Raw genomic sequence first — 72,089 nt, forward strand, 5'->3', positions numbered from 1 at the left:
TATTAGGGCACGAGACAAAGGCAGCTTTGTCCCTTGTGTTTAAAACAGAAAACACAACCCTGTAGATAATTGTAAACTGAACGGATCAATGTGCATTTATGAAATACATATCATGGCTGAAACAGCTTGTCTTTTTTCCTTGATTTGCTAGACGAAAGAACTGCATTAGGCTCACACTGTACTTTGGGAAACATTTGATATAATGCCACTAATTTTTAAGTGCTTTTACTAGTCCCTGTCATTGCAGACCACTGGGAGAAAGAGGAACTGGTTAAAGTACAGCCTAAGACAGCTGTGCCAAAAGGGAGCTTTTCTGGTGAGCAGAAAGATTACAAGAACAGATCATGAAGGATCAGGACACATCTCATTAAATGGAGTTCCAGGCCTCAAGCTACCAACCTTTTCTGTTGACTGAGACGTCACAGTTTGGAAGTAACACAGGAGAACAAAGATACGGACACACGAGTTGATAACAGGATAAATCAGGGCCATTAATAGGCTGGAACACACCAGGCAAGATAGTGGTGCTGCGAAGGCAGGGAAGTGTTAAGGCCAGGTCACAAAAAGCACTGGCGTTCTCGAACTGTCTACAATTCCTCACGCGTGTGCCAGCGTGCTGAGTTCAAACGGGAATTCAGCTAAAGAACGAGAAGGGTGTTTAAGAGGAATGCAGATCCTGTCCTCAGAGCAGAAACCGAGTAATCTTGGTTTGTTACGTAACTCAAGAGCATTAACAAGGGGCATGGTTGCTTTTGTATTGATGCAATGGGAAAATAAACACTCACACATTTAATGACGCTCTTTACACAAATGCTGGCAGAGGATAGTTAATAATCTTATATGAGCTCCAAGAAGTTTGTAACTGTAGGAGCAGGTAGCTTTCGGGAGATCCTTCTCAAAGAGCAGGGGGAACAAGAAAACCAGCTGATCTGAAGACTAAAAAATTCAAGCAGAGGTAAAAACAGACGAGTTTCTATGTCCCAATTATGCTAAGAAACTTCACAGTAATATTGCTGGACTTCTACTAATATTCCTATGTAATTAAGCATGCCAGATGTTCACCATTATGTATATTTACTCAAAGTACTCATTAAGAACACCTACAGGTATTTGGAAGCTCAAGATCTAGGAAAGTATTAGCATATTCTGTGACAAATTTAGCCTCTCGTTGTTAAAAATAAATCTGATCTATTAAGTGAACAAATGTCCTTAAAATACAGCTGGCATAACTGGCTAATTGCTTCAGTTAATGCTTTAGCTCAAGAGTTGCGGTTCCAGACAAAGGGCAATTCCCAGCGAAGCCTTAACAGAAGAAAACACTCCTGGGACATTTAACAATGAACTAAAGGCTCTCTTAACACAATGTAGTGAATAACAATTAGAAAGATGTCATTTGTACATGATACTTAGCTGTGATTTTGTCTGGACTAATTAGAGCAGTCATTCTATTACCAGTATATTAAGATGAACACTACATCAAAGACACTAGCAGTGCATATATATTCTGCAATTTGTGATTTAGATTCTGAATGGTATGGCGAGGAAGGTAAGTTTTAGTTAAAATCTAGCATATATATTTCAAATACTGCAATAAAAACTGTTGTATTTGCACCAGATCCTACAGAAACTCACCCAGTGACATTAGCTGTTAAAAAAATAAGAATAAAAACAGGGCAGACACTAATATTAGCTTTTAAGAGGTAAAAGCATCATATCACATCCTGTTTCCCTGCTCTGATGTTGTCACCGGCAAGATGGACTCAGCCCACGAGATGTAGATCCACTCTTCCACAATTCGCTAGAATCACCTCCTGCTTTCCTCACCGTGCAGCCTCAGGCTTTACAGCAGCGTTAAGGGGTTAGCCTAGCTTTTGCCCAGGAAAATTAACCTTGGTATGGACTACACCGAAATGAAGGAATTCTGCTTCCAGATAATTCTGGATAATTCTCCTGGTAATTCTGCTTAGACAAGCAGAGACAAGGGAAAAATGGGATGGCAAGCACTTCATTCCTGCTGGTGAAGAGGAGGTTCTTGCCATCTCTATGCTTTCCGTAAGGTCTAATGTATAAAGATGCAACAGACCCCATAAATCATAGCTAAAGAAAAGTAAACAAATATCTAAAGTACTGAAAAAATATCAAATGAGAACTATGTAGCTTTCTTTATCAAGGGATATGTTCTTTAAATTATCCATTCCATACAACCCTGCTATTTTTGAGTTATCATACAAGCAATGTAGCTGCAGTGGTGTGGATACAGAACTAAAAAATCACAGGTACTTCATCAGGAAAAAAATAGATATTTGTTTTGCAAAAAAGCAAACAAACCCAGTGAGATGTGTCTCACAGGAGGGCAAAAGGTACGCAGTAGTATTCCTGCAATTTCAAAGATGTCAAAATGTTCCTCGAGTTCCACTAAATCTTGGCCTTAATAGGATATACTTCAAATACTATGGGCCAGTTACGGATGAACTTGTCCGAAAACAAATCCTGCTCTGAATTGATAAGGTCCCGTTACCATATAGATTACTCCCACATGCAGGCAATGTTCTAAACCAAGGCAAGAATGAATGAATTACATTTTTTTTTTTTGCCTTTTTTTTTCCCCCCCAAACTAACCCGGTTTTGTGTAAGATTGAAAGGGGAACACGGGTCTCTCAGAACACCAAGACCAATACCAAGAGGTGTTGATAAAGAGATAACACAGCGCTTTCTGTTTGTAATGCCGTTTATTTTATAAAAGCCCCTTTGATCATCTGAATGAAAAATGTGGGCAGAAAAGTCACAAATGTTATAAAACAAAGTTTATTCTGCAATATTTTGTCATAATGAATTGCATCTCTTTGGTAAAAATAAACTTTATAAACATTTTAATTAACAGAGATTAGCATACAAAAAACTAAACTTCTGTAAATATTCTTTAAAATGGGTAAAGGACTAAACTGGAGGAAAAAGGGTTAGAATTGGTCACCTACTGGCAAAATGATTCTAAACAAACCCAAGGACATTGCTTATGCTACATTAGAAACAAGCTAACGGGAACATTTTAAAAACAACTCTGGTTCATTTGATCAGAAAGCATTCTTACAATTCACTTTTAAATAAATAATAGTTACAATGAAATGGCAATTATAAAATGTTTTATATCACTATATGGCAGCAACATAATACTTTTAATTATGCACTTTTTAGTTTGAAGAAATGTACATTTATAAAACAGACTTGATAATGGCACTGGTAGCTGTGAAGAATGTGCTTTAAGATATAATGGCAGGTGCAACATTTAAAATATTCTACCTTTTCAATAAATATTTTGACTACACCATTATTAACATGTATGAGTGTAGTTGGCTTTAACCAAAGCTTTTACTTTTCCGTCTAATATGAAGTTGCAAACCACGCAACTTCCATTTTGAAGTCGGATTTGAAAACATTTGATGCAACTTTTACAAAAGCAATAATTTAGCATTTGAGTCTGAAAGACCAGTACAGGTTTGTACAGTATTCACATCAGAATTTACCCAAAGCAGAGCAGCCTCCCTTGTACACCAGTCTCACACACTTCTCCACTGTATTTAAAGGATTGAATGTGGTTCACCAATACTTTTGTTGCCTTTTCACTGCTGCTAAAGTATATCTGAGTTGACCATTGGCATGAACATTTTACATAGGTCACTAAAAAAAGAAACAAACCCCAACAGTCAAAATAACTCTTAATTATATTCCATTTATACTATATACACCAGGCTCCTTAACTCAGGTGGCAAACAAACCCAAACCCAGTTCTAGCTACGAAAGTGAAAGGAACAGCAGCTGGTCTCCGACTACAAAGAGGGGCTGCTCCACAGCCGAGCTGGCAGCTGCTGCCTGCAAAAATGTGCAGGGAATGGCAGGGGAAAACGTGGTGCAGCACATCAGGTGCACAGAGCCGCTGCCCTCCCCATCAAAGCACGGAGAGCGTGGGGTGCGTGACTTCCCCTTCTGGACTTTCAGTTCTCTCGGGCTGTAGGGATGGATGCAGCTTTCACTGTTAACTGTTTATTAGCACGGGGTTATTGCTCATTGCACGTGGTCATTAAATGCATTGGCAGCCTCTCAGTCCCATACCTTCAGAAACGCTGAAGCCATTATCACCAGCTTCAGCCACACTCCTAGAAATATTAACGTTCTCAGATGTTATCTAAAGCAAAAAAAAAAATCAAAACAAACCCAAGCCATGGAGCTGAGCATGACCACAGTTTCCAGAGTACCTGGATCTTGATCCAGCTTTTATTGGAAGTTAAGAGAAAAGCTGCACCCAAAGCCAGCATGACCTATATGGCACCCGCCTTCAATAGCACCCCACTGAAATCATGGCACTGAGCAGAACTGCAGCCTGCTACACTGTGATCTCTGTGTAGTTGAATCCTCATTTTCTGCATCGACACGCTCTGCCCTTTACAGTATTCCATCAAGATACAAAAGCAAACTGTGAGCAAAAAGCAGTTCCAACAAGCATTCACATCTCCACATCCAAAAATCCTACGAACCACTGCATTTAAACTTCTTTTAAATAGCGAGTTTTCCCGTACTATCCACCAGTAACACATCCAATATCAGATCTAATCGGCTAATGCACCACTTGTGATATCCAGAAGACATACACATCTGTACAAAGTGTCCTGTTACGGGTATTAGACTAATGGGTGTTCACACGAAGCAGGAATGCATCAGAGCACTTCTCTTCCCTTTCAAGAGATAAAACAATTCATTCTTAAAACTGAAGTAATTGATTGGGGAGGGGGAAAAAAGACCTTTTCTAGTGTTTGTGCTTAAAAAAAAAAAAAAAAAAAAAAAAAAAAAAAAAAAAAAAGTTGGCTTTTAATTCCAAAACATGCTACAAAAGAACCTCGGGTATTTCAGGCTTGATCCAACAGCCATGAAATCAGTGGGAGCACCACTATTGTCTTCAAGAGGCACTGAACCAGGCCCTCAGAGCAACAGCCCTTCAGCAGCATGGCTGTATTCATATTTAAAGGAGACAGTTTATGGCAGTACTCATGGAAAGATTGACAAATAAGAAAAAACACTGATCTATAGAAGGCCTCCAAAGAGCCAGAAAAACACTCCACTAGGGAAAAGTTAACTTTTGGCTGAATCCAGCACTGTCTTCAACAACCAAAACAGCGGACATTGGTTTCCTACTTCTAATTCTTAACCGGCTTTGTTTGCCCAACACCTGCTGGAAACAATAGCTTAATGTGTTAGCTAAAAACTACGCCACATCACTCTACCTTTCCGGAACAGGAAAGATGACCTTTTATAGTCTTCTACGATTCTGAAACATACTTAAGGCATCCTTATACTTACAGTACTGTTAAAACCCACTCCAACAGAACTGCATACCCATTTTTGAACAGAAAACCTTTAAAAAAAATCATCAATCATCACTTATTTTAAAATTAAAAATATAAATGAGGAAAAAAAAGTTCATAATACCACTAAAGCATTTTTGGCCAAAAGATGTCTGGGAACTCTAAAGAGATTCTTTTATTGCAAAAATGAATTGTGAAGGAATTCCTTCCCAAAACAGAGAGGTCCTCCTGAGTTACGACTTACATCCAGAGGCCAAAGGCTAGCCTTGCTTTGTAGATGCACTGCATGTGGCAGGAGGCTAAAAGGACTCACAGAGCACAAGGCACGGTGATCTGGGACACAGAGGGTAGAGACAGCCAAAGACTCCCAAAATGCAACTTCGGGTTCACTGATTCAAAAGAAAGCTATTCTACTCGGTTTCAGATTGGGGGGGGGGGGGGTAAAGAGCTCTTCCAGCAGTTGTTCACAGCCTAGCCACCTGAAACCTCCGCCTCTGGCGCATTTGAAATAGGACAAGCTGCTGTGTTCTTTACTCTCTGAACCCATCTCTGTCAGTGGGGAGCAGGAGAGTTGGTGTGGCAGTGGGACAGCAGCAAAACATAACAGCTGCATTAGCAGAAGTACTCAGCAGTGGCAGTAACACCAGGGCAACACCAAGCTTGGCAAATGGCAGCTTTCACTGCTGGCTGCACCCAAGGCAGGTGTGAAATGACCCCTCCTTCTGCCACCCCCCAAGACAATTTGTCTCAAGATGAGAAGAAAAAGCTGGTTTCCTTCAGGAATCTGACATGCATGCAGCAAGGTGGTGGTAGGGGTGCAGCAGGAAAGAAAAAGAAAGCAGAAGGTGGTACCCACCTCAGCTACCCCTTACCCGCTCTGCCAGGAAGGGTTATACTCCTTGCCTGGGGGCACTCAACGTCTTGTGAAAGCAGCTCCGGGAGTGCTGCAGTTTTTCAGCCACTTTACTGGGTGGGCTGAAACCTGCAGACCCTTGGAACTGCCTCACCAGCATTTCCATCAAAACCTGTGGCAGAAAAACAAAGAGAGGGCAAGTGGGAGGAAGCAACTGAGGCAAGAATATTTTATTTCCCTTTCTTTTTTTCTCCTCCTTTTTAATTCTTGATGTGGAAGTCGGAGCCCTCAGACAGGGCAAAATTCACCTCTGCACATGGGGCCAGCAGAGATGTCAATATGATCCACAATGTGCATCTGAGCAAACATAATCTGGAAAAAAAAGTAACTATTAAGAAAAAAAAAAGGAAAAAAGTGATCATTAAGAAGTATGCTTTCAGGTTTTCACAAGTCATGCATCTCTTCTAATCTGAGAAGATTATTTTTTTTTCTTTCTTTTTAGGCAGTGATTTAAAAATAAATGGCTAAATTACAGTTAGCGCCAAAAATAAAAAAGCAATGAGTCCTCTTATGGCTTTGATCTCCCTTGCGAAGGGTAAAAGTAGAAGAGTATTGCCACAATTAAAAAAAATATATGTATATATTCAACATTGACAAACAGACTATTTTTTCCTTTGCTTGTGACTGTGGGTCTTTGCAGTACTTATTAAGGAACCCAAGCACGTTCGGATGCCAGCAAGGTGGAGCAGAGACCCTGCTGCTTCTTTCAACTCCTCATCAATTTCTTGACATAACTCCTTGAGTGCTTTGTTGCTAGGCTGACTTTTCTCAGAGGTATCTACACAAGGTTGTGATGCATAGCCACTGTCTCCAAGAGGATCATCTTCATAGTCAACGTCTGTATCCACTTCGCTGTGAAATCCTTCACTGCCATCGCTTCCAGCATGGCTGTTCTTGGAGATAAATTCATATACCTCATCGACGGAGGACAAGGAAGACACACTGGACCTAGATGCGCAGCGCTGCGAACCCATGCTGCTAGCGCTGTAATTGTGATCCTCCTTTGGATCAATATTGGTGGCTGCAGAATCATTTTCTTGCAAATTTATCGAACTGGAAGGATTAAATGCGCTGCCGTAGCTTCTCTTCTTAGGTGTCTTCAGAGGCTGAGCTTTCTCACCTATTAAAAACAAAAGCAATCAGTAAGCATGTACTCCCATGAGATGGCCTAAAAAAGAACATACCACATTTTGGATGACTGACTGCAAAGGGTAAGCTGAAAGTGAGCATGTAAGAGTTGTAACATGCCTGTGTTACTGTCACCCACAGAGGACAATGGTCCTCAGCTAATCACAAATAAAAGCTGGAGAAACAGAGAAAATCTTCTTAGCATCTGGTACAAAAAGGATAGGGCAAGAATTTTGGAAAAAAAAATAAAAAGGAAAAAAGAGAAAGTGGTTCTATAAAACTGTAAGGGTAGCAGAAAGAATAATCAAAATTGCTTCTTGGCTGCGCTTACTATCTGCAAGCTAGACTACACTAATTTACTGAAACTTTAAAGCAAAATGTATAGCAACTGGGTAGAGGAAAGAAAACAGTAAAATGGCTTGTACTTACAGTCTAGCATCCCTTGTTCAATGGAAGTATTCAACAGCATCATCGCAGTAGCGGCATCAATATCAGATTCTGTGAAGGAGAAGCACAAAATGTTACAACTCGGGTAATATTGACAAAATGAGGTGTGTAGAATATGCAAAGAATATCTATCTGCATATGCTGGCCTACAATAATGAGCAGTGGGAAAATGTGTAAGAATTCAGATAGAGCGTGACTCCTACACAGTACAAAGTTAAGACACAGCGATCCAAGAGGAACACAATACGAGCAGTATGGTTGCAGAAGGGTCAGGTATCACAAGTATGATAACCTCACACTGCACTCAGCCACAGCTGAAGACAAGAATCAGCACCATTAATTAAATGTCCACATGAGATGTTATTAGCAAAAAGTGGCTTTTATCTATAACAGTTTAAAGAGAAAGATTATACATACGGCAAAGCAAAGCACCTAATCATTAGCTTCATACCCTCACTCCATGAATATGCAAGGCTGAAGCATGTAGTTAAATGCAGCATTAACTGAGCACACATCTTTTCTACAACCTCAGCACAAAGTGCTCTCTTTGCATTATTTTTCACACTAACGTGTGAAACGGAACACACAGAGAAGACAAAGGGGGAGATGGAACAGAACCGCTCCATCTAGAAGGCATGGAGATCTACGTAATAAACAGGCACTTGAGAAAGATCTAAATGAACAGCGGTGCTTTTAGCTATGACAACAAACACTGCCATAAAACACTATCCTTTGCTGCACTGAGTGGATTACTTCAACCTCCAAGAGGTGGAGAAGCTGGGCTGGAAGACACCATTCTAGGAAGCGTCAGCAGTAAGTGGAACCGTCTCTCCATCCTGCTCAGCTACCACTGAGGCAGGAGTTGCTGAAGTGAAACATCAGCCATCTCATTTTCAATGGCAGTCCCCCTGCCTTGTTACTGAATTTGAGGGGGACTGCAGAACTGTCCATTTGATTTTCTTATCTTACCTAATTTTTACTAACCTGACCCCATTTGAGGAGAAATTTGAAGAACACCCTGTCACCTTGCATCAACGTGGTAAACTGACGTAGCTGCTGCTTCCAGCACAGGCTACAAAACACACACATTCCCCACTGTCTTCACTTTCTATCGTTTTAAAATCAACGTACTTCAAGCTCTATTCCACCACACTTGCACTTCTTTTATTCTCTTTTTTTTTTTTTTGGCAGCAGAGATACACTGAGTTGACAAGTCGTAGGTCATGATTTACTATTTATAGTACAACTGATGAAATAAAAATTAAAACCAAATAAATAAAAAAATATATTTCCATATGAAATAAGATACGGACAGTTAATTTGCTCCACTATTGTAATCAGAAGGTGAAATAGTGTGATTTCTTACTTGCTATCACAGATTTTTCCTTTTAATAAATGATGCCAGTATATAAATAAAATTTTGATAAACTGATGAGTAATGGGACGCATTAATGAAGCACTGCAACCTACAAACAGTGGTTCTGCACACTAGCATCCCCAAAAAAATAGTCACTGCAGCAGCAAAGGATTCCTCCCTGCCACCACAGCCCAGACAAAGCCTCTGTTTGGAGATGTGGGAGTTACCAGCTGTGGGACAGGTGGCTGCTCTGTCTTTAAAACCCTTGGTTTTGCTGCCCAGCAGTGTTTCTGCTTTGTGGCTGAAGACTAAACCCAACCTTCTGGCCTCAACAGCCTGAAGCTCCAGCAGAGAGTGGGGTATCTGTGCTGCTGCTGAAGCCGTGCTTTGTTGGGGGCATTTTACCATCCTCGTGAAAGAGCCCTAAGGACAACGCTCTACGACAAATTACCACGTGCTCACTTTTTCTTGGAATTGGCCCTTTAAAATTTGAGCACAATTCAGTTTTCAGGACTTCTTTTGTAACTACCTTTGAAAAGGACAAGACTTAAGTGGATTAAGCTTTATTACTGAGTACAAGTGCTCAACAGGCTTCTTCTGCAGAAATGCTGTGACACCCCAGCGTGCTGCCTAGCTCCACTCTGGTGCTAAGGCCCACTACAATGTTAGAAAATGAGGAACACCTGTAAAAGCACATATGGAAAAATGAAGTAACCATCTCTGCTCAGCTGCTGTTTGTTGCTGGTTCTATTTGACTGTCAGTGTCAAACACGTTTCCAGCTTAAATTGAGTGGGCTGTTTTAACTCATGGGAAGTGAACGTAAGACAAAAGTACAGCCAAGTCCTCGCAACTCTAACAATCCTTAAAACCTGTAAGAGCAGGTAGGATCGCAGTGGGCTGAGGAAGAGGACACCAGGAAGGCAGCATTGCTGCACTCCAGCAAGGTTTCCCTGAAAATAAATGGCAAAATAACAACCAACCAACCAAGGGATGCAGAGGTAAGTATGCTGGCTAGTTACAGGTGAGAGTGACACATAGCCCTCGGTCCCAATTGTGAGATTCAAACTGGGTTTCAGCAGGAAACTGCTCCTGCTAGGGCCTCAGCAAGGCACCTCCACCTGTGAGTGTCCAGAATTAAAATTAAAAAATCCCCTTGTTTCTCAGGAGCAGCATCTCTTTGGGTTTGTCTGTGTTGAAAAGCTGCAAGAGTGGCTACATGGACATCCCCTGCTTAGCTTGCACGCTGCTGCTGGTGTAGCTGTGACGAGCTGTGCAGTTTTGCAGCTGCTGACGATGACTGTGCTGAACAACCACACGTCACCACGGGTCCACTACCAGCAGTGCTGGCTGCCACAAGGACAATCAGGAGGGATGGGCGTGTTCTGAAACACCCTTCAGACACCTGCAGTCTGCTATGTGTAACGTCATAAATGAGGAAATGACTTGGACTATGGAGTTCTAGCTCTAGCTAGAAGAGATCATAGAATCACCACAGAATCACCGAACAATTTAGGCTGGAGAAGACTTAATCATCAAGTCCAACCATCAGCCTGACCTACTGAGTCCCATCACTAAACCGTGTCCCTTAGTGTCACGTCCACACATCTCTTAAATACCTCCAGGGATGGAGACTCCACTACTTCCCTGGGCAGCCTGTGCCAATGCTTGACAGCCCTTTCTGAAGGAATTCTTCCTAATATCCAATCTAAACCTCCCTTGACACAACTTGAGACCATTTCCTTGAGTCCTATTCCTGGGAAAAGAGACTGACACCCTTTTGCTACAGCCTCCTTTCACGTAATAGTAGAGAGTAATGAGATCTCCCCTCACCCTCCTTTTTTCTCCAGGAAGGAGGACCCCAGTTCCACCAACCACTCCTCGTATGTCTCATTTTCTAGATCCTTCACCAACTTCGCTGCTCTTCCCTTAACACGTTCCAGCATCTCTCGTAGTGAGGGGCCCAAAGCTGAGCACAGTACTCGAGGTGCAGCCTCACCAGAGCAGAGTACAGGGGATGATCACCTCCCTGCTCCTGCTGGCTGCACTATTCCTGATACAAGCCAGGATGCCGCTGGCCTTCTTGGCCACCTGGGCCCACTGCCAGCTCATGTTCAGATGGATGTTGACCATCATCCCCCCAGGTCCCTTTTTCCTGAGCTACTTTCCTGCCAAGCTTTCCCAGCCCCGCATTGCTGCATGGGGGTGCACTCAATCCCCTCAGCCAGATCACTGATAGAAATGTTAAACAAAACTGGCTCCACGATGGAGCCCTGGGCAATACCACCAGTAATGAGCCACCACCTGGCTCAAACTCCCTTCAGTGTGACTCCTTGAGCCCAGCCACCCAGCCACACCACTCCTCATGGTCACATCCCCAGCACAACTCAGTCCTATCCAACCTTCCTCCTCCACCTTTCAGTGACTGCAGTTAAAATAATGGTTATACATCATCCCTAACTACAGGGAAACCCCAGTGTTTGTACCTTCCTAATCGTTTTTCTACAGAACAATTCAGTCTTAGAAAAGGTCATATTTGAGACCGATGTGTCTGCTAAATACCTTGCTGGCAAAAACAACAACACTTTTACAATGTGAGATTCGTCTTACGGATTTAAACTTAATACACAAGTCACTAACATCACAAGCACGCATTTATTAAATATGTTTTTTTCGTAATCTAACAGACCCTTCAGAAAATGGTCCATACACAAAATCAGCTGGGGTTCAGAATATGCTTGTGACTAGCAAAAACAGCAGAGCAAAATGAAAAAAAAATTAATGTTTACCTTTGAGGGATCGGCCATGATTCTGCTTAAGTACTGAAGTTAAGTAGTGAGGAGACGATGACCTACTGAAAAGAAATTCAACAAGTCAAAACCAACCCCTAATTTGCTGAATAATTTGTACAGAGTACATTATACACAACACCATAAACATAGAAAGATTTAAAAAAAAAAAAAAAACAAAAAACACTATATCTTGGTGGATAAACCAAACAGGCAGCCATTTCTCTTTCCCTCAGTAGATGGCCTGACACACTGATCATTACACATTGTTTATGTAGCACAGGAAGCAATCAGCAGCACTTGGAAAAACACCCCAACACACACACTGAGGAAGAGTTTTGTTGGCAAGAGATACTAACTTCTACAAATCTACAAATAAAGGCTGGATATTAAATATAAGTGTGTGTGTGTGTAAAACCCACACGTGAACACAATGTTAGCTTACACAGACACCTGGAGCCCAAGAGCAGCAGAAGAGATGAGAACCAGTTGTGTTTGTTGTTCTTTGAAGTGATGGTAAGAGATTATAAGAGATTAGCAAAAACGAAATATAGTGCTGTGCAAAAAGCTGGGGAAGAACAACAAAAACAACAACAAAGGCATCTGCTGATTCTGAAGTTAGCAGAAGCTGGGCTGTTTTGCTGGTCATGTTAGTTGTTTGTTTTTTTTTTGCATTATCAGGCCAACTTTCGTCTGGCAGAGTACCATTTAACACACTGCAGAACAAAAAGCTGGGCTATACATCCAGCCCTAAGTATTCAGTTCATTATAAATGTACTAGCAAACTGAAATGCATGAAATAAAAACAGTGCACAACCTTTAAAATTCCATGAAACACCAATAAACATTTTTAATTCTTCTACTTGTACTGTAAAAGGTGACGAACAGATTTTGGCAAGCCCAATCTGTAAAAGCTACCTCATAGGATCAATAGCATCTTTACGTTGAATCCTAAACAAAATATTTTTCACTGGTCTCTGGCCTGCTGCTGCAGCTGTGCATACCTTAGACCCCTGAACTCAACTACTCTGCACAGCTGTTTATGAGGGATGCCCACTTAATGCCACCATGGCTCAGATTTGCCCTCAATGATCCAAACTCAGCTTGCCATTGGTAACAGCTCCAAGGGTCATTGCAGTACGGACTGTGAATGGCAAGGAGATAGTGCACAAATTGAAGTAAGCTGACTTGAGATGCGTCATCTGAGCTACATAAGGAGCTCTGGTTGCAATGTAGACTGCCTGGCATTGGTAAGCAAAGCTAATGAAAAGGAGAGTAACGTTTAGCCTCTTCCAATGGGGTAACCGCAGTGAAAAAGATTCAGCACAGTTTGCAGATTCAGTTTGCACAGTTCAATGCAAGCATCCAAAACTCCAGTTCACTGTCTCTTATGTTTTCTTGTGGGGGTGATGGAGTGCTGAGAGATCCAAAACCAGAAAAAGAGAAAAAAATCAAAAGGAGAGGAATGTACCCAGCCCAACACAGCTGGCTCTGTAGTCTTCAGGTCAAGTGTACAAATAGATGCTAAATATCTTCATCCTTTCATTTGAGCTCAGATCCTTCAGGAACAATATACACAGAGCTTTACTGGATCAAATTAACACTTAGTGTATTGATTAAGATAATCTATGCATATGCATGAGGCATTTGCAAGATGAAGATCGTGGCAGCGTCTAGAGCGCAGTGATACAATACAGGTACTAGAAGCAGGACGCAGTTAGTGGCCTAGCACCAACCTGTTGAACAAGCTACACAGAAATAAAATGCACCAGCCATGTCAATCACCTACTATAATACAAGCTTCCACTTAACTAGACACAGATTACAGTTTCGGAAAGCTTCTGATCAAAGCAACACTTTAAATTTTATTTTAGAGTGCTGTTGAATGATAGGTATATTCCCCACGAACACACTGTAAAATAATTATGAACACAAGCACTCCCACAGAAAAATTCAGAGACTCTCGCAGTTGAATTCTAGCATTGCCCTGGAGTTAAATTTGGATGGCTGTTCCCAGTCTCTCTCCACCCGTTCCTTTGGGCTTCCTCTTTCCCTCCACATACAAGCCAACGTCTTGGGGCCCTTCCCCAGAATTAAGCCAGAATTTAAATCTAAACTCAATTTTTTTTAAACATGGAAGGGAGAAAAAAATTGTTTTTCTGCCTATAAGCTAAAGTCTTAGACGTGTTTTTGTTATTAAAAGGAAAAAAGATAGCTTTCATTAGGAATAAGTCAAGTGTCTTAAACTGCTGCTTTATTTTACTGTTCTTACAAATACAGGCACTACAAAATCCATCATGTTTTTAAGTCAGTGGAAGGTAGTTTTGCCACGTGTCTTTATGAGGACCAGGATTTCCTTGTGATTTGCAACTGTTGGCAAGTGTGATTAATCCTTCCATTTAAGAAAAAAGTTATCAAAACCAACAGCTTCAAATTGAAGTCTTGGTCTTGCCGGTACTTCAGCACTCACTGAGATAAAATCTCTCCTCCTTCCCTACACCTAATTTCACTGTGTTGTTTTTATACAAAGTTAATCATACCTCAGTGCTTATATCACGGGACTGACCTTGAACATGCTGGATACACTAAACACGTATCTGGGCAAGGCTGTCTACAGCCCGCCCTAGGCTGAGTCTCATTTGATCCCCTGCTCCTTTGGCTGGAGAGAGAACCTCCAGGGAACCCTTCCAACCATTTTTGCAGCTTGTAAGGTGCAAGCCCAACCCTAAAAGCCCCTTCTATGTGAATCTTCAATTGCTGCAGACAGCTATGGCTCACATGGTGGTGTCAGATCCCAGGGTCAACGTCCTGTGAGACTCATAGAAAGTTCTGCTAAATGCTCAGTTTTACATCCTGCTTCAGTAATCCCAGTTCCTCCTGTTTGTTAAGGGAACTCCTTGCAGTAAGGCAAGGCAGAGGGCAATGTTCAGACATCATAATTATCTCTCATCTCACTCAAATCATTTGCCGAACTAGATAAACTGGCCACTTGCCTACCTAAATCCTGATCTCAGCAGCAGCAGCGCATTCCTATTTGCTTTCTATCCTCCCACTCTCCATGCCACCTCCAAGTGCTTACTCAGGCTGACATTCCTCTTCCTGTACCAAGAATGCATGACACTGACTTGAAATTCTCTCAAAGCTATTGCCTAATCTTAAAATGCATCAAATGAGGAAGCCTTGATTTGAGAAGTGTAGCAGATTCCACCTCGTATGACGTTTAGGGTAAAGACTTTTCTTCCCATCCCCACTGCAAAATGTTTTCCCACTGCAAATGGCTCGGTGAAAACCATGACTCTCAGACCAGCAGTCGACTCTTAGAAATCAGTGAGAAAAACAGTGCCTGTTTGCAAAGTCCCTCAACAAAGGCAGCATATACCTCAACATTAATTGTTCTTGTCTGGGTTATTCCAGCCAGGACCCCTGGCGAGACACAATAGAAGGGTAAAAAAAAAAAAACATCGGTAGAAGGAAGATGAAAGAATATTTAAGAGAAAGCCAACCCACTGCCCAAATGGGGGAGGGGAAGCAGGCATGGAAAATTAACAAGACCCAGAAAGAAAGAAAAAAAGGGGAAAAAAAACATGAATCTAGAATAAAATATAAAGTTTACTAAATATTTGCTGCAGAAAGAGGAGGAAAACCTGACCTCCATGGCTATGAAATCAGTGCCTCCCCACTTCTCTCTCTTCTTAGTTATAAAGGAGACTGGGAGACCAACCTGAGATCTATGACTCCATGATCTGCTATCTGGGAGATCTGAGCTCATTACACTCTCTTCTCTAGCCAGTTTCCCTGCCTGTCTATCCAGTTCACCAAAGTTCTACTCCAATTTTTCTTCCCATGGAAGTCAGTAACAATACATCAACAGCTTATGTGGGCATTTCCTCTGCTAGGTGGGTGACTGTTGCACTTGTAAGAGAAAATTCACCTACCTTGGTGGTGATGCTGGTGGAGTATAAAACGCAAGTGCTGAGGGAAAAGGCTGTTTCTTCAGTGCTTGAACAAGATTAGGCTTATATTCTGGATCAACACACCATAACGAACCTTTTCCATTCACCTGCAAGGAAGAAGCATTGCAAATTAGAACATCCAGGGACCAAGTTATTTCATATTCCCAAGACACAGCAAAGTGTGATAATGTAGGCACCACTTCTGTGCTGGTGACGTACAGCACCCTCACGTGGCTCCATGATCTGCATGGATGAACGCGATCAGTGTGCAGCCTTAAGACCCCTGTTACATGGTATGGAAACGCCTGTCTTGCAGCTTGGGATACCATTTCCAAAGCTCCTTCTTTAAAACCCTGTTTTCTTTCAAGTTTGTTGACTGAAAGCTGTAAATTTTATTTAAACACTTCATCAACACCAAAGCCAAAGAGCCTTCCCCTTAATGGAGATATGGCAACATACTCATTTAACTTTATTCCATCTGTAAAAGCAATTTGTTGGATGCTCAGCTACAAATTGGATTACCATATTCACACTTCTTCAAAATCTGAAAACCTAACTAATTCATGTATTTTTGATGCACCTGATGATGTTAGCACTGTTATGCCCATCATTCCTGATGTTAAATTTGATATTGCAAAAGTCAAGCAGAGCCATAGGAACTCACCCCACCAGCAAACCTGCTCTGCACTGTTTTATCTATGACTTTAGGCAAGCACTTCTACGTGATACCCAATTCAGTTTAACTGCAGGCTGCAGCCAGAAAGGGGCTACTTTCCCTCTTTCATCTTCCCAGCCACTTACTTCCACCAGCTTGCTGACCTGACAAAACACCACCATAATTTTTAGTGGGTGCTCTGCACGCGAGCTGAACAAGTGCACACCCTGAAGCAATACAAATGTTCAACCCAGTGCAAGAGGCAATAAGCAGGGTGACTAAATAAAGCACGGAATCATCTCAGCTTTAAAACAAACTATCAGTATTCCTGGAAGAGGTCTAACCACAGAAACAGAAGTGACAGTGTATGGGTTGAGCCTAAGTAGCCTGTGCAATCAAAGACCACTTGAACTCAGCCATTTGTCCTAGCAGATAAAGCCTAGACAAGCCAGGATGTTAAATTGCCTTCAGAGGTTACTATTTCATGTCAATAGTGTCATCTTTTTCTGCATCTTTCTAATGCTCCTAATTTGACTTGCAGTATTTTATCTAAGCAAATAAAAAAAAAAAAATGGAAACAAAAATATCCTGGCATTTTGAAATGTTGGACTGTGTTGTGATGACAAAGTTCCCAGGCCCCAGAATTTCTCAGGGCTTGATTAAAGCAACTGATGCTGGAAACAAGATGCCCCTCATCATGCAGCTTTGTCCTTTGACCTTTCAAAAAAACAAAAACGGGAGTTAGGGGGGAAGGGATAGCACTGATAAAATATGGACTAGTGCTCTGATGTATTTATACCCAAAAAAGGGCCATGGGAAATGATTCTCCTTAGGAGGATATGCTGTGGAGAGACAGCATGTGGAGAGATGGCCACCAGGAGCAGCTGGAGAAGCTACCACAACCAGCAGCTTGCCTATATCTGGGCACACAACACTGGCCCAAGCATTGACTGTTCTTTTCTATGGAAAATAAAGCAAATCAACTCCAAAGGCAGTTTCGGTTACTCTGTTTGTGTTCACCTGGTTCTGGGGGAAAACACCTGCACTAGGAGCAGCCCAGCAGGAGCTGCAGCCTTCAGCAGCTGTTTGTTCCCAGCTTCCACTCAGCACGGGGCACCCCATGCAGCTCCCACCAGTTGCTTCCACTGGAACTAGGTGAATCACTGGGAAATCCTGTGCGTGTGTGGAAGATGTATCTTGAAGTTTATGAGGTAACAGACAGCTCTCCTCTGTCCCTACAGGTCTATAGATATATTCTGCACCTGGGACAGGGCAATCCTGGATATATGTACAGACGGGGGGATGAGGGGGTGTAAAGCAGCCCCACAGAAAGGGATCGGGGGGTTTTGGTCGATGGCAAGTTGACTGTGAGCCAACTGTGTGCCCTGGCAGCCAAAAGGGCCAACCATGTCCTGGGGTGCATCGAGCATGGCATTGCTGGCCAGCTGAAGGGAGCGACTGTCCCCTCTGCTCTGCACTGGTGTGGTCTCACCCTGAGGTGAGAGGTGGGCACCACAGCATAAGGAGGAAACAAAACTATTAGAGAGTGTCCAAAGAAGGGCTACGAAGATGGTGAAGAGCCTAGAGGGCAAGGTGTATGAGGAGCAGCTGAGGGCCCTGGGTTTGTTCAGCCCTGAGCAGAGCAGGCTGAGGGGAGGCCTCATGGCGGCCTGCAGCTCCCTCAGGAGGGGAGCGGAGGGGCAGGCGCTGAGCTCTGCTCTCTGGGGACAGCGACAGGACCTGAGGGGACGGCATGGAGCTGGGACAGGGGAGGGTCAGGCTGGGGATTAGGGAAAGGTGCTGCACCCAGAGGGTGGTTGGGCACTGGGACAGACTCCCCAGGGAAGGAGAAAGGAAGGTTTGTTGAAGATATTCAAACCCTGTCCCTGTCAAGTAAACCTCGGTAAACAACCTGCACATGATAGCACCACAGTTAAGTCTGTACAGAAAGGGTAATGTACATTTTAGCAGAGCAGAGATCTGATGTGCACACACCCTGCTGCCATGGCACAAGAAGTTCCTCTTGTCGAGCACTGGCTCCTGAGACATCCCAAAGCAGCTACTTTCCCTTATGACTCTTCAACTCGTTTTACCACCATCACTATGCAAAAGCACACAGCTTTTCCACGTAACTGGCAACAAGGGCAGAGGAAGAAGCTTTCACACCCCTCTACAACCCCAAGGGCACGTGCCCTGTCACTTTTCCCTGCGGGAGAGCTCCCAGCACTGTCTCACATTTCGGGCCAGCCCAGGGGAATGGGAACACCTCCGGGGTGACCCCACCGGGCTGCAACCCGAGCCCCTGCGCCTGCTGCCAGCTGCCCTTTCACCACATGACTTTCAGTATCGACCCCGCCACCGTGTCTGCTTGGAGAGGAAAAAAACCAACTAACCAAACAACAACAAACGTAACGTCAAGTATTTTTCAGCAGTGCAAGCCATGGCAGCCTTCCCCCGCAATCCATGCTGGTTGCCATCTAGAGAGCGTCCCTGAGTGACTGCAGCCTGCTGCCACAGGCAGGGTGGATGCACGTAGCCAATTTATATTAATGTATGGACAAACAGCAGCCATCCTCAGCTACGTCTGTAACAAGATGTGGTGCAGCCCAGTAAGAATAGATCTGTGGAGCAAAAGAGTCATTGCTGAACAATCGCCCACGCTAGACGTGTCTGGGAGGTCTCACTTCACATCAGCTCAAGCAGAGACTTGTGGACGATGTCCATCAGCAGTCGGGGCACAGTAAGCGTGCTTCCACAGCCTGCTTGCCAGCTTAGCATCAGCCACAGTGAATCCAGTTCACATGTCCTAGAACTGCCCTGCATGGGTGGTAACATAGAAAATGAGGAGACACTGCAGATTTTCATAGCTGATGACTGGCTGGCAGCAATAGCCAGTGAACTATCAGAAAACTGAGCGTTTCACAGGGTGCAAAGGGCACAGATCCTTCCCTTTCAGATACTGACACTCTTCCAATATGAGAGGCAGACTTGTTTGAGAGCCAGAAAAGGCTTTAAAACCCTTCTTATCCTGCTCCCTTACTCTGCTCCTCTGATGCAACCCGTCACAGGCATCTCTTCTTCTGCGGGCACTCAGGATAGCAGAAAACCAATCATGTACTCTCTTCCAGAAAACAATTAAGATGTCATTAGCAAAGAAAAAAATGGAAGAGGACAAATTACCTTGCTCTCTTTGAGAAGCCCACAGAGGCATCACTAGCACGTGGTTACAGATAATACGATCAGCTACACCGAGACTGTAAGCTAGTGCTGCTTGCTACAAGAAGTCACACCTTAGGAGCACAGCCAAAGGGGTCCGCAGCATCAACGTGATCCTCCTCCATTTGGTACATGGATATATATATCCATATCCTCCACTGATACCTGCTGAGTGCAAGGCTCTACACGGAGGACCTCCACCTACCTTGAGAGGCTGTCAGACATGCCAAACACTGCATGCATTTCTGATAACAAGCCTATTGCCACTTAGGCTGATGTCCAAGCACACGGGTTCAGGGTTTGTTAGTTGACTTTAGGGCAGGATGAGGGGGGTGAACACTGTTCTGTTTTGTTTTGTTTCCAGATTCAGAGCTGCCTTCTTGAGGAACAGGATGGGAAATGAGAGAGGAAGGAAGGAAATCACTAATAAAATCATTCAAGTCAGTAGAAGAAACAAGCTATACAGAAATAAGTATTCGTGACTTTAAGGAGTAGATCTTTACATGTAGCTTGTCTCAAAAAGACTGCAGACACAGTTATGACAGCACCATTACAACAGAGGTGAAAGCACAAAAACACTACAGTATACTAAACACAGGAATAAAGAAGACTGTTTGAAAGCTCAATCTGTGCTAAGAGAAGATCACAATTGAAAAGTCAGTGTAATATACAAAATAGCTTTCAGACTGAGAAACACACCTTATCACAGCGCTTCCATTATTTTCCTACAATAATTCAGATGCTTTTCCTAGTAAAAAGTTTAACAGAACAGCAAGCAAATAAGTGAGCTGAGGTATGTGAGAGTACAGAACATGAAAATATGATTTGAACAGAATTTACTGGAAATGGGTTAATAAATAGGAAATATTGGCATCAATGTGTTCAGCACAGCACCAAGAAATTTGAAAGATACCCGAATTCATGGTAGGTCTGTGCAATCTTAGTTTGAGCTATTATTTTCCTGACACAGTTCCCAAAGCACAGCCTGCCACTATGCCACCCATGTCCTGCAGTCTGCATCTTCCAGTTACTTTCACGTTGTTCCCACTGGTGGAGCAGTGACTGTGTGTATTCACACGTGCGTGGAGGTGGGAAGAGGACAAACATCCTCAAGCTCTGCAGCTTGGCACCTCCCACCAGCATCAACCATGGGCTGCTGGAGGAAAACACCTCCGTGGGTTACAACACACTTGCTGTAGGTACAAACTCCAGTTTCAACTGCAAGGCTGGCACCTCTGCTGAACTCACAGAGAGCTCTGCAGAGCTTACACTTCTACAGTTACTCCAACAATAGACTGCTTTGGCAGGTACCCTAATGATTATATCCTCCCTAGCAGTGAAGGTACCACGTGTCAATTCCAAACATCATTATATGACCCAGTTCAGAAAATTAGCACAGGCAAAAGATTGTTTTATTTGCTTTTTAAATTTATCCTCAAACAAATGAGTTCCTTTAAAGAAAAAAAAAAAAAGGCACAAGACATCCTAGAATAGATGTCTAAAACATCAAGCTGACTATTATAGCCTAGCAAAATTGTAAGTAGAAACAAGGCCCTTTACAATAACATGTCAGCCAGCTTTGTAAAGGATCCATCACAGTTAGCTCTACCCAGCTTAATACTAAACAGAAATACAGGATGACAAAAGTGACTTGGACACTTGTGGTATTTCCAAACTATCCCTGGTCGTAGGTAAAGTGTTAAAGGATTTCAATATACAACTGTTTCACACATGGGAGGAGGGGAGTCCATGAAAATAACAGGGTTTTCTTAATTTCCTCATGAATTTCAAGCTCTACTCAGCTCCCTCCCCCCAGGCCTCACCTTGCCATGGCTTCTCTCCACCTTTCGGAAACATTTGTTCAAGGAGAGGTTGTGTCGGACAGAGTTCTTCCACCCCGTCGGTGCTGTGGCAAAGTAGGGGAAGCGCTCCAGGATCCAGCTGTAGATTTCTTTGACTGGGAGGCTCTTGTTGGGGGAGTGCTCGATGGCCATATAGATGAGGAGGCTGAAGGAATAAGGGGGTTTGGAAGTCGATGATTTTTTCTCTGGGTTCTGGTAGCAGGACGGCGAGAAGGATGGCACGCTGTCACCCTCTATGTCATACAAAGGGCTAACAATTGGAAGACCCTCGCTTCCAAGGCTGAAGTTTGTGAGAAGATTAGTACTTTCGTGCAGCCAGTTCAAATTCGTGAGTTCGTCATCAGTTGAATCGCTGTCCACCACCGTGGCCTTGAGCCTCCCAGCATCTCCTGCTTCAGGCAAGCTTCCCATCCTGTGGACCTGCCTTAGTCCTGCAGCTTTTTCTGCTCCTGGCGTTTTAGCTTTCCTGTCCGGAGTCATTCCAGTGACTGGACCCATTTAGCTTTATTGGTCTGCAACAGAGGAGAAAAATCAATGCAAAACTTCAAAATCACGTTCAGTGTCAGCCCAAGCTGAAAAATTCCCAAGGAAATGTGACACCATACTGACCCATGCTGTGGTCACTGAGGAGAGACAGGGTTAAAAAAAACAAAAAACAAAAACCTCTTGTAAACCCTTTTATCTCCCCCGGCTTACAGCCAGAACTCACGGTAAGCCCTTGGAAACTGCTCTACTTGTCTTGAAATTTCAATTTGGACACCGAAATAACAGCTATCGGTGTCAACATCTGAAAGAGACCTCAACAGGTAGGATCTAAACCATTCTGTTCTCACATTAAGTCTTTAATTATATTCATTACATTGTAAATTAACCCTATTTAGAAGTGCTTGCTTTTGATTCCTGGAGAGGAAAAAATAAGTTGCAGATCTTAAATAGCAGACAGTCAACTTGCGGTCCTGGTGCAAATTACGTCTGTACAACCCCCTGCAAGTCCCAGTCATTCCTAGGCACTCCCTCACACTGCAGAGCTTTAAAACAAGCCACCAAGCAAACCGCTATGCTAACAGCTGCTTTTTTCTGCTGATGTAACCATGTCACAGCCTCGCTGCACCTAAAGCTTTGGCCAACACAGCTGTATCAGAAGCACAGATCACTTTACACACGTGGCTATACCAGCCTCCTATAAATGTAAGGCTCTCCAGCTACTGATGCAGAAGTCATCTCACCAGGCAGTGCAACGCACATTAGTGATGTCTTCTTACATTTTTTTGCAGTATTTGCATGAACAAGTGGCTTTGTGCACTTGGATCTTCTCCTGCAGAGGACATGGAGACAAGGACCCGCTCAGCCTCGTACGAGGGCAAACTGTCAGAGCAAGTCTACTGCTGCTAAGATTTCAATGGAAATTATCGCATCAATAAGAGTATTTAGACAATTTTTAGTTAAGTGCTCCACTCTCAGATGGACTTATTAATACAATTTTGTTTGTTTGTTGTTCTAATTCAAGAACAAATACTCTAAGGGGATAGATTAGTCTGTTTTCTTTATGTTGGAGGAGAGCAACGCAAGAGCAAGGTGCAATGTGGTGACACAGAATCTGCTCCTCCTCCAGAAAAGCATTGTTTCCTATAAGCAATTTCTTCTCGTCATCTGCCTGTAGTCTTTCATGCAGGTACTGCCAAGCTTTCCTTACTTGCCCCTTTTTTTCAGGGGATACCTTACCAGTCCCTTTATGTCAGGGGGCTATGTGAGCTGGAGAAATCAAAGATCCAAACCCCAAAAAGGTGATCTGCCTTGCATGCTGTGGACCAACAACTCCACCTTCTCCAGAAAACAAAATCTGTACTTACACAGTGCTAGAAACCATCCCCCAAAATTCAATTTATGTGCAGGGACAGGCATGATTAACTATTAGCTCAGTCATTAAAAAAAAATAAAACAAAGCAAACTGCTCAAATTGCTCTCTACAAATTACTTTTCCCCCTAAGTTGGTGGATGCTGGCTTTAAAACAGAGCAATTTATACACATGTCTATGTTACTTCTTCAACCCTTCCTTAAATAAAAAACAAACGAACAGTGATAAAATCCATAAAGTAAGACAAACCCAAATTCTGCCACAAAGTTTCACCATTTTCCTTACATGGGACAACATTACTCCCTTGTCCTGTGTCCCTTTACCTATCTATGTACTAGCTTCCACTGCTCGCTGTGTATTGATTTTAGTACTTGGTTCAGAACACGTGAAATTTCCCTTTGCCAGTCTCCGGTCAGCACAGGAGATCAGAACCATGTGCACACAAACAAACTTAGGTCACTGTATTTATTCCTTTCCTGAACATGAGGCAAGAGAGTCTGTTTTAAAATGCAAACATGGCCCAGACACTCCAAAGTGTAGAGAAAAGGGAAACATTAACTTAACCTGGCCCTTCAAATTAGGTCAGCATTGTGGCACCCACATGCTTTTTGTTTGTGTGCTGTTATATGCTAGCAGAGGACCATCAGAATAATTAATATTCTACTTTAAATTCTTTACAGCAACATATTTATAGTAAATAATATGCAATGTTTCCCTCAATAAATGCATTATGAAAAGCCATGTTTTAGAACATCTTTGCTGCCCGTCTCTGCTATGAGCAAGCAGGGGTTTGTGGACACGGATGATCCAGTGGGAATAGCACTGTAAGAGCACGGAGGGCAGTTCACAAGAAGAGAAGAGCATGTAAGAAGCCCTCTGGTGCAGACATCATGGTAGATTGTGTACAATTGCACCCTCAGATTATTTCCCAATGTTTCTCTCCGTTATCAGCTAGGAAGGTTGAAGCAAACAGGGTTAGAGGGAAGCAGGACTTGCTCTCCAGTGCTCCCACCCCAGCTGAATTAGCAGCACCAATACAAACCATGAGAGAAACCCAGCAGAAAGGCAAGGGTAAGGGTGTGCAAGGCCACCTCGTGGAATTTACCTTCCATTCCTTTTTTCTCTTACTGACACCTTCCCTGCCTCTTCAACTGCTCCTGTGGCAGAAAAAGCCAGGCAGGACAATCCCCTCTGAGTACCTGCTCTGCCGATGAGACAAGATGAGCTCCGTTCCCCTCTCCTCCTGCTGTCCCCCAGCCTCTCCTTGCCGAAGGATGGCAGGTGGCAGCCCCTCACCAGCCTCTCCAGCTGGCACCCCCAGCGCCCAGAAGCTCACTGCTATTGCCATGGGGACAGCCCCAGCCCTGCAAGCAGAGCCAGGACTCAGCCCCCAGCCTTCCGAAGGCAGAAGCCTGAAACACACCTCTACGAACACCAGCTCGGTGCTTCGCCCTGCCAGTGCGTGCACAGGAGTACAGCGCGGTGCCATTACCATTAACACCCACAACAAAAAGCAGGAGTATTCAAGGCCTAAGGGCATCACGCACCCAAATCCCAACCCATTCAAGCACCCATTCTGGTGAGCACCTTCAGAACAAAGCCTGCCAAAACATCTCCTCCTCAAAAACAAAGCACTGCAATGGACGTACACATTATTTTGCGATGTAATTATATACGGAGGACTACTACGATTCTGGGACAAGATGATTAAAAAGCTGCAAAGCCAACTGAGGGTGCTCGACTAAAAGCTTGGAAGCACCAGAAAGAAGATGAGAGAGGCAGCCTGCTTTCCAGCACTGGTGATTTTGATATCACTTGAGAGTGCCCGGGAAAGCCAGGAACAGAGCTCCCTTCTAACAGTGCCAAGTCCCGGTAAGTCCTGCTCCCCACACCACCCACGGAGCAGGGCAGACTCAGGCTGTAGGTGTACTGAGGTAGCAATCAGGTTTAGAGAAACCCCAACGTACCTGAGGGGGATATTCAATGTCACGAGACACTGTGCACGGTGCTGTTGCTGAAGAAACCAACCCACACTGCCCGGTAATTAATTACCAGTGCACCAGAAACCGACTACTGGGTCACAGCTGCTTTTAGCAAGCAGCGGGGGAGATGCCTGCTTCTTTTCCGAGCAATGAGTTCCTGGTTGGAAAATCCTCAGCAAGCCAGCCACCAAGTTCAAGGAAAATCTGTCTGCTCCAAACACAGAGAATATCTCTCAAAAAACGTCAATACAAAAAAGCACTTACAGAACAAAATGGTTTTGACAATCTTCTTTCAAACTCAAGAGCTCACTTTGAGAGAGGTGTCGGGGGCTGAAAGGCACTCGGTATAGAAAGTGAGGGCTCAAAAGCCAGAGTAAGCACAACACAAGGCACAGTTTTGTCAACAGGTGCCTTGCTGAAGAAGTCTCCGCTCCAGAAGAGTCCAGTGAGGAAGCAGTAGCAGATACCTCGGTCCCACGGTGACCCTTCCCCAAAGCAGCGGTACTGGAGGTAACCACGTGCAGCCACTGCTTTATCACCGCAGCTGCTGCAGGCAACACACAAACTGAGCTCTTTCTGCCTAGACTCAACAGCCCAGAGAAAAAGCATTCAACCTCTTGATAAAAAGAAGAAAAAAAGCAAAATTCTACTTTTTTTTTGTGTGCTGTGTTATTGTGTGAGCAGAGCTGCTGCTTGACCCATCTTCACTTCCCATCTGACACCACCCTGCACTGCGATGAAAGGTGCTACAGAGCATCTCTGAGCACACCCACGCCCCAGGGCAGGAAGACCCCCTCTGGAATTAGCCTTGCCCCTTTGTTTCTGTAGGACTAACCAAGCAACCAGGTCCCATCAGCTAGCAGTGCCTTTGGGAAGACCTGCAAACTGCTAGCAGTGCAGTCATTTCCCTCTAGAGTTAGAAAAAGACCATGCACTGAGTAACAGAGCATGATTTTTATGCAGGGGAAGATACTTTTAAAGGTGTCAAATAAGAGCAGCACTGGAACCACGCTCAGTGCAACAAGCTCAGGGCACGCAGCCTGAGTTACAGGCGTATTTGTACAGTCCCTACATAGGTTTGTGCAAACATATACGGGCTCTGTGAGAGTGTTTAGAAATACCAGCACATGCTTTTGCTTGCAAGCAACTACACCAGCATTAAGTCTTCTATTGATTTTTCGTATTCTCTTGCATTCATAGGAAATGCAGCTACACCAGGGGTTGTCCCGACTTAAACACATCAGTGTGTGCATTGTGTTGTTAAACGGCACAAGCACACGTATAAATGACTGTCACCACTCACACAAAGTTTGCAATACACTTTCCAGCCAGCACGCTCACAGTAAAGGACCAACGAGAGGCTTTTTTTTGTGTTAAGGGGAAAAGTAACGCAGCTCCCTGCCCGGCTAGTGAAAACCCATTGATAAAAAGCTGGAAACGTTAAAAGCACCACATTCACATGGCTGCAAGCATTCAGAGCATGGCACCAGCCCATTTTTCCATCGATTTAACCTTCTCCCCTCCCTCCTCCCCTTTATTCCAGGCTCCTCTCCACTTCACAGCATTGTTCCGCAGGCTGGGGTCAGAGTCAAGTCTCCAAAGCGCTGCAAAAGGCCTATATTTGATTACAATGCTGTGTGATGTCACGTATCCAAGACAACTACGGCACTATGGTCTCCTGAGGACAAAACTACCTCTTGGTGACAGATTTCAGCAGCCTGGCATGCAACTGCATGCATCCGTGGGCTCCAGGCCGGGCAGCTGTGCTCCCAGCAAAGCAGGGCGCCAGCACCCTGCCCACTCCTCCTCCTGCCTTGGAAGCCAGGAGAACTGAAGGGTGATTGTTTCAGGTGGTTATTAGCCTCTTCGAGTCAGTCTGCCACACAGAGAACCTGTGAACTTCTGCATTTCTTCCTGGCAAAAGTGTGTGCAAAAGAAAACAGAGGGGCTCCAGGTGCAACAGTTCCAAGCTTCTCCCATTTTAACGTCAATAACCTCCCACACCCTTTCATCTAATTAAGGGCAGGGGCTTAAAAAAAAAAAAAAAAAAAAAAAAAAAAAAAAAAAAAAAAAAAAAAAAAGGAAACTAATAACAACTGATGAAAGGATCTGATATTAATAGAAGCTAAAATACACTCAGCATAATTTGAAAAGGGAAGGGCATAAAACCTTATCATAGCCTAGGAAAGGAAACAGACATTTTATCCAACATCTAATTTGTATTTAAAAAGTTTGTTAATTAAATATACATACACACACACACGTTTTTGGGATTAAAATAAGTATTTTGAAGGAAAACGATATGTAAACTCAGATAGGCCCAGGCAATGGGGCCCTCCAGGCCTCATCCATCGCAGAGCCTTTGGACTGTGTCCTTCAGGGTTGCCTCCAAGGAGCCTGAAATCGCGCTGTGAAGGGCTGCAGCCAGCTTGGGACACGGTTCCTCCTGCCTCGGATTTAAAACGTGCATGTGAAAGCAGTCCAGGTATAACAGAGAAACTGGGAAGTGAAAAAAAAAAAAACAAAAAACAAACAAACCAGGGAAATCTAAACCATTTAAGAGAACTTGGGTGTCACTGGAAGTGGAAAAGCTTGGTGGTTTTTTTGTTTGTTTTTAAACAGGAAAAGTGCTTTATGTCCAATAGCAAAGCTGCTTAAATTCAGTACACTGCTTGCTAAATGAACTAAAACACACACAGACGTGAGCCACTGCTATGTTCAGAAATGCCTCATTTGAGCAAGTGTATTGCCATGTAGGGCTGATGCTGATTTTGTTTTCATGATAACTGTTACATGTTTCTCTACCGTCCCCTTGAACCAGAAGTGAATATTCTTTTAGCTACATTTCAGCTACTTTCTGTAACAATTTACTACTACTAGCAAACAATGTTATATTTTCCATATCACTTTTCTGCCTTCTTCAGCCTTAAAGCACCAGAATTTCTCATTTTCCACTGAAAACCAACACGCTCGAGCTTCACCTGAAGTGACCCTTACGCAAGATTTAATTTACAAGCACCATCAGCGCCTAACACAAAATACCCTTCACATTATGACTTCGTAATTGATGAGCTTTCGCAGATTGCTATTTCCCTGTTACCAAAGTGCAGGTTTTCCTCCCAGTTGTCAGGCCCAGACACATTTTGAGAGGGCTTTTCAGGAACCCTCCCTGTGCAGGACAGGCCCAACTTCTGCCCTGCTGCTTGATTTTCCTTTTAGCCATATCCCAAAAGCAGCTGTTAGCATCAATGTATCTTGATGCAGGCCAAATATACGAACACCACCTGCTGGCATCCTCAGAAGCACTAAGGCACTCCCAACTCCGTTGAATCTGACTTTCTGTATTAAAATTCCACCAGAAGAATCCCTCTGCTAACAATGGCTGGGGCACAAGATGATCCTTTCTTCCCCACAGCAATCAGACGCTGGAACAACTGGGCCAACCCAGTTCGTCGTCACACAGAGCCCTGCGGGCTGCCGGCACACCTTCAGATGAAATCCGACGGATGATGCAAGTTTCTCTGACTGCAGAGGAAAGGCAGCTGTGCCAACAGGTAGGTCACTGAGGCACCAGCTGACATCCGACACTTCTCAGACTGCACAGCCAAGAGTCCAAAAGCAAATGAGCTCGTACTTTGACTGGTCAACATCCCTACACCAGGTGACATTTTCTGATTGCTGGTCCAGGGATTTTGGCTCACCGGCCAGAGGATGAGGGTTGAGCAATTGCTCCTGCTGTTTGGCAACCAGCTTCCCAGCTCCCACTCCCAGTTTGAGTTTGTGTGAGCTTTTCAGTCACCGAGCAATCTTCGCAGGCAGTAATTATCTTTTAGGCGACTACACACTTGTCCCGAATGCAAGCACAATGCAGTGCAGCAACAGGTTGTTGAAAAGGAAGCAAACAGCAACCACACATTAACCAGGAAACTACAAGTAGCTACAAAGTGCAAGACAAGAGCGTACTAAAAATGATCCAAAAAAAAAAAAAAAAAAAAGACGACAAAAAAAAAACCCTAAGCATGGTCTCTCTACCTCAGGCAGGACTTGGAAGTACATGAGGTCCCACTTTGTGAAGCACACACCCCATCCCCAAAAAAGCGAGTGCATTTCATGCAGCATACACAGGTGGGGCGCTCACCTGGTGGAAAATGAGTGAAATAATATAAAGATGGAGTAGAAGCACCTGAGTACCCCCAATCCAATGCTTAATAGATGGAAAACATGGTCACTCCAGCAGGGTCAGAGGTATCCAGTGATGCTGTTGAGGCACACTGAGCAATGCCAACCAGTAGCTCTGACACAGACAGGCTGTGCTCAGTGCCAGCAGAGGGGAAGGACAGCACTGCCTCTCTGCAACGCATTTCTAACTTGTTCCTTTGGTAAGTCCCAGAGAAGAGGTGGTACCGGTGGTACCCAGCTTGGACTAAACCGCCCTCCTGTAGGACAGCCAGCGGGGGTACCACAGGGGCAAGCAAACCACATGGGGACTTTCTGTCAGCAGGAACTGGGTGAAAGCAAGCACAACTCATATTCAAATCCTTGCAGAGGGCACAGAAGGAGAGATTTCTACAGCAGCAGTAGCTAATTTAATAAGGGAGCTCTTAAGATACCCTAACCTCTGAAGAAAAGCAGAGAACTTGAAGTCTAGGTTGAACTTAGAAGAAAAAAAAAAAAAAAAAAGATTTGAACATAATAGAAAAAAGTAAAAACAACATTGCTGAGTTTTGGCATAAATCATCTGATATACATACAAATCGCAAGCTTCCCTTAAAATGAAACTGGCACTCAGGTAACCATCCTGTAACACTGATAACACAGGTAACCACCCTACACACAACAGCCAGTCCTCCCAGTTACCTCCAGGCCCTCAACAGCTCTTTTCCAGTGCAAGTGGGAACCAGTGCTTGTGCTTCGGAAGCCCTAACGTTTTACAGGAAAGAGACAAGTACCAGAGGCCACAGGGATGCCATCCAGCATCAGACAGCACTTCCTCTGCACTACCTAATTCATTACTAAATGGGTAAGTTGTCTCTTACCTGAACTGTATTTTGCGAATGCCCTGGAGTATCCGTATGTGCTTTTACCCAGCACAGGGAGGCGGAGAAAGAAAGTTTATCACCGCTCAACATGTGCTCAGATCAGCAAGTGAGAAGGCACGTGCAATATGGCAGGGAATGGATAAACATGTACATGTATTATGTGCAAAGGTCCCTTCAGAGACAGCATAGAAGCATCTCAGACATTTCTTGTTTTACTTGCGGATGTCTTCTCTGGGAGTCAAGGAAGCTGCCAGAGCTGGTACAAGACATGCAGGCAGCACACAAAACCTAAGACAGAAACCAATCCTTGAATACATGATACCAGGGACCTGGACAAGGTTTGCAGTTTGCAAGTGCACACTTGTCAGCAGACAAAACAGCGTGTTTACATGAGTCACAAAACACCGATGACAGCAGAATTTCTGCACAGGAAGTTGCACAACACCATCTAATTGTCAAGCAGGAGGCACAGGAGGCAGACTCAACTGCCTCACTCTATCTACTTCCCTCCAAAAAGGAGGCTGGTTGCAACCAACACCATGACATCTCAGGCATGATCTTATCCATAACGCACCTCATTACATGGGAGGGGGTGGAACAACAAAAAGAAAACTCAAGGAGCCAAATGGAACAAAACATGCAGAATTCACACCTCTGCTAAAAGGTGAAAAGCTGCAGCTGACAGCCTTCACTTACGGGGACAAAAGGCCTAAGGCTGCTTCTCCTTGATGAAGGGTCTGTGAAGGAAGGCAGTATTTCACACAGCTAATTTTGCACCTTGATGGTGCAGTAAGAATATCCCATTGAAGGATATGGCCTAAGAGGCATAGAGCAACAGCAGCGGTGAGCACACCACCCCCTCTTCCAATGCCCGCATGTTCTGCAACCTCACAGGTTATGGTCCAGCTGGGAGGAAGGCAGAATTACAACCCTAGTGGCAACAGCATCAGAACTGCCACTGTTTTTATGGGAACCAACATCTCCACGCAAGAGCCATACCACTTTCTCGTCAGTTTGAGCTAATCCCTGTATGGCCTCTTCAGGTGCCAAGTCATCTTGTTGGCTGAAAGAGTCGGCCTTCGCTCTACGTGATGGTTCTTCAAGGCAACTAAGTTGAGCAGGCAGAGCCTGTTTTTAGTAAAGATGGTAAAAAATGAGATGCTTCTGCTACACTGGCTTGTCAGGCAATCCTTCTAGTGTGACAGTTCCAATACACATCCCTGTATCTGTTAGTTCCTTAATGGACTGGCATGTTCCTACACTGCAATAGCTGTTGGCAATGCTGGCACCTTTCATCATGAACTCCCCAGAGGAAATGGGAAAGCTCTTCAAGAAGCAAACGTTTGGCAGCTGGAGCTGTTGAATCAGCACACTCCTTGGTTGATGTCCCTTTTGGAATAAAACACTTTAGGGCTAAGCAATACCTACAGAGCTCCTTCAGTACAGCTTGGCCTGCAGCACCTGAAGGGGTCAGACCTTCATCCTGGCAACAAAGACATCGACCAGGTTTCATACCAGTGAATCCCCCCAAAAGCACTTGGAACCACACACCCAGAATGCTGCAAGACCAATGCCTCCAACCCCCAAATCCCTCTGCTCCCAAAGGCAGCACTGCAGCCTGAATGAACATAGCATCCTCACCACACTCTGCAAGCGTAAATGTGATGTAGAGCATCAGAGCTCTGCTTATGGGCACATTAAAAAGAAACAAAACAAAACACAGAGAAGTCCTACACATTTTATGTATCTCAAACATATGGTGTTAGAATTCCCATCTCATTTGTATTTCTCCAAAAGCCAAGTCACAGCTTGACAACAGTTTTAGGCCAGTGTAAGCAACAACTGCCAGAAAAAGCAGTTCCCCCTGTGACCACTCTGGCTGCTCATACCCATCCCCACACTGACCCAGTCCTTGAGGTGGTGTGGATATCAGTGTGGTGTACCACACAAAATGGACAGGTGGGTAAAACTGAGGTGAGGCTGGGACTTACCTTCCTTCGTAAGTGGCAGGAATGGACCACACGCTGAGCACCTACACTGGGGTGAAGGCAACATGGGAACAGACGAGCACAGAAATCATGACAACTCACTACCTTATTCCGTAAGCAGCATAAGGGAATTATCCTGCCGAGCACTTTGCACTGAGGCATACAAAAACTATTCCCAAGGTCCAAAGAAGTTGGACATGCCTTGGACCTGAGCAGAAGCCATGTTGCTGCAGCCCCATAATGCCTGGTTTAAAAATAATACATACTGGTACTTAAGTTCATTAGCTCAAGCTCTGTGCCATGCTAATTGCCACAGTACAGGTTTCAAGTCAAAGCTGCCTTGTCCAGCTACCTTCTGTAGAGCTTGGGAAATGTCAACTGGCACCTGTCAAAAACAAACATGCACCAACACCACAACGCTGTTCCAAGTTTTGTCAATGTAGGACTGTGCCAGCTTCATTTATCTTGCACAGATTCATCGCCACACTGGGTTTCTAGGAGAACACAAGACCCCCAAATCCAAAAACATAACAGAAGTTGATTGAAATGATTCACATGATGGTACATTGCAAGCCAACCACTACCCAAGTCCACTTGGATCTAAGTCACCCATAACAAGATTTGGAGTATACACCACTTGCCACATTTCTTAAAATTATCTTGATCTGTGCCAAACCATGGGTTAGGCACAAACCTAACCAAGTTATCCTCAAAGCATTGAAGTAAAATGTGACTTAGCATTTTTTTTTTAACAGGTTTTGCAGAATATGTTCATCTCTAGCCTAGCTAACCACTGAAATAGGGACATACGCTTACTGGGCCCTGCCTCTTTGTTTGGGCTTTAACAGAATCCAAATCTTTATGGGCAGAAGTGTGATCCCCCTACAAACTGAGACACCAGGCGCACGTTCAGGTAACCCACACACACATTATGCAGCTCCTCAGCCACGGGTGTGCTCCAGCACCAGGCTCCACCTCACGCAGGTAAAAGCCCCGGGCCTGTGAGCCAGCAGGAGCAGCTCCCAGCCCCGTCAGTTCCTTATCAAGAGGGTTTCCAGAGCCTCCACCTGCCCTGCAGGATGCCCCCAGCCCACCTCCCGCACCCCCCCAGCGCGCAGCAGCGCCCCGCGCACCCACCTGCATTCCTGGGGAAACTTTCCACCAATTTGGGCAAAGCCGCGCGCGCAGCAGGATAACCTACAGCGCGTACCGCTTGCTTCACTCCCTAACTACCAAACGAGCAGCTCCGGGATTTTATTTTATATTTAAAAAAAAATAATGCTGGAAACACGGAAGAGCGAGGCGCGGCTCGGCGGGCCGAAGGCAGGCTCGGGGGGGGGGGGGGGGGGCGAGCCGGCAGGCTGCCTGCCCGCCTGCCTCCTCATTAGCGCTCATCAGCTAACGAGCCCGGCTCCCCGGGGCCAGGCGGGCACAGCCGGGGGTGCGGGAGGAGGAGGAGGAGGAGGAGGAGGAGGAAGGGGAGGAAGAGGAGCCGCCCCCTCGCGCTGCCGGGCAGCGCTTCCTCCCGCCGCCGCACGCCGAGGGCCGGGGCGCCATTTCGGGCCGAGCCGTGCCGAGCCGTGTGGTGCCGAGCCCAGCCCAGCCCGGCCGAGCCGAGCCGTGTGCTGCCGAGCCGTGCCCGCAGCGCCCCGCCGCCGCCGCCCCATTGTCCCCCCTATGCCCCCGCGCGGCGCCCGGCCCGGCCACGCGTCCCCGCCGCCCCCCCCGGCAGCCTCTTCGCCGCGCCCTCCCTACTAGGAGAAGCCGAAACCCCCTCAGACCCTCCCGAAATAATAAATATATATATATATATATATATACATATATTTTGTTCTTTTAAATAAAATGGAGAAAGCAACCGCGGGCGGGTAGACGGGAAGGGAGGCGGCCGCTCACTCACCGCGGTCATGAAGCCGCGCTGCCGGGAGCGCGGGCACAATATGGCAGCGGGGGATGTGTCAGGGAGCAGCAGCTGCGGCGGCGGCGCCTCCCTCCCCGCCTCCCCATGGCAACCGGGCCCGGCCGCCACCCCTCCGCCGCCTCCCGCCCCGCCCCGGCACGGCCCGGCCCGGCCCCGGCCCGCCCCAGCCTCCGAGCCCCGTCAGGGAGCCCGGCCCTGGGCGGGGGGGGGAGCCCGGTTCCCGTCGAGGCTCCCCGGCCCTAGCCCTGCCCCCGAGCCAGCGGCCGCCCGGAGAAAGTTTCCTGGGCAGCTTGCTTTCCCCAGAGATTAAATCTGCCTCTTTTATTTTTTTCTTCCCTTGTGTCAACTTGACACACAAGAAGGATCCCGGCAGCACAAGTCCGCACGCTGCCATGTTTGCTCTGCCTTGCCCCGCATTGTGCTCGCCCGTGCCTTTGGGTCTGAGCCTGGCAGGGCGAGCACTTGGCTGCTTGCTCGGCGCACTTAGAGGTTTACAGCGTAGTAATAGGAGCTGGGAAATCATTCACAGGCAGCGGGAAGAAGTTTTCTTTTGCACCCATCTGCCACCACAAAAAAAGTTTGTTCAGCTTTCTAAGGCTTCCTTGCTGGCTGCAGGACACTGCCTCTGCCTGCCCCTGATGCACTGCAGTCATTTCTTTTGCAAGGGAGAATGGGGAAGTGTAAGTGTTTCAAGGGAATTCCCCTATTCCCCCACTCCACATTAGCTGGAACCACACATATGTATTTATTTTGAAATTGTTTGCCATTCAGAGAACAACCTTTTTTATTATTATTATTATTTTAGAGTGAGGATGACTCAGGCACATGATACCACAGACAGACCTTTCTCCCAAACGTAAACTAAATCCAGATGCAGAGAGGCTCAGTCCACATACGGGTTCATCCCATTGCACTGTAAGGCATGGCCACGTCCAGAAACAGCATTCAAGTTGCCTTGTTTTCTCTTTTTTTTTTTTTTTTTTTTTTTTTGTATTTATTTTTTTCAGCTTCAGATGTTATCCAGAGCCTTTCCACCCTCTTGGTGGAAAATGGAGGTGCACTTATGTATTACTAAGGACGTCCAAGGTTCAAGGCAATTCCCCAGCCATTAAAAACAGAATGAGCACCGCAGGTACCAACAACACTTTGCCTGTCGTGGTCTCTTTTACCTATATTACTGGTCCTCTATCTCCAAAAACTATGTGCTGTGTCTTGCCTTGGTAGCTACCAAACCTTACCTAGTTCAGATCAAAGGGGGTCCCAAGCTGAGGGCCTGAATAAATCCCTAGCCATTATTGATGTGGTCGTTTAAATCAAGCAGCTACTGCCTGGATGATCCGCCAGTTTATAGCTGAATCAATCTTCACCAATATTTCTGCACACTGCTGTGCCCCCACCTGATGTCATGCAGGCTACAATACCTGCACATTTTTAAAAGTTCAGCAGAGCAAACACGCTCGGCCAGAAAGCACGTCCTGTGGTTTACTGCTCCGAAAGGCACTGCCTTTACACAAGGTCACTGTGTTTCTCGTGGCAGCCCTGGGTGCTGTGGCTGCATTTGCAGAGCAGGCAGCGCTTGCACCACCGCTGCTCTGGCAAGCTCGCCTGCCCCACCACACGCTTTCTTTTGTTCCTCTGCCCAGCACTATTTGCCTGTTGAAGCCAGGGTGTGTCGGCTTGCCTTTTGCCCAGCTCCTTGACCCCCTCAAAGAGGGCTTTTTGAATAAAATATCTGTCAGACTTCAATGTATTTTCCATGAAAGCTCCACCACCAGCCACTGAGGGTAGCATCCATTCTCACCCAGTAGTTGACTATGTTTACACCCTGACATTTAGAGCAGAGCTGCCCACAAATTTTCCATTTACTCTTTAAAAATATAGTCTGAGTTCAGTAGGAACCGGTGCCTTCTCACTTTTTTTTGCATTTTAGTGAAAGAAAAAAATGCAAACACAAAGAAAAAAAAAAAGTTATAAACCGAAAGCGTCCTGAACTGAAGTGAGTGCCACCTCAAGGAAATGAGCAAAATATAAAGCCTTGGACTTTGAATGGGCATTTTATTTAAACAATGGTGTGGCATAACACTTCAAATACAATAAAATGCTTCTGCGCCTTCCAAAAGACATCATCTTTATCTTCCCCATGTCCCCACGGACGTGCGTACATGAGGGATTTCTCTGGCTTTAAGCTATACTATGCTGTAGAAAATCCAGTAAAGGCAATAAGCAAGCTTTAAGGCTTTCTGGAGCACCTTCTGTGCCACCTGGTTAAACTCCAACAACAACTAGAGTCAGCTTTGTTCTTTTGCTGCCTGTGAAATGACAAGTGATGCAGCAGTGGATCTGAGAAGGGGGACAGGAGAAGGTGCAGGACAATTCTCAGAAAGGCTTCAATTTTCGGCCTTGTCTGATATTCATCCCAACTCACCATATTCTAGAAGTGCCTGTGATTCTGTGATCCCATGGTTCTGTGAGTAGTTGCAATTCTGCAGCAGCTCATCTGTGCAGTGTTGGAGCACCCAAAACTGCCCCAGGTCTCGTCGAAGGCCCAGCATTTTCTGTGGGTATCATCAAAGCTGGCACAGGGTACAGGAGGGTGGAGGAATGCGTGCTCATCTCCTGGCTTGGTGTGAGTGCTGAGTTTCATCCCTGCTTCACTACAATGATACAGTTTGCCTGCTAAATCCTATGGGCAATTTCTGAGAGCAAGAGGGAGCAGATGGCAGAGGGCTGAGAGCAGCCACATCAGAGACAAAGCCACCTGTGTCATCCTGCCACTCCTTCGCTTACCCATGAGAAGCTGGAGAGCCACCACACAGAGGCTGAACTGCCAGGCTGCTTTGTGCAAAATCCTTGAAAGCTGCTTGTTCTGAAATTTTAGGATTGGAGAGATTAAATCACTCTTTCACACTGCCCTGGACTCCCTTTTGCTCCCCCAGCACTGTCACAAGGACTCCAGAACATCTTGGATTTCTACCACACACTAGCAAAGAACAAGTGGTACTGAAGAAAACCTATAGCAAAACAGCAACCAAGAAAAGCAGAGCTTTTATATATAATAAACACGGTGCTATTTCCCAAAACAGGCCTTTAAAATAGGCAGGGCAGACATTACTTACTGTGCTACACCACTGGACTTCACACAGATGCTCAGGGTGTTCACCCAGTGATACTTTCAGTCCCCAAAACTCCACCAGAGGTGGCTGCAGGAGGCAAGGGGAAAACGGACAGTTGGGGTAGGTGCTGAGGAGGTGGCAGGAGGTGCCCTCCACCCTACCTTGTTCTCGTGTCACCTTCTGCACAAAGCCAATGCAGACTCAGCAGAGGCTGCTGATGCCTGCTGGCCCTGCTCCAGCTGGCCTTGGAGGCACTGCCCACTCAAGGACAAGTCCTGCCTGCATTGCCAAGGCCAAAAACTCTCACTGCTATCTCTCCCTTTCCAGGCTCTTGCACCAGTTCTTGCCAGAGGCGAATTCTCTTCAGGGCACTTATAGCTCACGTTGTTTGTTTTTTTCTTTTTTTCTTCTGGGCAGAAAATAAACCTTTCCACCTCTTCCACGTTAGGGTCAGTATCTTCAGAACTTCTATTTTGTTGATGGTAGATGTCTTTATAGCCCAGGTATCCTGGGCTAAGGCTTTCCCTGTGCAGACCACCATCCAGACCTGTTTCATGGAGGATATTATTTGGAGAACCCACTGGGAAGATGCAATCTGCCTCTCATAAATTGCAGTCAGCCTCTCTGGGGAGGAGCAGACAAGGGCAGAGGGGCACAACAGGGTTGTGCCATGAGTGCATCAGCCAGACCTGACCCATGCCACTCAGAGCCATGAAGGCACCTCCTCCCCAAACCAGGCAGCCACTGATCTGTCCTCTGAAGGACAGGGACCAAGGCAGGACCAGGGCCAGACTGCATCCAGCACAAGGCTGATCTGCTAGCAAAGTGTAGTGATCTGGCCGAAGGCCCAGAAAGAGATATCGCAAAAAACAGAGCTGCCCCAGCTCTGTTTTGACACTGCTTCCTCCAGGACTTCTGGTTACAAACAGCATCTCAGATTTGCTTTGATAACTTGTTTGAAATGATGGCTTCAGAAAGACTTATTACTTCTTCAGGTTAGCATGCCTGTCTACTCAGCTCCTGCATGGCAACATCCTGCCTGCAGTTTTTGTCTGTGAACATCTCCCGGTTTGCTCCCTCCTACCACCAGCCCAGCATGTGAGCTCTCTCCTCCCCCTAGGCAAAGCCATGAGGCTTCCTGTGCAGTGCATGATTTTTACCATTTCTTCTTCCTCAGTCCTGCTGCCTGCTCTCTTTTCTCTCTCTCATCTCCTGCTATGTCCTAACTGGGACTCAGCCTTGAGGTTCTTGTTTAAATCTGGTTGGTCAGAACCAATTTTTCCATACTGATTAGAAAGATATTCAGAGCTGGTTTCTGACTGTGGTATCCCTGCTGCACTGCACGCTGCACGTCTGAGAACCAACATACACACGTTGGATCACCACTAAAACACTGAAACTCTAGAATATTGGATATCCAAAACTGCTTACAGAGCTAATAATTTATCTATGTTAGAAAGACCTTGACATTATTGGTATGCTGGGAACCACTTTGGGTGGGAATACTTGCATTTGTTTTTTTGGTATGCTATCTCGGTATTTACGGAAGCCCAAACCTGTTTGAGATGGTTCTGCCAAAACAGAATAGTGAAAATTTTGTCAGTTCAGCTATGCCACTTAAGGGAGACATTTTACAGACTTCTAAATGATACAGCTAGAAAAGCATGACAAACGGGCTATGCCAAAGCAGCCTGGTTTGAAAGCCCATGCTGATGTAGCTGCTCAAGAATTGGTAAATCAAACTTCGAGTAAAGCAAATATAGTCTCCCTTAGTGTTTGGACTATATATTTAGCAGAGTCATCTATTTTCACTTAAGCAGGAGGAAGCTTATCTCTAGACTTTATATTCTCAACAATGTAAGGAATAAAAACATAACTTTTACTATTGGAGAGAATCTTGCATTTTTAAGAAATAACTTACCTCCCTCTCTTCATGGGTAATACAAATACCTTACAGAAAATAGTAGCAATTTCCTAAATAAGACCAAGTCAATTGTTTCTGTTGTGCACAAACAAAAAGATTCATGCATTTTAGGAGATAGCCCATTATGTAATCTGGCAGGCTGAATTACCCAGAGATACTTTGTTTTGAAAGGAGTGCAGACATCCTGCAGGTTTAATTGCCAATAAATCAGCATGACCTCCACTCCCTGACACTTTTTTTTTTTTTTTTTTTACAATGATCTTTTCAAGCAGAAAATGAAGGGACTGATTTTTACAGTGTGTGCCTACTGCCTATAGTGAGATAAGAGCAATGACACACACACACAGGTTCCTCCATTAAAAGCTAAAGATAATGAAGGACTCAATCAATGGTGTGTTCTGTTTGCTTTCTGTTTATTTTCACCTTGTATTATCACGCTCACTTTTTGTTACAATTAGGAGAGCACTTGCTTGTTTAACAATTGGCTTTCAGTTTGCGTCCATGTATTCTGCACTATTGGAAATGAATTTATTTGTGGTTCATTTTTATACTTAAAGTTTTAAGGCAGATGGCAATAGTTCAAGTACTCATCTGGGTATAATACCTGACTAAGCATTCTGCAGTTTAAAGAGAGCCAGAATATTTTTAACTGAAAGTATTTTGTTTTGATTTCGATGCTCATTATGGTGCCTCTCAGTAACAAAGGTTTTATGTTTTTACATTACTATTCAAAATAAAAGTTTTGATTTAAAGCTGGGGGGTTGGGGGAAGAAGCTACACCTAGCCTTACTGCACATCATAAGCTTTACTACTCATATAATCTTTTATTTGGCCTACCTTTAATCCAAATATCTTCAAGCATTTCCAAGTGCTTAGCTTCAAAACACTGTCCAAGGCAGCTGGTTCTTATCAGCTCCTCTAATATATAGGGGGGCTGATACAGGGAGCGACTGGAAGTGAACAGTATCTCATCATTGCACAGTGGTGGGCTGGGGTTCAGCATCTCTGAAATAACTGCCAAAGAGATCTGTTTTCATTCTGCTCTTATGTTTTTGGCTGAATTAGGAAGAGCACAGATCTGTTGTTCTGCTGTCAGACAGTTTTGGACTTGCTTTAGACAGGCCAGTGAGCCTGTGGTGACGCCTTCCTAATGGTGAGTCCAAGATCAAGAGGAAAACACAAGCTTCCCAGAGCTGTTGCAGGTAGGACTCCGTTAAGAGATGCTCTCTGATTGTCATCTTTTGCACAGAAGTCAGATTGTGGATGGGGTAAGCAGGACTGCAGATTTCTTGCATATTTTATACATGATGCAGCCCTTTCATGTCAGTTGCTGTCAGTATTGTCAATCATGTCAATAAATTTCTTTCCAAATCAAGAGATAGCTGTGTAGTTATGCCATCACTGGTATCAAAGCAGTGACCCAGACAATCCAGGTTATTGGTTTCAGTGACTTCATGTTATGATAAGAGCATCACTGAGTTCCTGATTCTGTCTGTCTAGGGCACACAGGGGTTGAGGTGTATTGATAATTACAGTATTGCAACCTAGTTCTGCAAGGAAGTTACCATTTGTCTGAATTTCATGCACAAAGTTGCTTGAAATTCCCTTCATACAAGAGAAGCTCAAGGTGTGTGGTCCTCGTACAAAACAAATAACAATGGCTATTTCATGTGTGCAAACCAATTGTTGACAAATTTTTCAAGCAAGCTAAGAAAAGTCACCCTCACATAGATGATATTCCAGCACTGAAATGGAAGATTCACACCCTGTTCCAGTCAAAGATTTTAAATAGGTTCTCTGTCTGGAATTATTAGAAAAATATTTGCCAAAGAACTTGTGTCTGGTTGTTCTACTGTCTCTGACAGCCAAAGCCACATTTTGTCTAAACTTTTTTTCAGCTAACAAACTTTGAAATCCTTATCACCACGTGTCTGTGGGCTGGCATGTCTCCTGCTAACAGTGGCTGAACAGCTGGTGTGTAGAAATGAAATGAAGACATACCAAGCAGATAAAAGTACCAACCTGCGACCTTGCCATCATGCAGGGTATAAAAGGCATGGGAGAAAAGAGTAACTGAAAGTTATCTTTATTCTCTAAACAAAAAATTACTCACTCTTTCATTGCCTGGGTAGGATGTGCTGGGCTGAAGGATCAACTGTGCTGAAACTCCTGGCTGTGGAATAAAACTTAATCTTTTCAGTGTAATGGCACTGAATATAATCTCATGAGTAAGAGCAGGAGATGAATGAGGCCCTGGAAAATAAGCTTGGACTCAGATGTCCTGTTGATTACTGCTTTATTTGCAGAGAAGAAAGACTATTCAGCACCAGCTGGTGCATTCCTCTGTGGCATTCAGGAAGGCGCCTTCCAGTTGATTAAGAGCATCGTAATGATTACATAGCATTTTGTTTGGTTGATATATTCTTATACTATCGTGGCCAGCAAACCTGATACTATTAATGGCTCTGGTTGAGTAGAGGAAGCCTTTTCTTTTGAAGCCAGGCCTTTTAGGCACATTCACAAAACCCATCAATCATGGATCATCAAGGTTTGAAACCAATTCACTATCAAAGCACCAACAGCTAGCTTGCTGGCATTAAACCTGTTGTCATGGATTTGCTGGGTATCTGAGGTACTTGTGCCATCCTTTGGGACTAGTAGGGTACAGGCTTCTACACAGGCTAATACACTGAGCTGGGGAATGGCTCTTGTGGTGCTTGAGTAGCATCTCCATCTCTTCAGCTGGGCAGTTTTGACACTTGGCACAGCTTGTGCAGGGCTAGCAGGTCCCCATGCAGCACAGACACATGCAGCATAGTACCTTACAGACACATATCACAATGGCATCCAAGTATGAGCAGGGGACAGAAGCGTCCCAAGTATGTTTCAAGATGTGAGTGCAAATTTACAAACTGTTAAAAAGCAGCTACAATGGTAGGTGTGCTGCATGTGGAGAGGACACAAAGCAATTCCATGAGGTGTCACGTGTTTGTCCACAAACAACCAGAAAGGGTCTTGATCACTGCCCAAGGCTGATTTTAGTCAAAGATCCAAAGAACAGGAAATCAGGAATGTTACTTAATCTTACTCTGCACACTTAGTCCAACCCTGGTAACAAAAGAAATACTTCAAAGTTTGTACCAAAGTGAATCAACAGTTTGAAAGAGAGGTTCTCTGGAGCCCTGAACATGAAAAACAAGCTTGGCTTTGTCTCCAGCTGTGCCAGACATACTGCTGATGTGAATCTCACACCTCATTTCCCTCCTGTTCATGCACTCACCTCTAGCTTCTGCAGCTCCAGCCTCTTGTCCTACAGCAGTCTTCACTACCACAGTTGCTTTTTCAGCCATATTCCCCATCCAGCAACATGGGGAAAATTGCAGTGACCTTCTTCCTTCTTTCTCCCCAAGTTATTATTGTTCGCTTTCTTTTCAGCAACACAGAATGTTGGTAGAAGAGCAGAGATGGTCCTTCAACTCTGTATTTTGTTAACTGGCCACAGAGCATATTGAACATGCAATGGAGAGAATCAGCAGAAAATTGTGTGAGATTCACTTATGAGCTCATCATCACACTAAGTTGGCTGTGTTGACTGGAGCTGTTCAGTCTTGCATTTTGTAAGCTGATGCTGCTTTCAGAAACCCTTCCTCTTATGTGGGGTAGATATCTGAAATTAGCTGAACCCACACAGCTTTTTACATTGATAAAATATAGAGAGTATCCAGTGGTTCTTTTTAACTTCCATTGGTGCTAACGGATTTGCTTGGGCACAGCAGAAAAAAAGATAGTAAACTAATACCTCAAAAACAAAAAGATGTCCTGATCTCCCACATGAGTCAAGGTTTGAGATGATCTAAGATAGAACTAACATTCCTCCAATCTTACTCCAACCATATATCAAAATTTGCTAAAATGACCGTAATCAAAACACTCATCACTGAACATTATACTTAACAATTTACGCATTTGCATATAGCATTGGTTACAGCAATTGGTTATAGCATACAGTTTACAGCTCTTTAATCACTGAGCAAGATTTTCTCTGCATGCCACTCAAAATATCAAATCTGGTTTTCATGAGATGATGGGCTGTCCTACATGTTTGGGGACATCCTCATATAGGGCATTCAGAAACACTGTAAGTTACCGATTGTACTCCACGTACCATTTTTTTTAATTCTTTTGAAGGTTTAAGTCATTGTATGTATATATACATGTATGTATTATGTACACAGACATATATTTTGTACATATCTGAATATGTATTTCTGTATATATTCTAGTTTAAATCTAAGATTATATACATGTATAAATGCTGAATATAAATGTACATTATTATATGTGTGCATGGAGCCCAACAAAAGGGGGAAATATGTAGGGCCCTGGGCCTCCCACAGCCCTGAGCTGGAGGACCATAATCAGGGAAACAATAAACTCCCAGCTGACTATGAACTTGTGTGGGATTTGCTGCACCACCTGGATGCACATATGTCTGTGGGGCCCAAGGAGATTCCTTCCAGGGTGCTCAAAGAGCTGGCTGATGTCATCAACAGACTTCTCTCAATTATTTTTTAGAGGTCTGGGGAATCTGGAAAGGCTCCAGTTGACTGGAAGCTGGCAAACATTTTTCCAGCTTTCAAGAAGGGTAAGAAAGAAGGCCCTGGTAATTACAGGCCTGCTGGTCTCACTTCAGTGCCTGGTAAAATTATGGAGAAGCCTATTCTGGGAGTTATTGAAAAACACTTGAAAGACAAGGCAGTCATTGGTCTTAGCCAACATGGGTTCACAAAGGCACAGTCCTGCTTAATTAACTTAATTTCCATTGATGACAAGGTCATCCACCTAGTTGGCCAAAGGAAGCCAGTTGATGCAATCTTTTTGGATTTCAGCAAAGCTTTCAATGCTGTTTCTCACTGTATCCTTCTGGACAAAATATCCAGCATACAGTTAGACAAACGCATAGTAAGATGGGTGAACAATTGGCTGGGTCGGGCTGAAAGGGTTGTAGTAAAAAGGGTTACCTCTGGCTGGACTGGTGTCCAGTCACTAGTGGGGTTCCCCCAGGGTATTTCAGGGCTAGTTCTCTTTAATGCTGAGTGGTTGACTCCCTCAAGTGTAGAGAGCCCTTACAGAGAGATCTTTACAAATTAGAAGACTGGGCAAGCATGAACAACTCTAAGTTTAACGAGAGCAAGTGCTGGATTCTGCACCTGGGATGGGGCAATCCTGGATATTTGTATAGACTCAGGGGATGAGAGGTTGTAAAGCAGCCCCACTGAGAAATCCTCTTTCGTAGATCATTGTTCTTTATCATCATAGATATTTTACATTTATATTTGGAGAGTTAGAATTCAACAGGATCTGATACAAAAGCTCCAATGTCAGGTGTCACCATTCTGGTTTAAAGGCAACATCCTTTTTTATTCATGTACATTACTGTAGGATAGTGGCCTTCTTGGAGAGATTGGACAGGCACATCTGTGGAACAGCTGGCAGGGATCTCTGGACCTGATTCCAGCTGTCCTGAGGGCTTGTAAGTTCAGGAATGTTGATAGCTTCTTCCACAGCTGAAAATCCATCTATTTCTGTTTAATATATATACAAAAGATGCTGCATCAACAAAACTGCATTGCTCCTGTTCCTCCAGAGAGCACGAGGCCTCTAATCATCACAGCTGCCTTGGCTGTTGCTTCGGCCAAAACCTGCGTCTGGACAACAAAAGCCTCCGGCACACCTGGAGGTAACACACAAGTCCTACAAAAGGCACTAGGGAGACCAGAACATGCCCGGGGGCCCTCCGTGGTCCAGACATCAGTGCTTCCCAGAGAGCTGCACTATTCCAAGTGTGGAAGTCATCCTTTAGCCAAAACTTCCTTCAGGGTCCTCCCCGAGTCAAGCCTTTCCTGCGGCAGTGCAGGTGCAGAAGGGGTTGCGTGTGAGCAGCAGGAGGATGCTGTGGAGCTTTTCTCTCCCACACATTCCCTTGGCTCCTCCACCAGCACCTCTTTCTCTGTGTCCTTACAAGCAGAATCCTGAGGCTTCCAGGCAGTGGGTCCATTTTCTTCAGCAAAATGAAGTGGTGAGAAATGAAATAAAATTAAAATAATTTTGTTATGGTAATGTTACATTAGTATACCTAATATCAGTTCTCCCTGAGAGCAATGCAAGTTTTAATGAATTAATTCTCATGATGGACAAGAATTGATTTCTCTCTGAACTAGTGTCTTGGTCAGAACTGATCCAGAAACACAGAGCTAGATCATCAAGTAGCACAAATAAAAGCTATTCTATTGGTGTCTATAAGGTTATGTGAAACCATGTTGCTGTTTCTCCTCCCTTTACTGCAGTTTGGATTTTGGAGTTCCAATGGGTTGGAATAAAGAATAGAAATTGCTACTCTTTACTGAGGGTTTCATTTTCTTACTGGGGTAACCCATAGAAGATAAGTTAAGCCAAATTTATTTTGTTTAACTTCTAACCTAAAGAAATATTGTACTTTAGTAAACTTATGATGATATTAGGATTAGGCTTTTGTGAAGATCTTCATTCATAGATGTGTAAGTGCACGTAACACCAATATGTAATTCTGCCATGCTTTAACTGTGAAAGATCACTTCTAATTAAGATGAAGTATTTACTTAATGTTTAAACAAAAAAGTAAGTTGAATATTTTTAAAAAATATTTTTGATCTTATTCATTGTTCCTAAACCCAAAGGTTTGAGTCATTGGTATGGACTCACCCATATGAATCCACTCAAACCAATCCCAAATAAACCACTTTATACGGCCCAGGATTCACATGACATGACAGCAGTGTTGCCCCAAACTCTGCTATTTTGAAGACTAAATCATTAAGCAAGGAAATTTGATAACTCCTCTTCAGAGACAGGACTTTGGGAAAGTGTAGCTCCTTCCTGTGCATTTTTCTGAGGTTACATCCCTTCCTCTGAGAGCCTCCAATGAGGCGACAAAGCAGCCACACCGATGCTGACCAAGGATCCCTCTTGCCCTTATTCCATACCCATCCGTGACCATAAGTAGGCACCAAGGGGAAGGCAGGAATGGTGCAAGCATACGTGATCCTTCTGCCCCCTCATGCTCTCCCAGCTTTTGCTTATGTTCAGCTTGGGGACTTCCTGAGTCTGGTGCATTAAGGCTCTCTGTAAACAAATGGCCTCTCCTTCAAGCACTTTTCCACTTTCTTTGAGCCATAAAAACGTGCACACAAACACCATACTTTAGCAAAGACTTCCAGAGGTCTATTAGTTCATTCAAGGAGCACAATCTCCTGTTGTCCCAAACCAGGTTTACTCGTTTACATGTTTATAATGTGGTACCATTGGAGTAAAGGTGATCCTGTTCAAAGTACAAACTACCAACATATTTCTTTGTAAAGACCCTTATTTTTTGACAATGCTAGTTAGTTCCCCAATTGCACAGAAAATAAAATGCTCCACATGATCTAAACCAACACTTAGCTTTCAAAACAAAGGGAAGCTCAGGTAAATTGTTAAGAGATGAATGGGGTTGGCCACTTCAGGAAGCAGCTTCGGGTTGGTAGAGGTGACCTTGCATTGTGAGCCCATGTCTAAATGGGGATGTCCAGCCATCAAGTGAGGAGCAGCTGAGGATGGGGACAGGGACGGAGACACATGGGGGTCTCAGTCGTGCAGGCAGCCAACGAAAGCAAGACATGCTTCTTAAGGTTTTGGGCTCATTCTCCAGGCCCAGGAGGAAGGAGGCTGTGACAGGAAAGTAGGAATTACTCTTCTGGCTTGATCTCAAAGTCCAGTCCATTCAGCAACCATGCTTCTGGTGCAGACTAGTGTTGAATGCTTCCCAGGATGTGGAAAAAAACTTGTCTCTCTTTCCAATACCAGTTGTTAAATGTTGGCTTCCAGAAGGATATTCAAGAGGTTTTTCAACTTACTCTCATTTGATTTAACAATAACAATAGTAACACAGGGTATTCTCGATAGTACCCCCTCCCTTCTGGAAATCAGTGGCAACAGCACTGCCTGGAACAGGAAAGCGGAACTGGAAATGATTCATGGGACTAAAATCTGTAGAATAGAGGTGAATTGTTGTCCAAGTCAGTGCTCTCCCACGCAGGCTGATACAGATAACTTAGAGTTTTGTGGGTAGGAAAAACTGTTTGTCTAGGAAAATGAAAGACCCCCAAAGGGCTTTTCCAAGCCTTCTTCAACTTGCAGATCACATAGCTTTGTTTACACCACCAGTTTTATTTATTGGCTGAGTGCTTGACAAGCGGTAACCACAAGGAATACTAATTCAAGGTGACAGCAAATTTCAGGAGGAGAAGAAAAGCATTTTTCAATTATTATTATTTGCAGCTTCACCTAGGCACAGTAAGCTGCATATGGGGAGATTCATACAGTTAATAATTCTCTTTGTCTATACACTTACTTGATTGTTTCAAATACATAGAAGAAATATTTCTTTTTAATTTTCTACTAAATCAGAATACTCTTTTCATAAGCTAATCAATAGCATCACACCTTCATATGCTATCTTGCTTCCTGATTTCTCTGTCAGCTTTATAGGAGGCAGTAAGGGAATAATATTACTTTGTTCAACCCCACAGCCAGTTTCCAAAGAAATGTATGGCCACCTCTTGGTAAGAATAAAGCCAATTTGCTGCTAAGTTGATTGCTATTGAAGCATTTGGCCAGGAACATTCTTATTGCCATATCAAATGCTTCTGACTCTCAGGTCAGGTGTATCTATATTTATTGTTTATTCAGAGCTTCATGAAAGCAAATGCAGCACCCATCAGGGCTGGGAGCTGCTGGGAGACAGTGACTGTTTAAGAATGGCTCCAATTTGGGGAAGCAGGAGATAAATTTGCCAGTCGAATGGTGACTGTTACAGAGATTTTGGAAGTGTGCACGAAGTCCTGTCAAACCTGCATTGCCACCTTAAACTGAGATGAAGTTTTCATGGAATAGATTGATAAGGGCATAGAACAATTGACCCACACTTCACACATTGTCATGTGTAGAAACATGCGTGATGTATTTGTATTTCACAAAACTACAGCCATACATGACAGCAAATTCCCCAATCAATTTTCAATAGGGAAAATATCGATTAAAATTGTTCAGCCTCACTGAGGTCATTAGAAGGATTTGTGTTTGTGTCAGCCACACATCACAGATTCTTTTATTTGCTTCTTGCAAAGATGGTAAAATCAAATAAAGAGCCCAGAGATGCCACTCTGGTAAATGTGAAGGAGGGCAGGGCAGAACTGCTTGCACGTGACAGATTAGGCATAATGTCAACTGTCCTGATGTGCATCAGGCCTGGCTTCAATCCACAGTGCTGAGCAGTCTGACAGCATCACTCTGCCACCATCTCCTCAGCATCAGCATTTTTAGTGAAACAGTGAAACAACAGGGTGGTTTGCAAGGAAAAATAAGGCTTACCCCGTTGTAGGTTAGCTGGCTGTCCCATCTTTGAGGATGTTGCACATATGATTCCAGGACACAATTTGAGGGCAGACAGAAACTGCAATTTGACTCAGTGCAAAAGAATTAATCTTTAGTGTAAATTAGCTCCTATACATATATATTTATATATATGGAGGATGTCAGGCTGATGCAAGTCTCATGATTTTGCCACTTAGAGTTGCTTACTGGGAAGGGGAAGAGTTGCAGGAGGGCAGGGGGCATCCACAGGTACATATCTTCTGAATATCCCTGCTATTTTTCCATTGCCGTGTACAACACTGTGCCAGCTGTCAGTATTTAATGAGTTACAAGAAACAGAAAGAGTAAGTTTTTCCCCTGAGAACTAAAATGAAACAAGAAAAAGTATCATTTAAGGACTGTGTGAAGTACTATGTGGGCCAGCAGGAGCCCCAAAACACCTCTGCAGTAGTGTTTCATTAAGTTTTATAACTAAAACAAGTTTTAACACTTAATCACATCTAAAATAATGGTTCAGACTTTAGGCAAACATATCTCCCTCTTAGTTACATGACCATAAAACCACTTCAACCTATTCAGACTGCTCAGGTGAAAATTTCCATCACTTGCCACAGCAGCACTTTGAAGCCATCTTCAGCTCACTGAGAGCACCAAGTAGCAGGGCTCAGCAGGAACTGGCTGAAAACCAGCTGCTTGGAGAGCCTGCCACACTCAAAGCAGAGCTGCACAGTATTTGGGGGCTGTACAGTAGCTTTAAGTCAGTTCTGTCTCCCTGTCTTAAGATGTGGATGCAGATGTGCTGTATGTGTTAACCAAAGAAACCCAATCTTTCTGCTCCTGGCAATATGAAACAACTCCTCACACATCTCCTTATTTATATTAATTTCTTCCTATTTTTTAAATATGTTTTCAAAGTCACTAAGCCAAATCTTGCTCACATTTATGACTATAGGGACTTAAAATCTGTATCAATCAACATGAGCAAATTCAGATATTCATCTTGAAAGCAGAATTTAAGCCATGATGACAGAAACAAGAGCACTTGTTTATCACTGCTATGGTCTTGAGTAACACTGCTTTGCTTGAGAAACACTATATTCTTTTAAGAATATACTTTTGGTACTTGTTAAGATATACATGAATGTAGATAGAACATTTTCAACAACTACAACCTTGTGTCCTCAGTGATGACCGTAACTGTGAAACTGTTTCTCATGTAGTTATTGATGTGATAATTGGTTTGAACATTGCAAAGTCTGGGACACGAGAAACTGTTGCTGTTAAAAAAGTTCTTTGTTTTCCATACCACAAGGGAAAATCATAATTAATGTAATTTGCAAAGATATTCTTAAATTAGTTATGCCACACTACTGAATGAGGCAAATAAATGGTTTAAAGTGTTCTTGGCAACCATTACACATTTTATGTAATGGAAGTGATACTTCTGTAGTGGCCAGTTAAAAACGACAACAACAAAAAATCACCTTTTGCAACAGCAGCTGGTAATAAAGCCAGAAAAAAGAGTTGGATTTAATTCCCTATGAGAAAGGTGATCAAAGAGAATGATGACAATTTTTATTTTTTTTTATTTATTTAATGAACCAACACTCTGGGGAGTCAGAATGTAAGAGTACCACAACATTTAATGTGACACTGTGCTGTATAACAATCTTTTGCTCCCCTTAACACTGGCACACTTCTCCAGCCATCAGTGGCTGAAGACAGCAGTGCTGATCCTGGAGGTGGCAAGCCAAGCTGAAAAGTTCCTGCAGGAGGGAACTTCAAGTGCTGTATTTAGCATTGGTGCAGCCTTGCCTTGAATATTGTGTGCAGTTCTGGGCTCCACAACATAAAAAGGATGTTAAGATACTTGAAAGCATCCAGAAGAGGGTAACAAAGCTGGTAAAAGGGCTGGAAGACATGTCCTATGAAGAGAGGCTGAGGACACTTGGATTCCCTAATCTGGAGAAAAGAAGGCTCAGGGGTGACCTCCTCCTGAGGTGACAACTTCCCGAGGAGCGGAAACTGAGAGGAAGGTGCCAGTCTCTCATCTCCCCAAAAAACAATGATAGGATGTGCAAATGGCACGAAGTTGAGCCAGGGAAAGTTCAGACTAAGTATTAGGAAAAATTTATTTACTGTGAGAGTGGTCAAACACTGGAATAGGCTCCGTATAGATGTGGTTGATGCCCCGTGCCTGTCAGTGTTCAAGCAGCATTTGGACAATGCCCTTAATAATCTGCATTAACTTTTGTTTAGCCCTGAAGTGGTCAGTCAGTTGGACTAGATCCTCTTTGAACATACCCTACAAATGAACTGTTCTGCTCTAAATAAACCCCACCTGGCCAGCAGCTGCTTGCTGGTACCTGCACAAATGAAACATGAAGCAGAGGAGGGGATGAAAATGGTTTTAAAGTCTATTAAACAGTAATGTAATGCCCCCAAAAGAGAGAAACAAAATGGCTTCATTGTTAGAAAAGGTGATGGTAGGAGTTGTTTCAGGGAACATTTTCCACCTCCCATTTCCTAGAAAGACAAAGCACAGGCATGGTACTGGGTTGCAGATGGGCAAGTCCTCTGTTTCACCCGTGTGCATGGCTAAAACCACAGTCGAGTTTTCTTTGCTAAATGAGACAAAGTTTATAAGAAGATATCATATCTTTTATTAATGCAGCTGCTCACGCAGGAAGAAAATTATCCATCATTTTGGGTACACAAGCCCTTTTCCTGGTCATGAGGGAGAATTCTCAGCAAGATACCTGAAGCACAGCCATATTTCAGGTTGAAAATATGAAAAACAAAATGGCTGCGTTTTGCAACAAGGCAGCAGTGCCCAGCCTGAGGTTTCTGTACAAGGGATTTGCGTACGTGCCTTTTACCTCCACCCCAGCTCATGAAACCAGCACTCAAGTGCCTGCTTTTTAATAACGCACCGCTCTTGGAGGACATCTGACTACACCTAGTCCATTACCACTGCAAAGGGATCTCCAAGGTTTTACTGATTTGAGAAAAGGGAGCTTTGCCTTGTCTTCTAAATTAACTATCCTAAAAGAAGAAACAGGATGTGCTAATAATATACCCAAACTATAATGCCAGAGGTGGGAATTTTCCATACAGATACCCTTGCTGGATCCTAGAGACACAGAAACTGTCCCACTTCGTGAGCACAAGCAGTGTGTGTGGGGAAAAGACCCCAGAGACATCATCAGTGCTATTTGCTTTACTCACATGGAGAAATATTATTAATAGATCTCTAAAATGTCTAAAAGTGTACCGTACCTCTTTCCTAAGACACTAAGCCCCAGACTTAAAAAGTTCTGATATTCTGCTTGTTCAAATATTTCAAGAAATTGAACATATTTTGCTCTTGATACTGCACATAAAATATTCACAGTGACCTGACTAAAACTGTATCTCTGAGAGAAACTTTTTCCATGTCTTTTAACTAGGAAAGCCTCAATAACATTTTATCAGTGCAAGAAAAGCATGGTTGAACAGGTGGAGGATGTAGCTTCTATGGGCTTTCCTTGCCCACTGTCTACCCATGTGGTGGTGGATTGTCAAATATAACCTCATCTGAGTGGTTTTAATGGAAAATGTTTGAATGTCCAAACCAGGGGAATATGTGCTCTAAGTCAATCCTGCACTTGGAGCCAGCACCAACAGGGTTCACAGCAGATGTTTAGTGGCACGTACTCCAATGCCTAAAATAGGCAATGAGGAAATGTCCTGTCCAAAAGAAGATTTTGGCAATTACCTCATGTCTAGCTTACAGATCATCTGGTGTAGTTGGGGATGCTCTCATTATTCCTGCAAAGGACCAAACATCTGCTCAGCTCCTATATGCACCAAGTCTCATCGCAGCAAGTCTTGTGCAAAAATGGTTCTTTCACTGGCTTAAGTCTGTAGCCTTTAGTGCCCTGTGGGATGCCCTGTTGTGGAGGTGGGTACAAAAAGAGAGACAGTGAGTGCTTTTTGTCCAGATATTGTTCTGGGCAGACTTTGCACATGTACACACAGGTGTTCTGTACCACAGTCCTGACCCAAAAGCCCATATAGATCTCACCATCTCCCCTTGGTACAGGGCTGCAGCAGGCACAGGCACTGCAGGGTTGCCCTGAGAGACACTGCAGTGTGAAGGAGCTCGACCTGCCTCCCACAGCTGCAATGCAAACGCTCTCTGCCTGACATGCAGTGGAAAGAGGGGAGCTGCTGTGACCTGCATAAGCAAACACCAGTAGGGTACAGAGCAAAATATCAGGAAGCCGTTAGGGGTACAGGTATTCACCTCTTCCATGCGAAAGCAAACTGTGCCAGTCCACACTGTCTGCATAGACAGCACTTGCCAAAATATCGAGGACAGCATTGTCTACTCCACAGCAATAAAGAGGATTTTATTTCACTTCATCTTTAGCTTGCTTCCTCCTCTTCCTCCCCACAACTGAGCCCTTCAGCTGAAGGCAAAGGTCCAAGAACAGTAGTGTTTCGAGCCAAAGACTAAGCTCACAGTTGGAAAACCAGAGCCCAGAGATGACAGGCTGCTCTATTTACCAACACAGAACACATAAAAACAAACCAAACCAAAATAACCTACTGCAATGTTTTTGCTTCATATAGCAAAGAAAGCAAGTCTCCCTTGCACTCAGCTCTGATGTACTGCCATCAGGAATACCCTGAGAAGTCAGATGAAATTTATAGAAAACACTGAAACCCTTGTGCACACGTTCTTGGTATAAATTCGAACCTCAAATGGGAATGTGATTTGAATTTAAACACTTAAAGCTGTGGCCTTAACAGTAGGCACTTTTGTACATTCATGCTTCTGCCACTGTCTTCAGTCTCCCATGGTCTTGAATGATGTGTTGTTTTTAAACAATTGGCTTCTTGTGTGCAGAAGAGCAGCTTGGCCCTCTCCCTTCCATTGTCTTTTATGTCCAGCAAGGAAGAAGGGTGGGATGAAAAAAAAAAATAAATAGAGAGGGATTTCTATCAAAAGCACTACATTGATAGGGGTTTGATAGCAGCCTTCCTTGTGACCAGATGAAACCTAATGCGTTATATTTGACTAGGGCTAGGAAAAACGATCACTTCAAAGTACCGCCTGTCTGTAGGATTACCTCTGTCACTTCAGGCAGCAGCAACTCCCAGGCACTCCCAACAGTGGTGCTTTGCACCAGACCAGACCCTGCCATAGTCACCTTGTTTTAAGGACAGGAATTTGTTGAGCTAACTGAGTAACATAGCAATGGTGCTTGGCAGACACAATTAATGCTGAAGAAAAACAGCTCTTTCCTAAATGCATGCAACAGAACTAGTGACAAAGAACTGAAATGGAAAAAGCAGGTGAGCACGGTGCTCTGGTGCTGTATTTCAACTGTTCCAGCAGTTTTTTAATGCTTGAAGGTTTAAGGGCCAGATACTCCACAGCCAGGCTTCAGTCCCTGCTGAAGTTGGCAGGAGCACCAGCCACACGGGAGGAAGGTGCTTTCCCTACAGCAGCGAGGCTCAGAGACTCTGTAGATAATAAATTGCCACTGATGCTCATGGCATCCATCAGGATGGATCCACCTGTGTGATCTGATTCATTCTGTGAATTAACTCCCGAAAGATCCCATTCTCACTGCCACAGACAACTGGCGCTGCATCTGAAGCAGTCAGTCATCATCTGTCTGTCACCAAGGTAATTCAGCACTGGAGTTCCTTAATTTCACCACGTGCTGTTGTCTCTTTTCATTAATATTTTTACAACCAGGTGTGTTTATAACCTGGGCCAGTGCCAGGGACCACTGAAGATGGCTCTGTGTAGATATAATGGTACTGTGGTGTGTACAATGGCACTGTGTAGATATAATGAGTAATTATGGCCTTGTTGCACTCATTTTGTGTTCCACTATCCAAGGAGCACAGAGATCAGAACCATGTCCACAGACTTTCTTCTTTTTATTTTGGCATGTATCTTCAAAGGTAGACTGGAGGATGAAGGCTACTATAAGCTAAGAGTTACCAAGGAAGGTCTTCCTGAATAAACTTCAAGAAACAAACCAAACAAACAGAAAACAATGCCCAATAATATATTGAATATTTCTGTCTGCACATTTTCCCAGTTCTGGAACTGGCTGCAGATTTACCACCTTACTTTGGGATACGGACCACACAGCTCAAAGGAAGCCGTAATGGAGCGTTAACAGAATTAACACACTCAGATTGCTCTGTAGGCTAGAGTTAGACATTTCCATCCAGGATGATGGGATCACTTTCTTACAGTAATTAGTGGAGCAGCTGACCTTGACTCCATAAGTGACCTGCTTGTTGCCCCCACTGTGAATCAAAATTAGGTTAGCAGCCCCCCTACAGGTGTGGCATGCAACATGGAGGTTAAAAGCATACAAAGTGCTTTCCTGACTCAAAATGAACCAAACTGCACCAAAAGGATTACATAGCATTTGGATCAGCCGCATGTGGTGAGGATTTGGGAGAGATCGTGGAGAAAGGAAGTGAATTGTGGAGATAATAAACAGTTCTTGGAAAGTAAGGAAATATTTATTACTAATTCCTCATGAAATTCACAGGAATCACAGGCTTCACATATGTGCAGGCTTTTCAAAAGCAACAGATGAAGAATTTATAAAAAGAGCTTGGAAGATTTATTTATTTATTTATGATTTATGCAAGCCACTGCAGGGAGTATTTTTGTAAAAGCTTATTTTAGGAGAGTATCAGAAGCATCTCTCTGGCATCTCTCACAAATACATTGGATGTGTTGCAGCATTTCATGGGTTAAAGCAATGACCCCAGTATTCCAATTTTACTATTTTAACCCTCATGGTTGCAGAATAAAGCTTGAAAGTGTGACACAAATGTATTCAGAGGACTTATTAAAATCCTTATTAAGTCCAAACAAAGCCAAGAGATCCCCAGTTTTTTTAAGTCTCATGATTTCTCAGCTATTCTCAAGATGCTGTGGGGATCTAGCAAAATTTGTAGCACTTCATTTTTTTTTCAATTCTGTTATCAGCTTTTTTATTCATCCCTCTTTGTGCTCTAGGATGTGGTGAACCACAATTTAAAAATATTCATATAACCCCCCCATCACACCTTACAAAATCAGTTTACTTTCAAAAGACAAACTGTGACTCTTCCTCTTGTCCCAGGAGTGATCCGTACTGCTAAAATATAATTATCACACATTTGGTGTCTTCTGCTTTTCACCCTACACATGTTGGAAGTGTCAGCACGTACACAGTGGGGTACAAGCAGCAGCACTGTGCACTGCTCCTCTGGCTGCCTGAGGTGGCTCCCGAAATGGTGGAGCTTGCAATAACTGTTAGCAGATTCACAAATTAAGTGAAAACACCTGCTTGTAACATGCCCAAAAGACCATCATCATTCATCATTATCACAGACCTCACTGCTGGTGGAAGCGTTCACACCCAGGCACAGACACAGCTCATGCACTGAAGTGCAGGGATGGGAGTCTGGGAAGAATTGGCACAGTGACAGCCAGTGGTGGGTGTCAAGTACTGCCTGGAAAATACTCACTGATCAGTGTTAGCCACTGGGAAACTACCCCTGTAACTTCACAAAAGCCAAGAAAAACTGGAGTAGTGGACTACCATGGTTGCTGGTATTCTAAATGAGAGGTCCTTTTCCTTCCTTCCTTCCTTCCTTCCTTCCTTCCTTCCTTCCTTCCTTCCTTCCTTCCTTCCTTCCTTCCTTCCTTCCTTCCTTCCTTCCTTCCTTCCTTCCTTCCTTCCTTCCTTCCTTCCTTCCTTCCTCCCTCCCTCCCTCCCTCCCTCCCTCCCTCCCTCCCTCCCTTTTCTTTCTTTTTTCCTTTCAACTTTCTGAACTGCAACATAGCAGTATTGCAGCAAGGAGTGCACCTGAATTACCAAAGCTGGCCCTCCTTCCCCAGACCAGACCCACACACGGTATTGCCGAAAGCAACCACTGTCACTACTGCTGCCAACCTGCCTGTAGGATGAAAGAACTGCAGAAAACACGCTAGGTCTGTATCTGAGAAAATATCCAGGTAAAGGTTTTGTTGCTGACCTGCAGCACGTGTGTCCTTCCAGTTACTGAAAATTGGTTGTAGTTGATGTTTTTTTTTGTTGTTGTTGTTTGTTTGCTTTGTTTTTTGTTTGTTTGTTTGTTTGTTTTTAATTTAATGTAATGGCATGTGGCATTAAGTTTCCTGTTTAATGCTAAGCGGATTGGCAATTGTTAGCCAAACCTGTCTGCCAGAAGACAGCCAATAGCCTGACTTTTTTAATGAAAACAGCTGAAGCACAGCCAGGATTGTCTGTGGCAGTCCCATATCCAGAGAAACCACGTCACACCACAGTGCACGTGGAAGAATAAACGCTCTTCCGTGTTTGTTAAGAGTTAACATTGCCGACAACAAAGAGACAAATAACATTTACCTTCGTGGCTGTTGGCCACTGAGCAGGTTTTGTCACAAGAGCAGATCAATAACGGTGTTCTGCCATGGCTTCAGACTAGGGAAGGAGACATTTAGATCTCACCTTACAGTATTTTCTTGCAAGAGAGGGCAACCAGGACACCTTAGGGAGTACTGACTTTAAGTTCCTATCAGTACTGACTTTAAGATCCTATCAGGATCTTGCAGTGCCCACATCTGCTACAGTGGAGTTTTTGGAGCCCACTGTAGGTTGCAGACCAGTTGACAGCAATATCAGTCATCTGGAATCGCTAACCAAGCTGTGTTCCTTCCAGTTGTCCCTTTTTCATTTTCTTAAAGCATGTCCACAACTTCCACCCTTAGGCCTTTCAGTAAGCAATGGAAGGAAGAGATCAATTTAGTTCCTAGGTAACAGTGCTATTAAAGCCAGTGCTATGGAAATGAGCCCTAGTGCTGGGATTAACCCATTAGGGAACTCTAGCAAGACAAGCAGTAATGAATCACAGAATCACAGCATGGCCGAGGTTGGCAGGGACCTCTGAAGATCACCCAGTCCAACCCCCTGCTGAGCAGGATCACCTACAGCACATTGCACAGGATAGCATCCAGGCGGGTTTTGAATATCTCCAGAGAAGGAGACCCTACAGCCCCTCTGGGCAACCCGTCCCAGTGCTCTGTCACCCTCACAGTAGAGAAGTGCCCCATCATATTGAGCCAGAACCTCCTGTGCTTCAGTTTGAGCCCCTTGCCTCTCGTCCTGTCTCTGGAAAGGGTCTGGTTCCACCCTCTTGACACCCTCCCTTCAGATATTTATATGAACAGAGCCAAGAAGCTGGTATCTGGTTCTGCCACGAGCTGCATTGCTGTTCTTTACATCCTCTCTTTTGTGCCCAAGTCCTGCCACTTGTTCACCAACAGGCAGGGTCTGTCTTAGTAGGCTTGAGGAACAGGGTTATTCACCAGAGATCGAATGCTAGCTTTTATTTTAAACACAGTTATTGTAGCAATGCCCTTCTCCCTGAATTATGCTTTCAGTTATGTTATGACACCACCACTCAAAGAAAAAAAAAAAAAAAAAAGTCCTCGTTCATATAGTTCATAGCTCTGAAATTCCTAAATATCACAGTTATTCTTGAGAAGCCGAGCATGGTCTTGAGGTGTTTTCCAGCCTTAATGATTTTGTGGTCATCTGGTAATGATTCTTCCCAAATTCAAACGGTTAGAGATTACACACGTGACAGCATACTGCTTACAAAGTAAATCATGGCTGCAATTTCGACATACATTACATGTGATTATGAATAATCAAGACTGAAGACTAAGAAACTCTAAAGAAACCATAAAATTGCACTGGTAGGAGATTCTCCTCAATTCTCAAGCCATAATGCATTGAGCTGTGGGAAAGCAGGAGACGTGGGTTTCCTTCTAACCACTGAGGAAAAGATAGCCACCAGTTTCTTGTGACGCAAGATCAGACACTTGTCGAGATGGTGGCTGCCATATCAGTTGTTCACCAACAACATCTCCCCCCAAACACAAGAGGCACACAAAATTAGGGCAGTGTTCAGACCATTTGTTCCAGGTGCCGAAGTAACCAACTTCAGCTGGATCGTTCGTGTCTGAACAATAGCTGCTGAACACAGGTCCTGTTCTACCCCCTGCCCTGTATCTCAGGAAAGAAAAAGTCATCAAAAACACAAATACATTTAAAATTAGTTATCCTCATTATCATTTGTATCCTGGCATATCCTAGTGCATAATATGGCATTTTGAGATAAAACCACTGCTTGTATTTGCCTGAATAGAGTTAAAACACCTCACTTATATAATGTTGAGTTCAGTTGTTCCTGCATATGAAAAGTTGACTGGAAATTGGTTTTCCTGATGCGTTATTTGGCAACACAACACAACACAAACTTTTGGAGATATTTTATAAGTGCATTGATAGCAGCAAGAGTGCAGGTTATCTGCCTACACAGCCTGTAATGAACATTTTTCTACTGTGTTTAGATTTACTTAGTTGTGATTTGTGTATGTGTGTCATTCCTTTAACACAACTGCACAAATCAGACCCTAAGGTGATATCACTGTACATAGCTGCATTGGAGTGAATGAGGAAAAGCCAAAATATGGCAGCTGTAAATCTGATTCTGCATTTTTAAAATGCAGGGGTGCTTCATTTATTTTTAAATTAGCAATATAGAAAATGGGAACTGAAGGAGAAAATCATTATCACAAGTATGAACCAGAATAACCCAGGCAATGTTAAAATAAATAAATAAATAAACACCTTTCTTTATAGGTAAGTTAGAAATTCTTGTGCTAAGTGTCATTCAGCTGAATGCACTGTTGTTTGTTTGTTTGTTTAGTTTACTTTTCATGATTTCCATCTATTATTTGCTGAAACAGATGGAGAAGACTGCAAGGTGATCCATAAAGAATCTCAGCCCAAGGAGTGAAAGCAGGATAGAGATTAATCCATAGTTTCCCAAATACACATTGCAAGGTCATGTTTCAGAGGCAAAAAATTAATTTCACATAGATTCTTGCAATTTTCACAAACTCTTAAGCGTATCTCAAAGTGATATTCCTGCAGCACTCACATGTATTAATTTTTCCATAATTTGAAGCAGGCAACTGGAATAGGTTCACCTTAGGTAAAAATCCTTGGTACAAAATTTAGTGTTGTGCCTTGGAATTGCAAGAAGTCTAGGAATTTTGGCTTTGTGAGCTTAGAGCAGCTGATAGTTCCTGCTTCATTAAACAGGAGCTCTTAGCAGTAGACAGATCTTGTCCAATACTCTTCAGATAAAGATTAAAAAAAGGAACTTTTGAGCAATCCATCCAGACTGTTGGTGTGGAATAGAAGGAAAGAAATGCTAACAATGCTACAGAGCTGATGGGCACAGGAGCATTAGAGAAATTGAACAAGACAGAGTTCAGCACTACACACAGAATAAAGCAAGAGTTCCCACATGTCTTCCTCATGGCTCAGTAGCCTTTGGATGAGGAGCACAGCCATACTTTTGAATTGCTAAATAAATCCATATAATCACTTAGAATATTTTCCTGCTGTGAAAGGATGGTTAAGAGTGTCTAGACACAAAGTGGCCAAGTCTATTGATGCCAGCAGGATCTATCCCCATGGTGCTGTCAGCTCTACAGAACGCCGCAGCTGCAGGCTCTGGCTCTCCAGCTGTGCTGTGCAGAAGCAAACCGCCAATGTTCCTGCCCATAACAGAACACAGCTATTATGTGATGATGAAAACTAAATTATTATTTTTTTTGGAACTATCTCTTCAGGTCTCCAGCATAATCCAGTGGATTGTCTCCAAAAGCCTGTTATGACAGCATATTCAGAAATATATGCATGAAAACTAGAAAGATTAATCAACCTTTAGTAATGGCCCTGTACATATGTATCAGGGCATATAAGGCAGGGGGATTCTGCTTCTGGGCACTGGGGGAAGTGTGTGTGTGTGTGGCATACATGCACCCCAAGTGTCATTTTACTGAGAAGACCCAGGGCTGCAGCACTTTGCTTTTTTTCCCCCTAATCCGAATTAACATGGTGGAGGGGGACACCAGCCATAAGTATGTTTGGCATCGTTTTTCCCGACCCTTGCTAAAGATAATGCAGAACCAGTGGGGACAGACAAGGACTAGGAAAAGAAGAATACATGGTTGTGGTCATCTCCCATGGATACTGGGTATCAAGAACGAGGCATTCCAGACCAGGGCTCCTGCAGGGCAAATTTCTGTTGCCTTTTTGTCCCCTCACCTTCCTCTGCAGAAGAGAAATGGTCAGCACTAAAGTTAGGAAGTGAGCCTGATACAGCACCTGGAGGCGCAAGGGTATGTCGTGGGTGGCATTTTTGCTAACTATGGCTCTTGTGGAAGAGTAAAACAGTCTTACTTGGAGTTGAATCTACATTTGTGAGACCATCAAATGGCAAAGACCAAGACAACTGTATGACAACCCTGGTTTCTGCTTTCAGAGAAAGCCATTTAACAATGGCGAGTTGATTATGATGCAAGCTGAAGATTATAAAAATTTGATACCAACCATGAACACTATATTTTGTCAATTCAACTTTCCTAAGACAACAATGCCATGTAGAAGACATCTCCAAGTCTGGCTTCCAAAGATCATGGGAAAGTTGCCTTTTCCAGAGCACTAGAAGGTAGCTGTGAAGCATTGAAGGCTTTTCTCAGTTCTTCATTGCGGTCTGTAGCATAAGGGAATAATGTCAAGTTTCTCAGAAGCTATTTCCTCTTAAGAGTTTCAGGCCCCTTGGTAGGTTTTTTAAAAATTTCTTTTTATGACATATATTTGATGAAAACAACATGGAGCTGTAACTTTGAGCTAGTGTTTATAGGCGTTACACCTTCCATAATGAGAAGAAAAATGAGTGTTGCAGCTCTCATAATGAAGAGAAATCATGGATCTCTTGGGCTGCTCTTAAGTCTGGATGTGCAGAGCTCGTTCTTTATCGCCGTATTATTCACCAGAAAGCTGTTATTGCAGACATCTCCAATGCAATGAGAATTGTTGGGAAGTCTGTAAAGTTCCTTAATCTCAGAACAAATTCGCCATTGCCTGTTGGAGACTTTTCTGACAAAATGAAAATGTGGAGAATTTTCTATCATTTTGATAGCTGAGCAGATGTCAGCCTACAGTGATTTCTCCTGTTATTAAAGAAATGGGTGAAATTGGGAATCAGAAGGAAGAAGGCTTAGTTTAGCCAAACTACTCTGAGTGATTGTTTAATCTGGCTTTCTCAGCTGATACTTCTCAGGTAATGTTCCTTTAGTTAACTCAAACTAAAGCACAAAGCCAGAGAAAATTTGTATTTTACCTACTTAGAGCTGAGAAAAAAAAAAATGAAACTATTGAAGAACAATGCAAAAAGCCAGCAGTGAATAAAGGTAGGGAAAGCAATCTGCACTTGAGCGAATACTTGAAGATCACAGAATATTTATAATTAGAATTCAGTTAGTGTTCCTCAGATTTCAGGTCCCAAGAGCAACCATTTGCTATTTTCCAAGGTCCTTATACTTGTTACTCAGGCAGTACTACAGTACAGCATTCCAGCTCCAGCTGCTAGAGTTTATTGACTTCAAGTAAGTATAGAGGCAAAGGTTTGAATGAAGTACGGCTGGTTTCTGTTAAAGGCTGCTATTACGAGCTATACAGGGCTTATTTGGTTCTATCATTACCACTGTTGAATCTGTCCCTACAGAAAAATTAGGAAACATTTTCCACCTTGCAATTATGTTCAGTAAGCCTAAATTCTGTTCACCACTGACCTATGCCGACTTTCATCCAAACTCTTGCACTGTAACCTGCATAAATCCTATTCATACACCAGCTGATTAGTAATATAACTGCACAATGAGGCACGGTGCATCAGTTTAACAAAAAGGTACTGGATTGCAGTGGACATGCTTTAGCAGCTGTTGGCCAAGTGCCCTATGTTTTCAATGACAAAACTGAACCAAACTTGAGGACTTAGTTTCTAAAGACTTATTCCTGAAATCTCCATGGATGCAGCCAGAGAGGCTCTGCAACACTCTGTCTTCCATCAACCCAAGCTGATGATGCTGTCTACAGCAGGAGCAGGACTGTGCCAGTTCTTGCTGGTACAGGAATAAGCTATGATACATCAAAGAAAACAAAGATGAGCTATTTCAACCCATTCTTACAATTTTACATGTAGTAAGATATTATTTGCTACACATAGGGTAATTACCCTAAAGGACACCATGGTTAAGTGGCAAATTAATTTGCTGCTTACATTCACTAGCTCTTCCAGCTGGCTTAATTCTCATCAGCCACCATAATTTATTAACAGTGAGGTGAGAAAAGACATGAATCAGCTTAATGTGCTATAAGTAGGGCATTGTCATGGCAACAAGATGCGGACTGTTTTCTACTGTTTATGTATGGTTTGTTTTGTACTCAGTCTTAAGATACTGCTTGAAATAACTAGAATTAGAAACATCTTTTTCTTTTCAACTTTTTTTTTTTTCACTTCAGTGTATTTTTAAGAATGATCTAAATAAGCATGTGAAAAGCTCTGAAGCATCTCTCCAGGAAAATAGCTAGCTATATCCTCTTTAATCAGTCTTCCTAGAAACAGAAGCCTTTACTCTGATCTCACAACCATTTTCTCACATTGTCACACAACTGATTCCGTGGATTAACTCCGGGTTTATAGCAGTCTGAGATCAAAATCAGACCTTCCCTGTTCCATACTCCACATATGGCTAGTAAGTGGGGGAAAATTTAAACCGTGTTATTGGAAAAAAAAAGAAAAAAATGTTTTGTAACATTAATACATTTTACTTAGCACAGAATGTGGGAAAACAATTAAGGATGTTGCATTTTTATAGACTCGTGATGGGGAAGCATGAAGTTAAAATTCAAAATGAATTGTAAATGTATTGTCTTCAGTGGCTTTTATACAAGCAGATTTTCATCCAAAGTTCACATTATTTACTACCTTGCTGCATAAAGGGAATGGTTGGAATGCTAACACAGCACATTGAAAAACAATTACCAATATTACTGTTCTGATTCCTTTTTTTACACTACCTCAGGAATCTGATATTAAATAACTAATGAAAATCAAAACATCTCTAAGATGTCTCAAGGAGAACATATGGAATAATGAAACTCCTTTCATAAAAAATTTTGCAAGCTTAAAATATGGCTTTGTTCTGAGTAAGAACAATTTTCCCCATTCAGTGCTCATTAATTTTTTTAATATGTCTGCTTTTATATTACCCTTGGTATTTGTTTGCATAATATGTAGGTCAACAGGCAACTGGGCTGTACCATAGAACTAAATGAAACTGTTCGTATCTAGCAACCTGAGAAAAAATAATAAACAATATAATCTTTAACTCAAAACTTATGTCAAGATATAATTGCAAATATTTAATTGAACACCAATAAATGATACCTGGTGAGGTCAACCATAGGAGTTAATTAAGAAATGAAGCCTTACCTAAAGGTTCAATGGATTAGTTTGTTCAATGCTGCTAACAGCTCCAAACACACTCAAGTTGGTAGCAGTTAATTAAAAATGCTTATGGAGGCCTAGCTGGGAAACACCAGTCCTGTTTTCAATATTTCTTTACTGGGCACTCCTTGCACCAGCTACAAGCATCTCTCACTGAGCCTCAGGTGTAAGATGTTGGCACAACCATTACCAGGAAAAAAATAGAATCATCAGACCATACTTGACTTTGGCTAGCACATCATGCGGTGCCATTGCAGGCAGATATTGCCTCCTACACATTTATCCAGTGGGAAGTGTTTTGTGCACACTTCACAAAATCTATGCAGTCACTGAGAAACAGTGGTGCCTTTCCCCAAGAGCTGGTCCTAAGGACTGTAGCCAACCCTGTGAGCACTCTGTTCTTCTCAACTAGCACCTTCTAGCAACAATGAATAAGCTGTCAGACATCCATAGACCTTTACAATATATCAAGTCCATCTCTGGCTACCTTTTCATTGATCAAGCTATGCCTTGCATTCTTTAAGGTGGCAGCATCTAATGGGCAGATTACAATTTCAGCTGTCTTCTCCCTGAACAGAAAGTGATCATAGTTAACTTGGAAGGGAAAGGACATTTTCAGAACTGGCTTGTGATCTTTTTTCCTTCCTTAGATGTAAGAGGCCAGCCTGAACAGTTTTCACCTCCCTGATATCTTTTACTGCTCAGAGCCACAGGGCATGTCCATTACATTGGTACGGTCCCGACTGCGTGGGTGGGAATGCTCATCATTCACAAGACTTCCCTCACTCACACCGTGAATCATTTTCGATGGTAGAGAGGTGCTAACAGCAACACCCAAAGGAATTTATTATTATTATTATTTTTCTTCCCAGCATTAAAGGGCATGGGCATTGCTACACAGGTCCTGGGTAAACGCAGGTAGCTGGTGGGACTCTTGTGCTCATCCTGACTAAGTGAGAGTCCATTACTACAAAACAAATATCTGCCCTTTTGCAGTTACCTGATGCTTTTCTCACACTGAAAACAAAGTATATACAGCCTTACCATTCCCAAAGCTAGCCCTTTTGTCAAAAATGCACATACATTCAGATACCAAATCCTTCTTTGCTGTTTTCAGTTTATGTTTGTAGGAAGCAATAAACAATACTGCATTACTTATTTGTTGTTTGATCCCAAATCAGTCTTTTTACCTTCCTTTGATCCTCATAACTGGAACATTATAGTTCATGAGTCCACCAAAGGAATAAGACTTTGGAAAATCCTTCATTATTTACCTTAGCTCTGAGTGTGTTATTTAGAATTACATTTTCACCTTAATAGTAAGTGTCACTGGAAACATCTTTCTTCAACAGTCACACATATCTGCCAAGTCCTGACAAAATGGCAGGGAAAATAAGAAACAAAAACAAGATGGAGGTTATGGTTCCCAATATGGGGAGGAAGAGGAGGTACCTGGGCTTAGTTTGTCACTTATTAGCCATCTGACAGTGAAATCAAGCCCTGGGAGACATGGGTATGGGTAGACATTTGCAGAAATAGCTAGAGGAACTGCCAGTCCCATGGAAAACAACAGGAGGTGGATACTTCCTTCTAAATGTTGTGTACCAGTCCCTGCCTTACAGAAAGGGCTTCACAAAGAGGCAGGTCAGGTTATTTTATTTATTCAAACCCGGGGGTACTTTGAATTCCACACCTTTCTGCAGCACCTTCATCCCAATAAGGAAATACTGCTTTTGTTGGTAAAAACTTATTTCAGGAGGTTACTTTGAAATGAGGAATTAACCCTGACATGTGGAGCCAGGGGAGATTCTTGCCACCGGGAAGCTTAGGCATCAAAACAGAGGTTCAGAAGACTGTGGTGAGGAGCCAGCTCTTCAGCAGCTGGAAGGAATCTCTCTGAATTTGCTTTCAGGTAATGATACTGGGTGTAGGACTAGACTACTGACAGAGAATTAACATATAGAAGTACACGAAAATGAAGAACTCATCTTTTCTCACGGAATTCATTCCATATAATTTAAAAGATAATGAATCCGTAAAAGCAGGCACTATTTTGCATGACATACAAAATTTTATAAGAGCCATCATGTGCAGAGGACAACTGCTGGGAATGGCTTAATATGTAAGACTTTCAAAAGATCTAAAACAACCACCTTGAATGAGAATTGCAAGTAGATGCAAAGAAAACCCTGAGAGGGCTTGCAGAATTTGCTGTGCTACCTGCCATATTTTGCCACAAAAAATATTATCTGCTGTGGTGAAGATACACTCTTCCTGGCAATGCTATACAAAATACAGTTAACTATATTTCTGGAGAAAATGTGATTTATTCGCTGAAGCATCTTGCAGTCCCAGCATTAGAAACAGCATCTCTCATAAGGTCAGTTTTTGGTCTAACGCTAGTGGTGCTGAAAATACAACCCAGCAGTCAGTTTCTGTACAGAGGAGCATATATCTTAGTCTTGGAGTCAAGTTTCCTTGTACTGCTCACACTAAAATAAACTTACTGATTAAATTAAGGCAATACACATGGCTGATGAGGAAGATTAATCATTTCATAAAATTGTAAGAAAAAGTTGAAAGTTGATTTAGGTAATATTATCAGAGTTTCCTTAAATATATGTAAAACTTTACGTGTTAATAGTATTTCTCATGATACACCAAGCATGCACCAGTAAGATCTGAGGTTACTTGCATTGCTGGCACCACTCTAGTTTACAGTTTGTGCCCATTTCCTTGGGGACTGATAAGAATCTGGAGAATATCAAGTTCATTAGAATTGCTCTTTTAATTTACCTCTTAATGCTTTCCAAGATAATCATCAGGGAGAGAAGGGCAGAAAAGACTTCTTCCCACCCTATAAAATGTTCTGAGCCTTGAAAAGCATTTATGTTCTCTGGTGTACCCAGCCTAGCCAAGTGAGGAGGAGAGGGCAGACCAGGGCTGAAGGAAGGTTGGTGGTAGCCAGGAGAGCAATAGGGGTTATCCAGCAGCCTGCAAGCCTAACCCAGCACAGCCTGCTTCCCTTCCTCACCAAAGACCAACTGACTGCTTGGACCTTCCCCACCCGTGTCCTTGCTCGCTGCAACCACCAGCAGCCTTGAGACAGAGGAAAAGCATAGGAGAACTGCCAGGCCCTCTTGGGCTTATGCTATTTGGAAAAAGCAGCCATAAACAGACTGGGGAAACCAAGTTGGGACTATGTTGTGTGTGTCGGTGGTATGCCCCAGGGAAATTTTTGGCTTGGACTTTCCAAAAAGTCCACTTGACTGGAAAAGTCGTGGTGACCCAGACAGCATGTGGCGGGGAAGGAGAGGCATGGTTAGCACACAGCCCGTGTGGAGGAGCCTGGGCCTTCAGGCTCAGAGCCACCAGCTCTGGCCTGGCCACAGCTTTGGGCAGGGAAATTCAGAAATTAAAAATTAAAGTTTGCCATCTAGTGGTAGACCTCAGAAGATGCTTTTTCATGCAGCTGTCCCAGCCCTACAATTTTTAGGTGATCTGTATGTGATTTCTGTAATATATAATATATTAATTTTTATTAACACCGTATGACCCACCCTGCTTTATTCTTGGTAACCTACCTGTTCATACATGACATTACATCTGGATCTGGAGGAGCCTGACTCTGACAGATGCAGGAGATGGTTATATGTATTCAACCCTGGATGACTTAAAAAAAAATCCAAAAATTCACTGTAAAAATGAGACAATATGCTACAATCATTTCCCACCAGTTTCTTGCCTTGACCGTGTCAGTGGTAATTCTCAGGGGATTGCCTCTTTCTTTCTCTTAAATATTCATTTCCCCTTTCCCTATGAGCTTAGCTATGCCTGCAAATGTCACATTTCTACTGAGTTTATGTGATATTCCCTTTTAACAGACCCAAACTGCCAGGAGTATCTGCAGAAGCATGTCGTCCTTGAAAGAGTCCCTGAGAGCTTCCTTTGAGCAGTGCATGCTGCCTATATGGGATCCAATGTGCCTATAGGATCGCTGTGGAGACCTCCTCCACTGGCAACATTCATGGCAAAGAATGACGTGAGGTAACATGGAATATGGACAAGGGAAAACGAGGTTGAGGATCCCTCATGGAGAAAGCCAGCAAAGAACGTTAACTTAGGTAAGGGCCTGGACAGCGGGGAAAAGGAAGGTCTGGAAGGTGGTGGGGACTGTCATCTACTTTGGTGTTGAGATTGCAATTAACGAACTGCAAGCATCCAGAATGATAGCTACACTATGTCTTGTTTTCCACACACAGTATTTCTATTAGCAGATCTCCAGGTGGGATTAGCAATTTTTGCAGCATAATCACATTGTCAAGTCATACTTAATTTATGAACCACTATACACACAGATCATTTTCTCATATTGATGCTGAGCTGATTATTTCCCATTTTGTATTTATGCATTTGATATCTCCCTCTGCAGTACAGCACTTTGCACTTATCGTTAGTGAACTTCATCTTGTTGATCTGAGACCATCTCTTCAATTTATCATTTTGCGTTATGATCCTGCCTGCCAGACTGAGCAGGTTTTATAAGTGTACTCTATATTTATCCTCCAAATAACTAATACAAATATTGACTAAAATCAGTCCTAAAGATCTCTGCACATCTGCTTGGAAAGCTCTTTCGAAATTTACTTCCAGTTTGACATTGAGTCATTGGCAATAATTTTTTGACAGTTTTTTTCATCTATTTGTGTACACAATCATATAAAAATCCTGATTTTGTATAAACTGTATTTTGCAAGCTTAAATATACAAATATAGATTACTAGCACCAAAAATTATCAAATATATTGTCTACTATTTCTTCCAGTCATCAGTATTTAGAATACAGACATACATGTTCTACTATAAAACTGTGCCAATACAGCTTTTCCAGAAAGTAACAATTTTACCCCCTCCTTTAAATGTATTAATTTCTTTAAATTAAGACTTGTCTTCTCCTTTAAAGAACTGATGAAGAATAAGCCACTAAATTTATGCTGAAAGCCGAGGACCAAAACAAAAAAAAAAAAAAAAGAAGAAAAGAAAAAAGAAAGTCCCAAACCTTTGAGTTTGACTTTGTGTGCAGTTTCAGCACAACAAAAATATTTGCTGATGATGTAGTTGCTCCTTAATATAGCACACAGGACAGAGATGATGCAAGCACCTATTAAGCCTAAGATAGAACCCCTACACTTCTGTTAAAAAATGGAAAAAAAAAAAAAAAGGAACTTAATAACCCTAACTATGTCAGTTTTACTGCTAGTACATAATTAGATCAGAAGAGTGGGATTTCAAAATGTCCACAGCATAACTGCTTCCTGCTATTTAGGCAATCTGTTTCTGATTCAAAAGCTGCAGTTCATCTTAAAATTTTATGTGTAAGAACCTCTTCAGGGTCTATACCCACAGAGTGGGAGCAGGAGGATGTTCCTTCCCAGCCTCCAGATTTTGTAGTTTGCAGAGCAAAAGTATTCATCTCAACCTGAAAAAAAAAAATAATAATAATCACATGCTTATAAAAGGACTTGGTTTTTCACTGCAGCAGATCACCCACATGTAATACTTCTGTTTTATGAGACAGGCTGTAGAGTTTTAAGGATGCCATCAATCTGGGACCTAGCATCTGCATACCAGTCCATTCAGATAGGTACTTAGAAGGAGGCCAAGAAAATTTTGTCCATAGACCTGCAATGAAAACAAAGGTATTAGTCAGCAATGTTTTCCCATTAAAAAAATGCATTAAGGAAATGCATTCAATGAGGGAATCTGGGGAACAGCTTGAGAGATGGGGTCAGAAAAGCCACGAGCAATGAGGAGGTAGCAGGGACTCAGGCCCAGTTCTGCTATTTTCTGGGGGAATGGATGGTCACACTGCTTTCTTCTTGTTTCCCACTGCTTTTTTTGCCTATCCAGTGCCACTGGGAGCAGGGTTTAAGAAGCAGTTTGTAGGTGGCTGCAAGACAACACAAGTGGACCCAGTGGGATGTCCCATGGAATTCATAACTGAATCCAAAGATGAATCACACCCGCTCTGATTCAGCTCTCATGTATAGCCAGTGTAGGTGTTTATTATGACTATATCAGGAGTAAATCACACAAAAGCCAGGCTGACGGAGTTTCCAGTGAACAGCACTTTGGGTAATGCAGTTCAGATCCCCTTCTCAAGTTACAGCCTTTTTCTCCTTGAAGGAGTCTTGGCTGTAAACTCTTCCCAGCTCTCTGCTAATTCCTAAGGATAACATGAGTCTCAGTTAGGCACACGCATGACTCAGAAGACGAAATAGTGCCCGTGGTGGGAAGTGGAGAGCGTGTTCCTCCCTGCCTCCCCCGACACACGCTGCCCTACCCGCTAGGTGTCCCTGCGAGCCAGGCGAACAGCACGCCGCAGGGCTGCCTCGCTTCGTGCCGCTGGGCTGCAGCTGAAACCCCAAACAGCAGCCCGAGAAATGTGTGTGAAATTCCTTCTCCTTCTCCTTCTCCTTCTCCTTCTCCTTCTCCTTCTCCTTCTCCTTCTCCTTCTCCTTCTCCTTCTCCTTCTCCTTCTCCTTCTCCTTCTCCTTCTCCTTCTCCTTCTCCTTCTCCTTCTCCTTCTCCTTCTCCTTCTCCTTCTCCTTCTCCTTCTCCTTCTCCTTCTCCTTCTCCTTCTCTTCTCCTTCCTCCTCTTCTCCTTCCTCTTTTTCTTCCTTAATTTTTCTTCTTTTCTTTCTTTTCCTAAGCTTCCTTTTTGAAGCAGCTCCAAATTCACACACAATGCACAAAACGGCAAAGACAGCTCCCTGTTTTGCTGTGTACGGTAATTGAAAGGATTTGGCCCGAAGGAGGATGGTTTTTCCTCCCAGTTAGTAGTGAGGCAATGGACTGCTTCATCGTCCAACTGTTCCTCTGAATTCTGCAAGTGCCCGACCAACTTTACCATAATCCCTTACCCCAATTTGCTAGCCTTTAAGGTAGACACTATTCTGATGAGTTTCCTCCACTGAGGAGCTGTGAGGTTAAATGAAGGGTGATAATGTTCTTTTTGCATGTCAGAAACATGCAACAGCAATGACAAAGTCTGTTTACTGTCAATGTGTGAATGTTGAAGTCTCACAGTAAAAGCTCCAACTTACGGATAAGTAGGGCTAGGTAGATGCAGGCATCTAGGCATGTTCTGTGCCTGTCTTTGGAAAGAAGAGACTTTCTTGCATGGCTAAGAGTTGCTCAGGTAATCCCCAGACCATTTCCAGAGGTCAGCAGAGAAGCAGGGAGGAAGGAGAGGGAAGCACATGAAAGGAAGCTTATATTTGCAGATGTGGTGGCTTCTGCCAGCCCATGAAGAGGAAGAGGAAGCAGTAGGTAAAAACATGAAGATATGCTGATTTTTTTGTTTGTTTGCTTGTTTTTTAACGTTTTGTCTCTTTGTATTACTGAATTTGGAGAGGGAGGAAAAAAAAAGCCCATTTGCTGTACTGGAGAAAATCATTCCACATTTCTGTACTTTTCTTTCTTGATCTGTTGAATAAGGGCAACAGCTATTCCCAGCCTCGTGTTGATGCTCACTTACAGTCTGAGATCTTCAGAATGGGGAAGGGAAAACAGGTATCAGAAATGAATTTCCTGAAGCTATCAGACAGGAAGATTTCTGCCTCAGACGTCTCTTCTCATGAAGGTTCTGTATTTTGGAGCCATCACTGGAGACTGAGGCCTATTGTGCCATTCAG

The 72,089-nt window shown here is 43.4% G+C and overlaps 1 protein-coding gene across 2 annotated transcripts; it reads right to left on the reverse strand.

Annotated features, from left to right (window-relative positions):
* Positions 1–2,714: 2,714 nt before the first annotated feature.
* FOXN2 (forkhead box N2) lies at positions 2,715–34,527 on the reverse strand. 2 transcript variants are annotated; one of them, XM_082756542.1, is made up of 6 exons: positions 34,438–34,527; positions 21,634–22,184; positions 15,922–16,046; positions 11,987–12,048; positions 7,825–7,893; positions 2,715–7,387 (listed from the first exon to the last, which is right to left on the reverse strand). In XM_082756542.1, the coding sequence occupies exons 2-6, from the start codon at positions 22,168–22,170 to the stop codon at positions 6,870–6,872; spliced, it is 1,311 nt and encodes a 436-aa protein (XP_082612668.1). In that variant the 5' UTR covers positions 22,171–22,184; positions 34,438–34,527; the 3' UTR covers positions 2,715–6,869. The 2 variants fall into 2 exon arrangements, with proteins under 2 accessions (XP_082612668.1, XP_082612667.1); XM_082756541.1 differs by lacking the exon at positions 34,438–34,527 and adding an exon at positions 33,675–33,756 and having other exon boundaries at positions 11,987–12,051.
* Between the last annotated feature and the right edge of the window lie 37,562 nt (positions 34,528–72,089).

This window comes from Aythya marila (assembly GCF_965140915.1).
Source record: "Aythya marila genome assembly, chromosome: 3".
NCBI classification, from domain to species: domain Eukaryota; kingdom Metazoa; phylum Chordata; class Aves; order Anseriformes; family Anatidae; genus Aythya; species Aythya marila.

What these genes read in the sequence shown, in the direction of transcription:
- FOXN2 (XM_082756541.1), bottom strand. Translation starts at nt 22,170, where the DNA reads ATGGGTCCAGTCACTGGAATGACTCCGGACAGGAAAGCTAAAACGCCA. An exon ending in TGGAGAGAAGCCATGGCAAG is followed by an intron (nt 16,047 to 21,633) that starts GTGAGGCCTGGG and finishes TCTTCCTTGCAG; the next exon opens with GTGAATGGAAAAGGTTCGTT. An exon ending in CCACCAGCATCACCACCAAG is followed by an intron (nt 12,052 to 15,921) that starts GTAGGTGAATTT and finishes ATTTCTTTTCAG; the next exon opens with TAGGTCATCGTCTCCTCACT.